Below are 70,113 nucleotides of genomic sequence, written 5' to 3'. Positions count from 1 at the left end.
AATGTACATTTAAATATTTCTAACTTTGTGAATATTTTTACAGTGTACAAATGAGAAACACACAGTAAATACGTTTTAGGCTTTTCTTATTCTTAAAATTTGTAAGGAATCAAACACATTTCAATAAACATTAAAACTTTCTCCCCCAACACTATAAAGTCAGACACGATGCACTGATGTGATATTATGCGCTGCAGTTTTACGGTGGGGCTCAAGGTAAAAAACAGTAGAAAAATATGTGGAATAATCCACAGTCTGTTGTTCACTTTCACGTTCAAATGGAAAAAGATTTATGAAGATGAAACACAGAATGTGCTGTCCTGTCTGTCCTCACAGGTGACTCAGACTCGTCCGTGGACACACCGGCCGTGTCCAAATTCGCCAAATGCACCCTTTGAAGGGACCCTTCCAAGTGCTCTTCAAAGTGCAGTTTTAAGGTTCCGGTGGAGAATCTGCCCTCCTCAGTGTAGACGCCATCTTGCTGAAATGGGACAGCCCTACACCACGGACCGCACTTCCACCGCTGTCTTTGAACGTACGTTACGTAGCTTACGTTACACCTACAAAAGGTGACAGCAGGTGATTAATCAGCTATACGCCGTTGGATGTGTGAGCATCGCTGCAAAATGGACAGAACATTAATGACGTGTTTATTTTTCATTCTTCATAATTTAATTGAAGAAGACTTAAGGCGTCGTCGTCGCAGACGTTCAGTTCTTTTTAGATTGAATGAAGTAAGTAATTCATCTATTCTGTGGAATATCAGTAGGTAAATGTAAGGTTCCACGTGATTGTTTTCCCATTTGTAGCAACTTCATAATTTTAACCAAATATACATTCTCAATACGCTATAACAGAGACAGAGGTAACCAATCTAATTTTTACATTCATAGTTTATAAACCAGAGTTTAGAAACCAACACTTATTAGTTGTACAAAGTGGGATCTTGTGTATTTTAATGGTCCAGTATTTGGGGCAGGTATGATTTATTCCATGGCTAAATCACTGTAATACCAGTAGAAGGCGCTGTTTACCTTGTATGCTGCGCCAGTTAATTTCATGTTATTATTGTAATTACTGCAATAATAACTTGTAATGATAATAATGTATTATTAGTATTCTTATTGCAGGGAATTCTTAGTATTCTTATTGCAGTGAATAACTGCACATACCTTTAGTGAATGTAACTGTTTCTTTCCCCAAACCAGCGCCGAAGAATGTACTGCAGAGTTAACCTGAGTGTGCCAGTGCTGGAAAGGTTCTTTAATCATGAAGACACGCGGCCTGACTTTTGGCTGAGCAGGGAATCCTTGGCAGTGCTAATGCGCCTTCTGGAGCTGGACCGACGGCACGGATGGGGTGCTGAGCTTGAGGTGTTGGTCTTCCTCTTCTGGCTGACAAGTGGAACATCATACCGGGTGGTCTCCCGAGTGTTTGGGATACCACGCTCCACTGTCCACTGCATCGTCCACAGGGTCACTGGGGAGGTGGTGGCCCTGCGTCACAAAGTCATCCACCTCCCTACCAATGATGACTTTGAGGCAGTGACCCTTGGGTTTGCACGGTTGGCGAGGCACAGGGCCTTTAGAAGAGCAGCTGGGGCAATAGATGGCTGCCATGTAAGAATCAGGCCACCCAGTGGCCCTGATGGTCAGTGCTACCGAAACAGGAAACTGTTTCCTAGTATCATCCTACAGGCTGTCTGTGACCATCAGGGCCACTTCATAGACACCTACGTGGGGTGGCCTGGTTCTGTCCATGATGCAAGAGTGCTTCGATACAGTCCTCTGTACCAGAGAGGACTGTATCCTCCTCCAGGATACTTCATCCTCGCAGATGGAGGGTACCCCTGTCTCCAGCGTCCACTCCCCCTCATCACTCCCTACAAGAGGCCTGTGCAAGGTGTGGGAGCCCAGCGCTTCAACTGTCATCATTCCAAAGCACGTTCAATTATTGAGCGTGCCTTTGGAATGATGAAAACAAGATTCAGGGCCATCTTTTTTCATGCTCTGGAGGTTCACCACACCTTTGCACCACATGTAAGTGAAATGTTAAATATCATGAAATATGTGATTATGAAAGACTAAATCATATTTTGTTGTTATAGGTCATCACTGCCTGTGCCGTCCTCCACAACATCTGCCTTGGGGCAGGAGACATCGTGGCCCTGGAGGACGAGCCACAGGAGAATGTAGTGGAGGACGAGGGGGACAATGAAGTGGAGGCCGTCGCTGGAGCACAGTGGACCAGCTGTCTGCTGAGGTCTCTGCCCTGGAGGAGGTTCCCATGGAGCACGATTACATCTAGGTATTTACATAATACCAAGTTATATACATTGTTATTGGAAGTGTTTCAGGGGGGATTCCCTGTAAGCACTGTAACTCTAAATAGGTGTGATGTAACATGAGAGTGCTATCAATGTTCTTTCTGATTCCTTTTAAGTGACATGCCAATCATCTATGGCCCCAGCGAGCCCTGCAAGCCCAGCCCATGAACGATGCGGTGGACAGTGGAGCAGCACCCGGTGTGACAGCCCCACATACCAGCCAGAAGATGAAGACCTCAATCTCAGCACTCTGAAGTTGGTCCAGGCAGAGAAGGTTGATTAGCACTGCCAAGGTCCCTGGAAGTGTGTGTCATGATTAAAACCTGGCACTGGCACACTCAGGTTTATTCATTTGCAGTTTACTTTAGTCTTTGAAGTTCTTATGTTAATAAATTGTAAATACTACTTTATTTTCCTTGTATGTAAGATGAATGTAAATATTTGTAAAGAAAAAATCATAAATGCTTCAAAATCAAACTTTATTGTTTATCTATTAATTTTTCTAGCAAACCAAACAACTTATCGTAACGCTCCCTCCTCTCCTCTGCATCTCTTTCATAATGCTCCCTCTGCATTTGCAAATCCTCCCTGTATAATCTAGCAAGGTCACTCTCCCGCTTTCTTTTCCTTCCTTGACCTCTTCTTTGTGGTGGCTCATCCTCCTCCTCCTGCTGCTGTTGCTGCTGCTGCTCCTGCTCCACCTCCTCGTCCTCCTCTTCCTCCTCCAGTGGTTGCGGCTGTGGCTGCGGCTGTGGCGGCCAGGCACTACTTGGCCCTGGTGTGTCCTCAGGGATAGAGGCGATGAGGACAGGGGGGTTGATGGAGGCCCTCTGCCCCAACACCTCATCCATGAGGACAAACCAGGGCCAAGTTTCCGCAGTGGCCTTCCCTGCCACACCCTCTCCACTTTTTGGATACTTGAGGTCCTTTGACAGAATAAATATTAATACAAGACATGTGAAAACAAGATTAACACAATGGTTTATAAGTACAAATGAAAACAGTACACAGTCAGATCATGTACATACTTTATATTTCTTTTGTAGGTTTTCCCACTTCTTTTTTGCCTGAAGGGGAGTGACCTTCCCCTCCAGGCCCATCTTCTGCAGTACTGTTCTGAGTGACACAGAAAAACATTCACAATTTACCCAATTATAAAACAGCAGCATATAATACATTGACAATCAGAATGTTCTACAACACTGTTACACATTTCCTACAGTTATTGGAAACATTTGTTCAGTTACTATGCAGCACATTCTATCATTCCATTTATGTAGTTCATTATGTGTTTTTTTTAAGATATTTTTGAGTCTTCTTTGGTAAAGAAGGTAGTTTTGATGATGATCAAATAAATAATTCCCACGTTTTTGTGAGCAACAACAGGTACGTTAAGTTCTCCACTCAGATAAGCATCTTCAGGGCCATCAGTGAGCCTCTTCTGTACTTCTGCTCACAGAAGTACAGGCTGTGGATAAGACGGGAATGAAATAGGGAAATCCATCTTAAGTCATTGCTATCCACGTATGTACAAATGTAAAGGTATTCATTTCGCAGTAAGGGCAACTTTAATGTATTTCTAGGGTCCTTCTTATATTATCTGGGTATACAGTGTTTTAGCCCTTACTTCCACGCCGCCTGCGCGGAGAATTTCGCCCCACTGAACAGCTGCACGTGCTCGCCCCTCAGGCGGATTAACTCGCCCGTCCGCTCCTTGCTCCCTAAAGACAAAAGAATATTCTCAAATAAGGAAGAATATTAAACATTACGATTAATACACAAATGTACAAGTGTAAGCGATAATTCACTCATTGTTACAGTTAAATAGCAATTACTGTAAACTCAATTTAACGGAACTTCACTAAGTTGAGTCACCTCATACAGATCTGAATTTAATTCTAACAGTTTCATGTCGCACTGTTGAACCAGTCCACGTGAACCAGTACTTACATTTAAACGTGTAGTCCTGTGCGCTCTCCATTTTCGTCTCCGTCTCTTTTTTGCGTAGCCGCGGTGCATGATGGGATATAGAAGTGCGTTAAGTGTGCATGGATGCACGCTTCGCTTACGTCCAATCTCCGTGGAAACGGTGGAAAGCTAAGGGCAGATTTGTGGTGCGCATTCAGAAGGGTGGGTTGAAATCGGACAGCCCTTGTCGCACCGGAAATTACGTAACTGCCCCTCGAACCGCACTTCGAATGGTGATTCTAAGGGCAGGTGGGCGAATTCGGACACGGCCACCGTCTCTGTCCAACTGACTCTGAAGTGAAGTAGCACAAATACGGCGCTAGCTTTAGCTTAGCTCTTTTTCAGCGCGGTTCTCAGAAAACTCCGTGAAAACTCACCCCAAGTCCCGTGAGTTCTCCTCGAGTCCTCAGTCCTGAGTCCTCGAGTCCTCGAGTCCTCAGTCCTCAGTCCTCAGTCCTCCAGAGCACAGGGAAAAATCTTCAGAGTAGCTGAAACGCGGCTTTCAATAATGTTTGTCTCTTCTCATACGAGCTTCTCCGTTGAGTTGTTCGCGCCATTGCAGCGCAGTCAGATTTTTTCGCGCTTCTCGAACGTTCTCTGCGTCGTGCATCACGTCATCACGTCCGCTCAAATCAAGTAACGTGTTTATTATGGGGTATTTTTAAGCTTTTGTTTATCAATCATGAATTTTTATATTTAAATGTTTTAACACTTGCAAAATGCATATTTAACTATTTTATTACAAAATGGAAATTTTACTCTATTTATAATATGAAATAAAATACATTCTCAAGATGAACAAAAACAAATAATCCTAATATAACAAATATTCAAGTTATTACACACACATGAAATGAATTAGGTTTTTGGTCAAAAACTTTAAGAGATTTTTTAAACAGTGATTCAATTATTTTCAAATTGGTAACAGACCGACTTGTGATGCAATGTTCAATCTGGGGTCAAATCAGTGAATGAAGAAAGTGTTAAAATGTGCATAGGCGCGGTGCATGATGGGATATACCAGTGTGCTCGGATACACGCTCCGGCCAATCTCCATGGAAACACATGACACATTTCCGGCCCCAGGTAAACTGAGTTTGAGGCCCCTGTAGTAAAGGCTCTGGCTGCACTCACCTGTTCACAGACAGTTGAGGGTCTGAGCGACTGTTTCTTTGTTCAGTCTGATGCCCTGCTCCTGTAACAAGGTGTGTCAGATGCCCTCCCATTCTCCTGTATCTGTGTGTCAGATGCCCTCCCATTCTCCTGTATCTGTGTGTCAGATGCCCTCCCATTCTCCTGTATCTGTGTGTCAGATGCCCTCCCATTCTCCTGTATCTGTGTGTCAGATGCCCTCCCATTCTCCTGTATCTGTGTGTCAGATGCCCTCCCAGCTCATAAACTTTGGGTTGGTGCATTTTAAGTGAACGTTCCTGCCACAGATTTGTAAAAAACTTAATTTAAATCGATGAAAATCTCCTTTTTCAAACAGGAGACACAAACTCTGTCACAGTGAAACAGTTTAAACTCTCACAACGGACAGATTAAACTGTAGTTTACTCTAGTTTACTGTAGTTTCTCATAAGTGTAAGAAAAATCATGCAGTGTTTTCATATAAAAATAAGACATTTTTGTGTCAGAATCTATCTTATTTTGGGACATTTCAAAGAGAAACATGGACAGAGGTTTAAATCTCTGCTTCATTTTGTGGACACTCAAAATATACAGAGGGATTTTTGTTCTTATTTAGTGTTTGATTAATTAAATCCCACTGATCCCCCAAATTTGGTGTAATTTAGACAGGCCTCTGCACTTAAACATAAACTTGTGGACAATTACCCGTCTGCTAAAAAGCCCAGCACCTTCCTCAAAAAAGCCCTGGTCCTCTCAGGCCCCTGTGATCATTGTGCACATCAACACATCTCTTCATTTTATGGACGCAGATGAAATAAAACTGTTTGTTGCCGTTCGTTTGCCAATCGTAGCTCTACATGTGTAATATCCAGAATAAACTGTGTCTGCAGCTGCTTCTATATCGGCCCAACCAAAAGAAAACTCAAAGAAAGATTTACTGAACACACGTACGAGCCCGAAGTCAAAACATGGACAACCCCACAGCCAAACATTTCAAAACTATGGCCCACACGAACTTAAACCACCTCAAAGTCACACAGAGGTCACTGAACGGAGCCCCAGAGGAGGTGATGGGCTCAAAAGGACACGACAAAGGACCTTCTGGATGAACTGGCACAGCATAGAAGGTAAACAGCGCCCTCTACTGGTATTAAAGAGGTTTAGACACAGATCAAATTAAACCAAACACACAATCGTTAAACTGCAATGTCCCACTTTATGTACAACTAATCAGTGTTCTCTGGTTTATAGACCATAAATGTACAAATGTTATTACGTTTTAACAAGGTTTATTTTATTTTAAGTTATGAAATAGCTACAATTGGGAAAAATCACCTCAAACCTTATTTTTTTGTCTCTTGATATTCAAAAAGAAACATGAATTCCTCACTTCATTCAATCTAAACCGAAATAAACACCTGCGACGACGTCAGGACTCTTCTTCTATTAGGTCACTCCTGTTAGCGTTAGCAACAGGTTTGATTGTCAGCGTTGCTAAGGGGCGTGGCCTTCACCAGCCTGGCTCCTGATTGGCTCTTTGGTCGCTGTGATCTGATGGTGTTTATTCTTAAATCTGTATTTACATGTGCACCACCAGTCAGACGTTTAGTTTCCTCGTCACACACAGACCTGGAGTTGTGTTTTGTTTCATTCTCACATGTTTAACACAAACCTACAGATTTAAAACTGAAAACACTCTGTTCCACCTTGTGATGTCATCGTGTGGTGATACAGGAAGTGCTCCACTGTGTTTTTAAACTCCACCTTCACTAGAATCATTTGGATCATTTCAGACCTGGATGTGTCGAACTTTGAAGTTAACAGTGATTGTTTTAACCTCATTTAAACTGTTTCACTGAAATACCTCCTCTTTAATACCCCACAGAAGTAAATACCTCCTCTTTAATACCCCACAGAAGTAAATACCTCCTCTTTATCCACTGGTCCAAAACAGTCTGGAGCCAAAGTAAAGAAGTAGAACTCTACATGTTCTTTCCTGTCGCTCATTTTCTGTATTTTGTGTCTTTATTTGATTCAAAGTCAAATTTAAACTGTTACATTAAAGCTCCATTTTGTTTTATTTCTCTTGCACATCTGTTGTTCTCATTGTCTCATCGTGGGACAAATACAGTTTCTCTTGTGTTTAGTTCATTGTCTCGTCTTTTTCACCAGAGTCACAGAGGAACCTTCTGTCCACAGAGTAAACCCAGAGAACAGAGGCTCAGAGAAGGACGAGGAGAAGGTCCAGAGGTGGAACAGTTCTCCATCAGAGGAGACGTCATAGAAGGACAGAGCTCCAGCCTCAGAGTCCAGGAACACGCCCACTCTGCCAGAGGACACGCCCACTCTGCCAGAGGACGCGCCCACTCTGCCAGAGGACATGCACACTCTGCCAGAGGACACGCCCACTCTCCTTGAGCAAAGGGGGACGTGTGTTGAGTCTCTGTTGTGACAGACACAGTACTCTCCATCAAAGATCAACAGACTCCAGGACTGATCATTCTCTCCAAACCCACTCTGCCCTCCACTCCGTCTGATTCGTCTGTAACTCACTGCTATAGAAACCCTCCCCCTCCAGTCCATCTCCCAGTAACAGCGCCCCCTCAGGCCAGTGCAGCTCAGGACCTGGGGGTAGTCTGTGAACCTGTCGTCATGATCTGGATACTCCTGCTCCTCATGATCTGGATACTCCTCCTCCTCCTTCACACGTGTCACAGTCCGATTGTCCTCAGACAGAAGGAGACGTCTGTGAGCTGTGTTTGGGTCCAGAGAGAACTCACAGGAGTCTGAAACACAAAACATTTCATCTTATTATTTTGTTGTAATTGTTTGTACGTTTTTTTTTTAAAACATGTGTTTATTAAGATTTTCCATTTTCATTTGAACAAAACAACAAAAAACAAAAACAAAACAAAAAACAAGGCACTTAGACAAAGAACATAAACAGTAATAACAAGGGTGGTATGAAACAGAAAAGGTTGTATTAGTAGTTAGAATAATGATACTAATAGTAAATTATAAATAAAAGGCAGTGTGGAAGAGAGAGGCAGATAGAAATTAAATAACAATAATAGTAATAAATATGTATACATAAAAAATATATATACATATATATATATACATATATAAACATGCATACATACACACACACCTACACTTATATACATGTACACATATCCACATACATACACATACCCACCGACTTATATAATTAAATATAATAATATTGCAAAAATAATTAAACAGTATCGTTTACCCAGCCGTCAACAGATACGTTATTATCCATCCATCCATTTTCTTCCTCTTATCCGGGGCCGGGTCGCGGGGGCAGCAGTCTAAGCAGGGACTCCCAGACTTCCCTCACCCCGGACACGTCCTCCAGCTCCTCCGGTGGGACCCCAAGGCGTTCCCAGGCCAGAGAGACATAGTCCCTCCAGTGTGTCCTGGGTCTTCCCCGGGGCCTCCTCCCGGTGGGACATGCCCAGAACACCTCCCTAGGGAGGCGTCCAGGAGGCATCCTGAGCAGATGCCCGAGCCTCAGCTGGTTCCTCTCAACGTGTAGGAGCAGCGGCTCTACTCCGAGCTCCTCCCGTGTGACCGAGCTCCTCACCCTATCCCTAAGGGTGCGCCCGGCCACTCTGCGGAGGAAACCCATTTCAGCCGCTTGTATCCGCGATCTTGTCCTTTCGGTCATTACCCAAAGCTCATGACCATAGGTGAGGGTAGGAACGTAGATTGAGGTAAATCGAGAGCTTCGCCTTCCGGCTCAGCTCCTTCTTTACCACAACGGACCGATACAGCGACCGCATCACTGCAGACGCTGCACCGATCCGCCTGTCAATCTCACGCTCCATCCTTCCCTCACTCGTGAACAAGACCCCGAGATACTTGAACTCCTCCACTTGGGGCAGAGACTCACCACCCACCCGGAGAGAGCAAACCACCTTTTTCCAGTCGAGAACCATGGCCTCGGATTTAGAGGAGCTGATTCTCATCCCAGCCGCTTCACACTCGGCTGCAAACCTCCCCAGTGCTGCAGGTCCTGGCTCAAAGAAGCATCAGGACAACATCATCTGCAAACAGCAGAGATGAAATCCTGTGGTTCCCAAACCAGGCCCCCTCCGGCCCCTGGCTGCGCCTAGAAATTCTGTCCATAAATATAATGAACAGAACCGGTGACAAAGGGCAGCCCTGGCGGAGTCCAACATGCACCGGGAACAGGTCTGACTTACTGCCGGCAATTTGAACACACCTCCTGCTCCGGTCATACAGGGACCGGACAGCCCTTAGCAAAGAGCCCCGGACCCCATACTCCCAGAGCACCCCCCAAAGGACACCACGAGGGACACGGTCGAATGCCTTCTCCAGATCCACAAAACACATGTGGACTGGTTGGGCAAACTCCCATGAGCCTCGAGGACCCGATGGAGAGTATAGAGCTGGTCCAGTGTTCCACGACCAGGACGAAAACCACACTGCTCCTCCTGAATCCGAGGTTCGACTATCGGTCGGATTCTCCTCTCCAGTCCCTGGAATAGACCTTACCGGGAAGGCTGAGGAGTGTGATTCCCCTGTAATTGGAACACACCCTCCGGTCCCCCTTCTTATACAGAGGGACCACCACCCCGGTCTGCCATTCCACAGGTACTGTCCCCGACCGCCACGCGATGTTGCAGAGACGTGTCAGCCAAGACAGTCCCACAACATCCAGAGACTTGAGGTACTCAGGACGGATCTCATCCACCCCCGGAGCCACCGAGGAGCTTGCCAACCACCTCAGTGACTTCAGCCAGGGTGATGGACGAGTCCGCCCCTGGGTCCCCAGTTTCTGCTTCCTCCTCTGAAGACGTGACAGTGGGATTGAGGAGATCCTCAAAGTATTCCTTCCACCGCCCCACAACATCCCCAGTCGAGGTCAGCAGCTCTCCACCCGCACTGTAAACAGTGTTGGTGAAGCACTGCTTTCCCCTCCTGAGGCGTCGGACGGTTTGCCAGAATCTCTTTGAGGCCGTCCGATAGTCCTCCTCCATGGCCTCCCCGAACTCCTCCCAACCCCGAGTTTTTGCCTCTGTGACTGCACTCGTACGTCTGCCTAGTGGCGCGCCATAACCGGAAGTCCCCAATTGTTTGTACATTTAGTGGGATCGTACCTGTCAAGAAAACTATTTAACTCTTTCACCAGCAGACGTTTGTGAGCAAAAGTAAAACTAGATGTATTTGAAATATAATAAACATATTTATATTGTGCAGAGTTTTAGTGTTTCCTGCCTCTATAAACTCACACACTCAATTATATGAGACACTTTGAGTTGGAAAAACCCGCTGTCTCAGAGGAAGTGATGCACGTCCTCGGTTCATTGGATGTGATTTCCCCCCACAAAGAGTCGCCAAATAACCACGTTTATCCATAAAATCCACAAGAATCTGCATATTTCCTCATGTTGAAAACAGCGAGTACTCGACCTCGTGCAGCTCTAAACCAATAAAATCCAAGGAAAGTCTTTACGGTCGCCTAGCGCCGCTTCTGATTGACCTTCAGTCAATCTATGTTTTAGCCAATCACTGTCTCTAACCCCTCGTCTCATGTTCACTTCCCAAAACAAAGGGAAAACCTCACAGCTCCTCTGAGACGAGAGAGTCTGATCTGTGACCTGCTCAGACTCACATTAAAATAACAAGCCCCGTTACACTGACAGTAACTATAACCACGTTACTGTCATGACGCCCGTTTGTTCCTGTCCTCCCGTGCTCCCTACCCCTCCCCGACCTGTCTGCCCGGAGCTGGGCGGAGTTCGAGACTTCTCCTGCACGCACCTGGAGCGCATCAGCATAATCACCGCCACCTGCTGCTGAGTACTTGAGGGCTCGGCAGACTACACTCGGCGCCAGACCGTCCGCGTGTAAACGTGAATGCTCTAGCTCAGTTTTGTATCCTGGTACCTGCTTGTATGTACTCATTTGGATTTTGTTACCCTCCAGATCCCTGTCCTCGCTCATCCCTGCTCCTGCCTCTGCGCTCCGGCGCCCGTAAAGTCACCCCTCCGTCTCGCTACCTGTCTTGCCTTGGTCTCCGGCTTGCTGCTTACCTTCGGTCTCGGACCCCGCTCTCTGGACTACGCCGGACCAGCCTGCCCCGTTCTCGTCCTGCTCTTTCCTGCACCCCGGTCCTGGTTTCCCCGTCCCCGACCTGCATTCCGCCCGCCTGGTCTGCCTCCCGCTCTGTGATTTTCCGTGTGAACTTGTATGAACTTATTGAGACTGAATTTCACTGACTTTGTAAATAAACACTGTAACCTTGCCCCGAGTCTGCACCTCTTGGTCCTTCCCGCACCCGTTAGACAGTTACAGAGGAAAGAGTCATTAGTTGGATTACTCGTTACTGGTAAAAATAACTCCGTTAAGAAGGGACCCACAGGAGGCTTTTCTTCTGAGGAGGAGGTAAGATATAGTCACGACATAAGGACTAATCTGTCTTATATTTGTCATGTTAATCCAGATGGAGCCAGTCTCTGAGTTTGTGGAGATACAGATGTTGTTTTGGTTTGGCAGATGCACATTATGCACTTAGTTTATTTGCAGTAGACAAATAGCAGCTTGTTGTGAATTGGTCAGTTCCTGTGTCTTTGCAGCGTTAGCACCAATATAGTTATGATTATGAAGTAATGTGTGACTCAAGCACGAGCTCTGACATGTTTAGGTCAAATCTGTGACAAAGCTTCAGATGTTAAGTGTCAACTCAAACTGTTCATCTTCATACAAGAATTTTCCCAACAACCTCGACTTTCCAACAGCCCCATGTAGTGACCACATCTGCACTAATGTTCCACAGTAAAGACTTTAAGTCAGTACCTGTTGGATTCAGCCTCCATAAACTCATGGCAGTCACAAAGACAGTTAAAGTCCCTAAAGTGAAGGCACATTTGAAATACAAAAGGTTTTATAAAGCATGTGCTCGTGATAATATTGTGAGAGAAGTGGTTGATTGGAATGATGTGTCTAAGAGACACAAAGTCAAGGTTTCTTTAGACACTTTTATGAGCTCACTTTTGGGCATTGTAGACAAATATGCACCAGGGAAAAAGGAAACAGAAGCAAAGTGCACTGACTTAACACTGAAGAATATGATGAAGCTAAAGAAGTGGCTGTAAAATCAGCCTTATTAGAAGACAAGTTAAACTATCACAAGAAAAGTGAAGACGATAGAGACAAAACTGACAAAACATGATGGAAAAAACATAATAAATATAATGCTATGAGCTGTTATAAGCACTTTACTGTGTGAATGAAATAAAAGACTCACACTTCATCAGACCTGGAACCATCCAGAGCTCTCCAGCAGGATCCAGCCTGAAACACACAAGTCCAGTTTAGACCAGACCAGGACCAGGACCAGAGACACCAGAGAGACCAGAGAGACCAGAGACCAGAGAGACCAGAGAGACCAGAGAGACCAGAGACCAGAGAGACAAGAGACCAGAGAGACCAGAGAGACCAGAGAGACCAGAGAGACCAGAGACCAGAGAGACCAGAGAGACCAGGGAGACCAGAGAGACCAGAGAGACAGAGAGACCAGAGAGACCAGAGAGACCAGAGAGACCAGAGAGAGACCAGAGACCAGAGAGACCGGAGAGACCAGAGAGACCAGAGAGACCAGAGAGACCAGGGAGACCAGAGAGACAGAGAGACCAGAGAGACCAGAGAGACCAGAGACCAGAGAGACCAGAGAGACCAGAGACCAGAGAGACCAGAGAGACCAGAGAGACCAGAGAGAGACCAGAGACCAGAGAGACCAGAGAGAGACCAGAGACCAGAGAGACCGGAGAGACCAGGGAGACCAGAGAGACCAGAGAGACCAGAGAGACCAGAGAGACCAGAGAGACCAGAGAGACCAGAGAGAGACCAGAGACCAGAGAGACCAGAGACCAGAGAGACCAGGACAAACACCAACAGAGCAGGGGGCGCTCTCACCTGACAGACAGCAGGGGGCGCTGGTCCTGTAGAGCGGTCAGGAGCTCGGCTGAGGGTCCTGGATGGTTGTAGCTCAGGTCTAACTGTCTCAGGTGGGAGGGGGCGGAGCTCAGAGCTGAGGCCAGAGCAGCTCCGCCCCTCTGTGAGACCAGACATCCAGACAACCTAAAGACACAGCATTACACTCATGTGGACACAAGGGGGCAGAGTGCATCATGGGAGCGTCTCACCTGAGCGTCTCCAGTCTGCAGGGGGCGCTCTTCAGTCCAGAACACAGCAGCTCCACTCCTGAGTCCTGGAGGTCATTGTGACTGAGGTCCAGGTGTGTGAGACTGGAGGAGCTGAGGACTGAGGCCAGAGGCCCACAGCTGTGAGGGGACAGTCCACAGAGGGACAGACTGTGGAGACAGAGGGACATTAGAGACTAGATTTCCTGTATTCAGGTGAGGCGATTGTCCTCAGATAAACAGCATTTTGTAGCTTGGCACAAGTAGAAAAAGACTGTAATGGTTTAACCCCAGTGGCCCTGATCTGCCCGTGCATGTGTTTATCCACGTCTGCTCCTAAACCCAGAGCCCACTGCTCGCTGTGCCCCGCGTTACAACAGCAAAAGGTGAAAACCTCAGCGCTCAGAGAAGTGACTGCAGGGAAAAGGACTGATGTAAAGTTTGTGCAGATCTCTGAACGGAGAGAAGGGACAGAATGACAGTGGGACTGATGTCTGCTGCACATCAGCTGGAGAGAAGAAACACAGAGACATGAGGTGGACACAGAATGCTGTTGGGACATGATGCCGTCCACGGGGGACAGAAATATGAGAGGGGACTGTCCCCGGACAGCTCAACATTGGACATGTCCACACCAGTCCTACGTAAAGTTCTGCCTCTGAATCGAAGGACAACGGACTTGTTTCTTAATGTCGTTTTAGATCAATATGAGGTTTAAAATGAACAAAATATAAAACAATGATCCAGGGGTTTCATAGTTTAAAACTAAAGAGGAGACAAAAGCTCAACACGTCTTTGAGCTTTGGAAATCCTCTGAACTTCATGAACTGTTAATTTGGGACTATTGACCCGTCTCACCTGAGCGTCTCCAGTCTGCAGGGGGCGCTCTTCAGTCCAGAACACAGCAGCTCCACTCCTGAGTCCTGGAGGTCATTGTGACTGAGGTCCAGGTGTGTGAGACTGGAGGAGCTGAGGACTGAGGCCAGAGGCCCACAGCTGCGAGGGGACAGTCCACAGCCACAAAGACTGAGGACAGAGAGGGACATTAGAGACTAGAACCACCACACAAGAGTTTAATAATGATGCTTTACAGACGTCTCAAAGTGCTACACTATAGTCATTCATTCACTCCACACTCGGTGGTAAACTACTATTGTAGCCACAGCTGCCCTGGGGCAGACTGACAGAAGCTGCACCGTCGGCCTCTGACCACAACAATCACTCACACACCACTTTCACACTACACAAGGTGGGTGTGGTTGTGTCTTACCTAAGGACACAACAACAGAACTTGTCCCGAGCAGGAATCGATCCTCTGACCACTGCTCTGACCACTGAGCCACTGTCCCCCCAAAATAAAGTTTAAATACAGTGTGGACTCACAGGGCTTTGGTGGAGGCTCTGACCACCGGCAGCAGACCCAGGAGACCTCTCTCTGAGGCTTGGTATTTCCTCAGGTCAAACTCCTCCAGGACTGAGTCTGAGGACAGTAAGAGGAAGGACAGAGCAGACCACTCAGCAGGAGACATGTTTTTATAAGAGAGATGTCCTCCTCTCATGTACATCTGTATCTCCTCCACCAGACTGAGGTCGTTCATCTCGTTCAGACAGTGGAGCAGGTTCAGTTTTCTCTCTGCAGACAGACCCTCATCATTCAGCTTCTGTTTGATGTACTTTACTGTCTCCTCATTGGTCTGGTCACTTCCTGTGTGAGTCAGCAGACCCTGCAGCAGCCTCTGATTGGTCGGCAGAGACAGCCCCAGGAGGAAGCGCAGGAACAGGTCCAGGTGTCCGTTTGGACTCTGTAAGGCCTGGTCCACAGCAGAGCGGTAGAAGGCCTCAGGGTCTGGACTCTCAGAGGAGTGTGGTGACTCCAGCAGGTTCTCTCCAGAGATGAAGAAGGTGTGATGGACGTGAAGAGCAGCCAGAAACTCCTGCACACTCAGATGGATGAAGCAGTAGACCTTGTCCTGGTACAGGCCTGGCTCCTCTCTAAAGACCTGTGTGAACACTCCAGAGTACACTGAGGCCGCTGCAGCGTCCAGCCCACACTCCCTCAGGTCACACTCGTAGAAGATCAGGTTTCCTTTCTGCAGCTGCTCAAAGGCCAGTTTTCCCAGAGACTCCACCATCTTCTTGGTCTCTGGAGTCCAGTGAAGGTCGTCCCCTGATCTCTGGTGATACTTGATGTTCTGGACTTTGGCCTGCACCACCAGGAAGTGGATGTACATCTGTGTGAGGGTCTGGGGCAGCTCTGGTTCCTCCGTTTGTTCCAGAAGCTTCTGTAGAACTGTGGAGAGGATCCAGCAGAAGATCGGGATGTGACTCATGATGTGGAGGCTGCGGATGCTCTTGATGTGGGAGATGACGGCTGTGGCCTGTTCTCTGAACCTCTTCATGAAGTACTGCTCCTTCTGCGGGTCGGAGAACCCTCGCACCTCTGTCACCATGGAGACGCACTCAGCAGGGATCTGATTAGCCGCGGCGGGGCGCGTGGTTATCCAGAGGCGAGCGGAGGGAAGCAGGCTCCCCCTGATGAGGTTTACCAGCAGCACGTGCACTGAGGCGGACTCTGCGGGGTCGGTCAGGACTCGGGTTCTGCTGAAGTCCAGAGGAGGTCTGCACTCGTCCAGACCGTCAAAGATGAAGAGCACCTGGAGCTGTTGGAAGCTGCACAGATCTTTGGATGGACTGAAGAAGTGGTGCAGCAGTCCCACCAGGCTGAACTGTGTGTCTCTGAGCACATTGAGCTCTCTGAAAGTGAACGGGAACAGCAGCTGGAGGTCCTGGTGGGCGTGGCCTTCAGCCCAGTCCAGACTCAACTTCTGAGTCAGCACCGTTTTCCCCACACCGGCCACGCCCTTGGTCAGCACCGCTCTGATTGGCTCTGGTGAGTGTGGGCGGGGTTTAAAGAGGTCTTCACATGTGATGGTGGTCTCTGGAGCGGCCGGTCTCCTGGACGTGGTCTCCATGTGTCTGACCTCATGTTCCTGGTTGACCTCTGAGGCTCCGCCCTCTGTGATGTAGAGCTCTGTGTAGATCTGGGTCAGGGGGGCGGAGTCTCCTGCTTTAGCCACGCCCTCAAACACACGGCTGAACCTCTGCTGTAGATCAGACTTCAGTTTGTCTCTGCAAACCCCAACGTTACTCCCTTTAAAGACAGAAGAGTTATAAAGTTAAACATGTAATAATTCATATGGGAGGGCATCTGACACACAGAGAGGGCATCTGACACACGGGGAGGGCATCTGACACACAGAGAGGGCATCTGACACAGGGAGGGCATCTGACACACAGGGAGGGCATCTGACACAGGGAGGGCATCTGACACACGGGGAGGGCATCTGACACACAGAGAGGGCATCTGACACAGGGAGGGCATCTGACACACAGGGAGGGCATCTGGCACACAGGGAGGGCATCTGACACACGGGGAGGGCATCTGACACACGGGGAGGGCATCTGACACACACAGGGAGGGCATCTGACACACAGGGAGGGCATCTGACACACGGGGAGGGCATCTGACACACAGAGAGGGCATCTGACACACACAGGGAGGGCATCTGACACACGGGGAGGGCATCTGACACACAGAGAGGGCATCTGACACAGGGAGGGCATCTGACACACAGGGAGGGCATCTGACACAGGGAGGGCATCTGACACACGGGGAGGGCATCTGACACACAGAGAGGGCATCTGACACAGGGAGGGCATCTGACACACAGGGAGGGCATCTGGCACACGGGGAGGGCATCTGACACACAGGGAGGGCATCTGACACACGGGGAGGGCATCTGACACACACAGGGAGGGCATCTGACACACAGGGAGGGCATCTGACACACGGGGAGGGCATCTGACACACGGGGAGGGCATCTGACACACACAGGGAGGGCATCTGACACACAGGGAGGGCATCTGGAGGTTCTTACTGTCGAACAGGCGCTGGGCCAGATGCTCCTGGTCCATCCTCTTCAGGAAGTCCAGGGTGATGTTCAGAACCTCTCTGCTCTCCTCCTCCTCACTCTCGGTGCATTCTGGGTAATCTGAGGCCAGGAGCCTGTGGAGCCTCTGGAGCTGCTGTTGGACAAACCTCAGGACCTGCTCCTCCAGACGCTGGAACAATAAGAGAAGAGTTTTAGTCAAAGAGAGGACCTGAGGAGCACCCCCAGAACCCCACACATGCTGCGCTCGTGGGGTACTCACCCTGAATATGGCGTCCAGCTGCTCCTTTGGGCCTGGCTCCCTGTAAAAAACAATAAATGCATCATCATGTATTTGTTCCACACTCATGGTCCATAAAAGAACAGGAGACAAGAGTCAAACTGGGTCATAAAGACAGCTCAGTGTTTCCATAAAGAGCAGTGGTTCTGCACAGCACTAAACCTGGGACCAGCATCACCACCACAGAGTTCACACGCTCAGGACACACATGTAAACATCAGGTTTGTCATGAGAGCCTGAAAAGTGTTCACCCCAGACACAACAGGAGACTGGCACTACTGGCCCTGGGCTTTTCCAGCAGCATTCTGAGGGCATCAGTAGAAGATCCTTTGAGCTTTTGCAGTGTGGCCTTCTTATATTTGCACCACAGTGGGGCTGAATACAAGGGTGTACAGGAGGTCCACACACAGAGACAGTGAACAGGAGAGTCCCTCTGAGCAGGGACCAGCTGCCTTTGGGACAATTTACATCATCAGGTCTGATGGACAAACACTTGAGCCTCAGGTCTAAAGACTATGGGTGCTGCTGGTAAAATATGTTAGAAAGGCTGATCTTTGGTTAAATGCACTTGAAAAAAGTCAAATTCATCATCTCCTGTAGGACAGTTGTTTCACTCTGATGGTGGATTCAGGGCAGGTTCAGAACAGCTGATTCTCTGAGACCTCTGTACAATCTGTAGAAGACCCTGTGATCCTGTCCCACCTGAACTCATCTGTCTCACACTGAGAGTAGCTCCATTCAAACACAGGATCACTGTTTGCACTGATGAAGGACGAGCAGCAGGTGGCGCTGTCCTGAGAACATGTCCAGAGCTCTGGATTAAGCAGGTCTTACCTCTGGTCTTCAGGAGGATCCTCTCTAAATAAAGGAGGAAGGAATTTGGAGCGGTCACTTTTCAGAGACACAGAGCTGGGAGCAGGTCTGGGTTTAGACCCGGGGCCAGGTCCAGGTGGGTCCATGTTGTAGGAGCTGGAACCAGAAGAGTCCATTTGAACAGAACATACAGAGATGTCTCCTGTTTAGAAGATCTTATTTATTTCTTGTTAAAAAGCAAAAACAGAACATGGCTTCAAGAGTAATTTCATGAACAAAAACAACAAAAACATTTGATCTTTTGGTTTTATATTTTGTACAGATAAAAAGTGAAGAGTCGTTGCCTGATTTCAAATGTTTTTCCAAACTGCTGTCATGATCCATGTTATTCCTGCTCCCTGTTTTACCTCCTGTCTTGATCCTTCCCTCCCTCACCTGCCTGAGCCGGAGCTGGGCTGAGCTCCTGGCTCCTCTTGCGCGCACCTGGAACTCATCAGCGCAATCAACGCCACCTGCCACAGGATAAGAGCAGCCAGGACCAGACACTCGGTGCCAGATCGTCCACGTGTCAACATGATTATCTTTCTTGTCCTAGCCCTTTTGCTCGCTGTTACCTCGCTAATTGGATTCCATGCTACCCTCCAAATCTTGCTCCCTGGACCGTCCCAGCTCCCTCGCTCCAGGCTCTGCTCCGACTCTGCCACCCAGCCCTGGTACAGTCTGTCTTGCCTTGCGTCTGCACTCCACGTCTCTGGACCCTTGCTCGCACTCTGCTCCCTGCCCCGGTGCTGCCCACACCATCGTCTCCTTCCCACTCCACGTTCCGCCCCGGAACCCTGGCCTGCACCTCGCCCATTGCTCATCGCCAGATCTACCTTCATTATTGTTCACTTTATCACTTATTGTAAATAAACACTGTAAACCTTTCCCCGAGTCCTGCATCTCTTGGTCCAAATCTGCCTGCGTTACAACAACTGCACCAGATACTTTAGTCAAAACGTTTTGGACAAACTTCATTTTTGAGATTGGTTCCATCAAATGTCCTCGTGGAATATAAACTGTGTAAGTGATAAATGGGTGGATGACGTTGATCTGAAGGCGCCGGGTTAGATCAGTGTCTGACTTGCTGTGATGTCACGACTGCGTGGGGAACGTGTTCTGTCATGAAGTTCCCACAGCCAAAACTTCAAAACTCTCCACACTGAAAGTTGTGTTTTTAGAAATGTTAAGTGTCATATGTACCACAGGACTGGATGAAAAAGGATAAATGCCTGTTTGGCTCCTTGATGGTTGCAAGTAAGAAATCTATAACAAAGAAATGGTTGGCACGGGAAGGACCTAATTTGACAATGTGATGGGAAATTGTATTGGACATTTATCGAATGGAGGAGATGACGGCGTTGGTGAATGACAGGCAAGATTGGTTTGTGTCCTGTTGGGAGAAGTGGGTGGAATATGTAAATCTAGAAATGCCCAATTTTTATTTAAGAATATGACAAAATGGAAGATTGTTGTTTATTTTAGGTTTACTTTGGGTGGTCACTCCCTTTTGTTCCTTTTGTGTTATGTGTTCTGTGTTATGGTGGAAATTATCATTATCATATCATTGTTAAACACTAAAATTCATAAATAAAGAATAAAAAAAAAAAAAGAAATGTTAAGTGTCAATACTGAGCTGCAGGGGATATTTGAATGAAACAGCAGAGTCGTCAACTGTTTCATAAAAGTATTACATCATGACCTTTAACCTTCAGGACTCTTGAGAAGCCATTTACGTTCTCACCGATCTGGCCCCTCTCGAGCTCATTCTGAGCTCAGAGAGAGTGTCCTGTCAGTGCTAGTCCTCAGGGCCAGTGTAGAGAGGTGGAGCCCATGTGTTCTGCTGGAGTTTAAACTTCTGTCTGTGTAAGTCTGACCCTCTGGAGCACAGGACAAAGAAGATCTGACTGAGGAGGCCTACAGTAACAGCCCTACTCACTTTGGTCTCTGTGTGAAAAGACCTGTTAAAATGACCGTCTTACCTCTGGTCTTCAGGAGGAGCCTCTCTAAAGTTAAGAGGAGGACTTTTGGAGTGGTCTCTGGGAGCAGGTCTGGGTTTAGACCCGGGGCCAGGTCCAGGTGGGTCCATGTTGTAGGTTCTGGAATCAGAAGAGTCCATTTGAACACAATGTTTTCATGTATTTTTATTATGTATTTATTTATTTCTCATTTATATTTCATATGTAATATTTACTTTGCCTGTTCTGACTTTTACTTGTGGAACCTTCACCACTTTTGTGAAATAAAACTAAAAATGTAAAGACAGAGCTGTGTCTGTGCAGTTTTATAAATGGCACTGTGCTCACGGCTGATTGGTCCATGTTGGTTTTTCTAACTCTAAACCAGATCTTACCCTGGTCCAGAGCAGGTCGCCGTGTGGAGTCTGTTACCATGGTGATTCACACTGAACTAAACCAAACCTCTTTTCAGAGGCACAAAACTGAGTTTCCTCAAACTAAACCTGAACTTAGCCCAAACTTAAACTAAACCTATGGCGTCATTTGACTATCTTTAAGTTGGAGCGCGTATACAGAAATCGTAGCGCGCAGTATCTAAAAGTGAGCGGTGAAAATGTGAAAGCAAAGCGCGCATGAGTCTGACCATGCGCTGTTTACCCTCCAGCGCCCGCTCCCTTTCTACCTGTGCGCGCTACGGTTTTTATTTTCTTCAGCGAACGCTGCTTTGTTTTTTTTTTTCTTCAACAGAAATACGTCATCAGAACAAGACTTGAACAGACAATCACACATTTATCGTCAGCGTCAGACTCAGAAGTGAGACGTTGAATTGACTTCGAGAAGTCATGGACAACCCAAACGTAAGTTTATTCTTTATCGCAGAATTTGTAATTTTACAGTCTGTACAATTTAATATCAGCATATAACTGCCAAATCTGAACTTTAAAAAAAAAAAACATCTGCAGTACTTTAGACATAATACTATCTCAAAATCACATCATGGTTTCACGAAATACGTGATAGTTTGAAGATACAAAATGATCATGATATCATGTGATATTTAAAACGAGGATCTAAAGTGAAAGGATTATTGCAACAAAGATGTAGACCTATGTGTGTTGTAAAGCATGAACTTTGTATTTTGTAGGAAATACTTAATGGAATACTGGAGCGGCTAAAGATCAGACTTCAGTGGGCCCTGCATCAGCCCACTGTGGATCTGGATTATCTGGAGTATGCGTGCAATCAAGAATGCATCCTGATTGATGCAGCTTCCCGTATATTCCACATTCCTAAAGCCATTATTGAGGGTCTGGAGCATTTAGGTCGACTTGTTCAGTCTGCCATTGAAGATGAGCAACATCCCACTTACTTTAGTTTGGAGCAAGGGGAAAGAGGAAGACCTAAATTTGTGTTTGTATCTGACATCCTTCAAAATCTCCTTGAAATGTCTTTGCCTGTAAAGTGTGTGGCCAGTCTTTTAGGTGTTAGTGAGATTACCATTTTCAGAAGGATGAAAGAAGAGGGCATTTCAACCAAAACAGCGTACTCATCAATGTCTGATGAAGAACTGGACAGCAAAGTTGCTGCTGTTGCTGCTGTTGTTGCTGTTGTCCGGGGGCCTTTGTCACTGGTGCACATTGATACAAATCACAAACTAATAAGGTTTGCAAAATACTTTACCTAGAGAAAACTGTGGACATTATACACTACTCAGTACAAACAGCATAACATATGTGCACCACTTCTACAGCAATGATGAGTACACTGAATACTAATATACTAATCTACTGATTTTATCAATCTAATAATCAAACTTTATTTATAAAGCACCCACCCCCCTACACACAAGCACCTACACACACGCACCTACACACACACCCCTACACACACACGCACCTACACACACAAGCATCTACACACAAGCACCTACACACACACCCCTACACACACACGCACCTACACACACACGCACCTACACACACAAGCACCTACACACACAAGCATCTACACACAAGCACCTACACACACACCCCTACACACACACGCACCTACACACACACGCACCTACACACACAAGCATCTACACACAAGCACCTACACACACACCCCTACACACACACGCACCTACACACACACGCACCTACACACACAAGCATCTACACACACGCACCTACACACACACGCACCTACACACAAGCACCTACACACACACGCACCTACACACAAGCACCTACACACACACCCCTACACACATGCACCTACACACACACACCTACACACACACACGCACCTACACACACGCACCTACACACACGCACCTACACACCCCCACCTACACAAACACACCTACACACACACCCCTACACACACGCACCTACACACACAAGCACCTACACACACAAGCACCTACACACACGCACCTACACAAGCACCTACACACAAGCACCTACACACACGCACCTACACACAAGCACCTACACACATGCACCTACACACACGCACCTACACACCCCCACCTACACACACGCACCTACACACACGCACCTACACACACGCACCTACACACACACACACCTACACACAAGCACCTACACACACCCACCTACACACAAGCACCTACACACACAAGCACCTACACACACAAGCACCTACACACACGCACCTACACACACGCACCTATACACACCCACCTACACACACAAGCACCTACACACACCCACCTACACACACGCACCTACACACACGCACCTATACACACCCACCTACACACACAAGCACCTACACACAAGCACCTACACACAAGCACCTACACACAAGCACCTACACACACGCACCTACACACACCCACCTACACACAAGCACCTACACAAACACACCTACACACACCCACCTACACAAACCCATCTACACACAAGCACCTACACACACCTACCTACACCCACCCACCTACACCCAAGCACCTACACCCACCTACACACGAGCACCTACACACACGCACCTACACACAAGCACCTACACACACGCACCTACACACCCCCACCTACACACACACCTACACACACGCACCTACACACACACACCTACACACAAGCACCTACACACACACACCTACACACACCCACCTACACACAAGCACCTACACACAAGCACCTACACACACGCACCTACACACAAGCACCTACACACACGCACCTACACACACAAGCACCTACACACAACCACCTACACACAAGCACCTACACACAAGCACCTACACACACGCACTTACACACACGCACCTACACACACCCACCTACACACAAGCACCTACACAAACACACCTACACACACCCACCTACACAAACCCATCTACACACAAGCACCTACACCCACCTACACACACGCACCTACACACACGCACCTACACACACGCACATACACACACGCACCTACATACACCCACCTACACACAAGCACCTACACACAAGCACCTACACACACGCACCTACACACAGACACCTACACACAAGCACATACACACACCCACCTACACACAAGCACCTACACACACGCACCTACACACACGCACATACACACACGCACCTACACACACGCACCTACACACACGCACCTACACACACGCACATACACACACGCACCTACACACAAGCACCTACACACAAGCACCTACACACACGCACCTACACACAAGCACCTACACACACGCACCTACACACAAGCACCTACACACCCCCACCTACACACACGCACCTACACACACGCACCTACACACACGCACCTACACACACGCACCTACACACAAGCACCTACACACACGCACCTACACACAAGCACCTACACACCCCCACCTACACACACGCACCTACACACACGCACCTACACACACGCACCTACACACAGACACCTACACACAAGCACCTACACACAAGCACCTACACACCCCCACCTACACACACGCACCTACACACAGACACCTACACACAAGCACCTACGCACACGCATCTACACACAAGCACCTAACTTCACTTTATTTAGTGACATAAATACTGTAAACTGCAGTTACTACTTTTTTTTTTATCATGTATTTTTATATCTGCCTCAGAGCAGCTGTGATACATAAGTGTGATTTTTAAACCAAAGTCGTGTGTTTTTTAATCTGACATTCTCTACATTTATACAATTTTTTACTTTATGTATAGTAAGATTTATTATGTACTTTTTAGATACAATATTGTGATATTTGTAAATGTGGATGGCTACTCCAGAAAGGTGAATTTGTTGATGAAATCAAACAATTGTGTTTTTTAATGTGTGTAGCTGCATGCAGCAGGAACAATGTACAAAAGCAATAGGCCGAGACAGTACAATCTGACCTGTGTATAAATCAATATAATTACACTAATGTAATTTAGAAAATAATCATTTAATGGTGTAGTGCACAAATATATACTTTATAATACAAATTCATAGTGTAGAACTTTTAAAAAAACAAAAAACAAAAAAACAAAAACAAAGCAGCGTTCGCTGAAGAAAATAAAAACCGTAGCGCGCACAGGTAGAAAGGGAGCGGGCGCTGGAGGGTAAACAGCGCATGGTCAGACTCATGCGCGCTTTGCTTTCACATTTTCACCGCTCACTTTTAGATACTGCGCGCTACGATTTCTGTATACGCGCTCCAACTTAAAGATAGTCAAATGACGCCATATAAACCTGCTTCTACCAACAGGCCTCAGATGTGGAGTTACTGTGAAATGTGTCTACGCCCAGAGGTCTGATCTGTGTCTCCCTCTGCTGGTCACATAACGACATTACACTGAGACTTTTATCACAAATATTCAAACCAGGACTAAACCAGGACTAAACCAGGACTGAACCAGGACTGAACCAGGACTAAACCAGGACTGAACCAAGACTAGACCAGGACTAAACCAGGACTAGACCAGGGCTAGGCCAGGACTAAACCAGGACTGAACCAGGACTAAATCAGGACTAAACCAGGACTAAACCAGGAACTAAACCAGGACTAGCCAAGATGAACAGTCATCCCAACTCGGGCCTGTCCCAGTTTGGCACTTTGAAAATCTGGTCGCCCTAGAGTATGTGGACTAGAACACATTTGTCAAACTCAAGGCCCGGAGGCCAAATGTGGCCCTCCACATGATTTTATGTGGCCCTCGACAGGGTAAATTAAAAGGTATGATGGTCTTAAAATGTGATTTTATCAGGAGATACGCAGTTAAACAGACATATTTTTACATCTGTGCAAATGAATATGCAACATTTGAAACTTGAATAAATAATAAATACAGAAACAGTTAATTAACAAGTTAAAGTAGTACATCTGTCCCTTTGAGGGCAGCCATTTTGCTAATGTGGCCCTCGGTGAAAATGTGTTTGACACCTCTGGCCTAGAAGTTTGACTCGGTCTAAGTCCAAACTAAACCAATCTACACAGAGCTGGACCAGGGAAGAGCTGCGCCTTTGTTTAATACTTTTAAATGTTACATAAGAAAAACTCACCACGCCCTCTCCGCACAGGACTCAAAAACACGGCTCTTTCGTTCACACTTTCACTTTCGGTCATGTGACGTCAGTGGCCCCTCCCTCTGTGGTGACACTGAGCTCCAGCAGAGGGCGCCACTCTCCAGGTCTCTGGGTAAAAGCAGAAAGAGACAAGTTTGAATAAACTAAACCAGGACTAAACCAGGACTAGACCAGGACTAAACCAGGACTAAACCAGGACTAAACCAGGACTAGACCAGGACTGAAACAGGACTAAACCAGGACTACACCAGGACTACATCAGGACTGAAACAGGACTAGACCAGGACTAAACCAGGACTGAAACAGGACTAGACCAGGACTAAACCAGGACTAAACCAGGACTGAAACAGGACTAAACCAGGTCTAGACCAGGACTAAACCAGGACTACACCAGGACTGAAACAGGACTAAACCAGGACTAAACCCGGACTAAACCAAGACTAAACCAGGATTACACCAGGACTGAACCAGGACTAAACCAGGACTGAATAAGGACTAAACCAGGACTACACCAGGACTAAACCAGGACTAGACCAGGACTAAACCAGGACTACACCTGAGCCGTCTGGGTCTCTAAATAAATGAGCCCATTCCACAGTGATCCGTGTGGGGCAGGACGTGTCTCTGGTGTAAATAAACTTTACTGTCGTGGTCGGGTCATAACTCGGCTCCAAGTCGTGACAGAAAATACACAAAACCACATATTCAATTAAATAAAGTGTTTATTTATCAAATTAATTTACTCAAAGCAAGTTTTAATGAGGTGTGAATGTAAATGTCCAGGGTGTAAGTGTGAGTGTGTGACCTGGAAGGTGTGTGTCTGTCTGTGTGTGTAAGTGTGTGTGTGGGGGTGTGTGTGTGTGTGTGTGTGTGTGTCTGTGTAAGTGTGTGTGTGTGGGGGGGGGTGTTTGTGTGCAGGTGACTGGCTGGGAGCCGGATGAGCCGCACGAGCTTCTGGTGTGCAGGAGCTTTTAAAGGTGCAGTGCGTCCGGCCCTTGATGCACCAGGACTGCACCAACCAACTCAGGCCTCAAAATGACTCTTACAGTTCCAGTTCTAAGCGCTGGTTTGTTTTGGCGACGGCGTGTGGTTGTTTTGTGTGACTCTGCATCACGGCTCTGTTTTATTACATTTAATATAAAAACACAATTTGTCTTGTGTTCAGTTCAGAGCACGGAGCAGTTACACTTCTTCACTGAGTGGGACTCAGTTTGAAATGAACTGTGTGTATCCTGCCTCCTACAGTTTTAAAAAGGTACTACAATCCCATCTGAGCCTGTGTCCAGAGCCTTGTCCTGCAGATAGAGACACATACAAGTGTGTCTCACTCTCAGTTTATGGACAGGCCTCATGTGAAAGAACCTCCAGAATTCACTCCCTGAGCTGCAGAGGCTGCACTAGCACTGAGTCCTGATTGGCTGCAGGTGCTGGGGTTTAGGCAGTGACCAATCAGATCAGAGAGAGGCATTTTAGGTTTAAAACAACAGGAATTTAGGATTAAACCTGGAAACCCAAATGAGAGAGTCATGTGTAACGGCTGTGAACCTTTCGTCAGGTCGTCTACGAACGACAGGACACAGGGTGGACTCAGCTTTACTCCTGTGACAAACATAAATACTCTATTAATATGTCTTCACACATGAGGCTCAGTGATATGAAGGTACAATTATTCCAAGAAGTTTTAACATGAAAACGTTGATTTGTACACTGGCAGATATATATATATATATATATATATATATATATATATATATATATATATATATATATATATATATGTGTGTGTGTGTGTATGTATTTTTTTCTTTACACTGAGAAATTTCGCTTTATGCTTACAAATGTGTAATTTTAGATGTACAAATCTGAAAATTAGTGTAAAAACAGTTTTTTACTAGTGTACAAATCAACATTTACACGTTAAACTTCTTGGATCAAATGTCCCTTCACACTCTGGCTCCTGTTACCATGACAACAGCACGTAACATGGCGGCTCATTTTCGCGCCATTCAGCTCCATGTAACAATATGAAGATAACTGAAACAGTTTAGTCCAAATTAAATGTACAAAACTTACAATTATCGCTCCAAAACACATTCATTACACGTGAAAACATTGTCTTATCAACATGTGTTCTTGTATTTATGCTCACAGTAAATCATTTTTATAAAATACATTATTTTCAACCCAAACAGAACTTACTACGTCACTTCCTACGTGAGAGCGGAAGTGACGCTACCAAAATAAAACACACGGGAGTAATGCGCACTTCCGAGTTTTCAAAATAAAATGTCAAAAGGATCAAATTCACATAAATTCAAACTAAACATAAAACACAAACAGGAAATAGTAATAAGTGCATTTTTAACTCTGTTACATGAGGCTCATTCTGCTTTCTGATTGGATAATCCTCTTGAACCAACACTTTTTTTTATTTTTTTATTATTAAGTTATTCAGTAAATATACAAAGTGAAATAAACTGTATACAAACCTATAACGCCCAGGGCTCTGACACATTCAAATATTTTGTCATTTCTTACAGTAACTGTTTCTTTTTGTCGGTGGAGACAGAGTTTTATATAAGAGAGTCGTCGTAGAAATGTGAAAAGTTTGGTTTTAGATTGTTATATTTACATTTGTGCAGGTAGAATTTATAAAATAATGAAAAGATTTATTATTAGTTCGACAGAGACAGTTGAGGCATTTAAAGCTGAACTTGTCATCATGAATGGAATGAGGTCAATGTACAAATCACTCCCATAATGCATTTTTGACACATTTATGTCATTGTGTTTTGTCCAGTGAGGAGAGTCAAAGTTAAACATAAAAGTACATAATCTATGGATTACGACGGAGTACAAGGGTCACTTAAAAAAAAAAAAAAAAAAAAAATATATATATATATATATATATATATATATATATATATATGCGGCGCTATAAGAAAAAGGTCGTCATATTTTGACTTTTCTCGTAATATAAAGAATAAAGCAGTATTTTTATGAGAGTATAGTCTGCTGTGCGTGAATGAGTGACCAGTGCGTTATGAAGAATTTGTAGTATTTTGTTCAGATAAACTTTCAGCTGGGGTTTACACACGACGAAATACTGTGTCTTTTAGCGCACCATCACCACAGTATCTTCAGTATAAATACTCTGAAGTACTTTGAAGGGACACTGCATGTATTTATAAGAAATTGCTGAACAAAATGCTCCAAATTCTTCATAACGCACTGGTCACTCATTATTTAAGTGACCCTTATACTCTGTCGTAATGGATGACAAGAGGTCTGGAAAAATCATGTAGAAAGAAAAATCTGTTATTGTATTTTCTGGCGTATAAGTCGCACCAGGGAAAAAATGTATAATAATGAAGAAAAAACATTTACAAGTCGCACTGGACTATAAGTCACAAAATCCGAGACCAAGAACAGACATTTTACCTTTAAAGTCAAGTTCTAATAATAATAATAAAATGTGGACCAACAGGCTGAATATCAGTACATCACGCTAACGACAATGCTAACGCTAACGTAACACATTTATATTTATTCAGCTCCATGAAGCACAGACAGAACTGAACACGTGTCTGGTTTGTTAACGTTAGCTCCTCGACGGCCCGCTGCTCCCCTGATAAAAGAAACATCAGAACTTGAAATAAAAGTTACCAGTAATATGTCAGGAGGTAATGAAAGAAAGACGAGAGAAAAGACATCACAAACGAAGAAGAAGACTCTTTACCCGCGAAGGCTGACACAGCTAACAAGCTAACAAGCTAACAGAAAGCATGACCATGGATGCTATTCAAGCTAACAGAATAGCAGAGCTGAGAAAGGTCCAAAATGACATTAAGAAGGAATTTAATGACAGGACTGACGCTCTAAAGACTGAAGTGAGTGGCTTTAGAGAAGAAATGTGAAAGAGTCTGGATGGTTTCACTCCGGACTTGAAACATGTTACACAGAGAGTCGAGGAAGACGAACAGAGAGTAGCCGACATGGAGGAGAGTTTCATGTGTATATTTCGACCAAAACTACCCCAGTGATCTGCTTTTTAAACGTAAAGCCCACAACCCTGTGAAGAAGATGCTCAAACTCGAACTTCTGCGTGGGAAAAAAGTGTCATTAATATTACATCACTACATCTGATTGGCTGTCGGGGAAATTGCTTCCCTCTCTGTGCGTCACCACGATGGACAGAGGATGGAGGGTGGCAGCAGGTGTTCTCTGGACCTTCAGGGATTCCCCTCCCAGCTCTGAAGGTGGACTTCTGCTTCACTTTTGGAGGTCACGTATGTTCCATGTTCTGGTATGTTCTTGTTCCAGCAGTTGCCGTTTGCAGATGTTGAAACACTGAGCTATTAGTTGCTTCGCCGTAAGCTTGGACTGTGGGGTTTGGAGTCATCATTTTTCCCACATCCAGTTCACGTGACCCCTCTGACTCAGGTCGCTGGTGCATTCCAACAGAGCCTTGTTCTCGCTTCTCGCCCATTTCCATCTTGTTCCAGTGGCCCGTTTCTCGTCAAGGTGCTCCACCTGACGCGTCGTCTGAGCTGCATCTCATAAGTTTGATTGACACATCATTGTATGAGGCAGTTGCATGAAGGGCCCAAAGACCCACGCCGGCTGTTGGTTATTGCTCATTACACTCTGAGGGGAATCGAACCCAACCAAAGACTTAAAGTCAAATCTGTCACTGGACAAAATGTTGTAGGAGTGAAGACGTTTGTCTGCTCGTCCGAGACACTTCTTCAGTTCTGGTCAGATTCCTGCTGGACACTGCCTTATATCTGTCTGAAGGGGGCGCTAGACACAGTAGAGGAGCAGACACATTACTGTGTTTGTGTCTCGGGGTTTTGTCCTTTGGGTCAGTGTCACCCAAGGACAAAACATCAAACACACTCACACAAAACTGAACACACAAAGACATTCCTTAAACAACCGCGACCGTGAAACACCATGTGAACTTTCTTTTACATTACTTATTTTTTACTACTAAGGTCGATAAAATACACACAGGCAGACCTACTCTCACCTACCTACAGGAGCCTGAGAAACACAAACTAATTTCTCTGAATCTGAACAGAAATGTCAGCAAACATATTTCAGTTTTTATTTGTGTTATAATGTTACACGTTTGCATTTATTTCTCAGACATAAGAATATCAAATGTTTAAATACAAACCAGACGACACCTGTTCAGTTTAATTTGGTTAAATCCAAACCACAAAACAAAGACGTCTCAAAATGACAAATTCTGGAGCCATTTTGGTTTAAAAATAGTTGCAGTTTCTGATAAACCTCAATTTTCCATCTCAAAAAAGGCACAACGGGTCAAATGCTCCAGCGAAAGACGTCGTGACCAAGATCTGAAGATGAGTCCACTGCTCCTGACAGTTCACCCAGAGACACTGAAGGACGGGTCAAATGCAGAGGACATGTCCCGGGTCACTGTGGGTCAAATGCAGAGGACATGTCCCGGGTCACTGTGGGTCAAATGCAGAGGACATGTCCCGGGTCAGATGGGTCAAATGCAGAGGTCCCGGGTCAGATGGGTCAAATGCAGAGGTCCCGGGTCACTGTGGTCGATTCTTCCGGGCCTGATGCTGTTGGGTCTTCGCTTTGACAGACTTGACGAGATGCGACAGTCCCGGGTCCAGGCTGCTCTTTGTGGAGGCGGTCGCTGCGGTTGCCGTGGTGACAGAGGATGCGGTCGCCGTGGTGCCGGGTGACGCCGTTGCCGTGGAGACCGTCGCAGGTGAGGTCTTACTGGAGCCCAGAGTCTGTGCTCCTGTGGGAAGGAGGTTTTTACTCGTTTTTACTGATCTTTCGTTCACCAGATGAAAGATGGAACATGATATTTTGGGGTTCAGTTTTTATTTGCCAAAATGGAGAGATTTTTGTGATTTTTGTTGTAATATGAGAAGATTCGAGCTGTAGAGATGGATAAATATTCTATGGCTATTTATTTGTTCACATTGGTAATGACACTGTCTATTTATTAATGTTTTACTGGATAATCCTGTTTTTGCGTGTTTACCTGTAGTGTGTTTACCTGTAGCGTGTTGCCTGTGTGTTTACCTGTAGCGTGTTCCCTGTGTGTTTACCTGTAGCGTGTTCCCTGTGTGTTTACCTGTAGCGTGTTCCCTGTGTGTTTACCTGTAGCATGTTTACCTGTAGCGTGTTGCCTGCGCGTTTAATCTGTAGCGTGTTCCCTGTGTGTTTACCTGTAGCGTGTTCCCTGCGTGTTTACCTGTAGCGTGTTCCCTGTGTGTTTATCTGTAGCGTGTTCCCTGTGTGTTTACCTGTAGCGTGTTTATCTGCGTGTTTACCTGTAGCGTGTTTACCTGTAGCGTGTTGCCTGCGCGTTTATCTGTAGCGTGTTCCCTGTGTGTTTACCTGTAGCGTGTTCCCTGTGTGTTTATCTGTAGCGTGTTCCCTGTGTGTTTACCTGTAGCGTGTTCCCTGTGTGTTTACCTGTAGCGTGTTCCCTGTGTGTTTACCTGTAGCGTGTTCCCTGTGTGTTTATCTGTAGCGTGTTCCCTGTGTGTTTACCTGTAGCGTGTTCCCTGTGTGTTTACCTGTAGCGTGTTCCCTGTGTGTTTACCTGTAGCGTGTTCCCTGTGTGTTTATCTGTAGCGTGTTCCCTGTGTGTTTACCTGTAGCGTGTTCCCTGTGTGTTTATCTGTAGCGTGTTTATCTGCGTGTTTACCTGTAGCGTGTTCCCTGTGTGTTTACCTGTAGCGTGTTCCCTGTGTGTTTACCTGTAGCGTGTTCCCTGTGTGTTTACCTGTAGCGTGTTCCCTGTGTGTTTACCTGTAGCGTGTTCCCTGTGTGTTTACCTGTAGCATGTTTACCTGTAGCGTGTTGCCTGCGCGTTTAATCTGTAGCGTGTTCCCTGTGTGTTTACCTGTAGCGTGTTCCCTGCGTGTTTACCTGTAGCGTGTTCCCTGTGTGTTTATCTGTAGCGTGTTCCCTGTGTGTTTACCTGTAGCGTGTTTATCTGCGTGTTTACCTGTAGCGTGTTTACCTGTAGCGTGTTGCCTGCGCGTTTATCTGTAGCGTGTTCCCTGTGTGTTTACCTGTAGCGTGTTCCCTGTGTGTTTATCTGTAGCGTGTTCCCTGTGTGTTTACCTGTAGCGTGTTCCCTGTGTGTTTACCTGTAGCGTGTTCCCTGTGTGTTTACCTGTAGCGTGTTCCCTGTGTGTTTATCTGTAGCGTGTTCCCTGTGTGTTTACCTGTAGCGTGTTCCCTGTGTGTTTACCTGTAGCGTGTTCCCTGTGTGTTTACCTGTAGCGTGTTCCCTGTGTGTTTATCTGTAGCGTGTTCCCTGTGTGTTTACCTGTAGCGTGTTCCCTGTGTGTTTATCTGTAGCGTGTTTATCTGCGTGTTTACCTGTAGCGTGTTCCCTGTGTGTTTACCTGTAGCGTGTTCCCTGTGTGTTTACCTGTAGCGTGTTCCCTGTGTGTTTACCTGTAGCGTGTTCCCTGTGTGTTTACCTGTAGCGTGTTCCCTGTGTCGTGTTTCCTGATCGTAATCTTCCTGATCTTTTTCATATTTAATACATTTCTGACCCGACTGAGATTAGAGCTAATCTTTTATTATTTTTTTTTTTTCTGACGCTCTGAGTCTCTCCTCTCTCTTTGCTCTCTGTGCTAAGCCCCTCCCCCTTCAGAGCACTATCTCAACACAATCAGCTGCATCGCACTAATGAAACTACTGCACATCACACCAGGTTTGTTATGTCGTAGTCTACAGTTTTGCATCATGTTTTTGTATATTTATGGAGGATTGTCATGTGGAGCACGGGTGATGTAGACTTGTGGGCGGAGCCTCGTACAGGAGGGTTTAAATACGGCCCAGGAGAGGTCCCTAGATTACTCAAACATGCCTGGACGACATCTAGAAACTCTTCAGACGTGTTTGATGAGGCACAATGTTATAACACGGTAGAAAGATTCAAAAATAAACCTCTTTCCTCACTAATCCTACCCTTTCTGCCTCTCCTCCTCCCTCCCTCTCTCTCTCCGCCTTCTCTCCTTTCCTCTATCGTCTCTCACCCCCTCTCTTCCTCCTCCTCTTGCCATCCCTCCATAACTCTGCTCCTTCTTTCACCTCTCTCTCTCATCTCCTCTTTCCTCTCCCTCTCATCTCCTCTTTCCTCCCCTCTTCCTCCTCTCTCCCTCTCATCTCCTCTTTCCTCCTCTCTCCCTCTCATCTCCTCTTTCCTCTCCTCTTCCTCCTCTCCTCTTTCCTCTCCCTCTCATCTCCTCTTTCCTCTCCCTCTCATCTCCCTCTCATCTCCTCTTTCCTCTCCTCTTTCCTCTCCCTCTCCTCTCCTCTTTCCTCTCCTCTTCCTCCTCTCTTTCCTCTCCTCTCCTCTTTCCTCTCATCTCCTCTTTCCTCTCCTCTTCCTCCTCTCTCTTTCCTCTCCTCTTCCTCCTCTCTCTTTCCTCTCCTCTTTCCTCTCCTCTTTCCTCTCCTCTCCCTCTCATCTCCTCTTTCCTCTCCTCTCCCTCTCATCTCCTCTTTCCTCTCCTCTTCCTCCTCCTCTCCTCTCCCTCTCATCTCCTCTTTCTTCTCCTCTTCCTCCTCTCTCCCTCTCCTCTCCCTCTCATCTCCTCTTTCCTCCCCTCTTTCCTCTCCCTCTCATCTCCTCTTTCCTCCCCTCTTCCTCCTCTCTCCCTCTCATCTCCTCTTTCCTCTCCTCTTCCTCCTCTCTCACTCTCATCTCCTCTTTCCTCTCCTCTTCCTCCTCTCCTCTCCCTCTCATCTCCTCTTTCTTCTCCTCTTCCTCCTCTCTCCCTCTCCTCTCCCTCTCATCTCCTCTTTCCTCTCCTCTCCCTCTCATCTCCTCTTTCCTCCTCTCTCCCTCTCATCTCCTCTTTCCTCTCCTCTTCCTCCTCTCTCTGTTTTATCGTCGTAGTATCAGTATCGTATCGAGTATTGAATCAGAGTTAAAGTGTTAGACTGTGGTGAGGTGCATTACCCTGTGTGTCCTCGCGGCGGCGCTGTTTCTCCTGCAGGAGGCGCTGGGTTCCTTCGGTTTGTCTGAAGTTCGGATTCGACGGATCCAAGTGAAACAGCGGCGACGTGAAGACGGCCTGAAACCTGGGATCTGACAGGTCCACCTGCGGAAAGACCGGGTCAGGACCAGGACTGGACCGGGACTAAACCAGGGACTAGACCAGGGACTAAACCAGGTCTGAACCAGGACCAGACTCACCTGGAAGCCGTCGTCCTCGGGCTCCAGTCCTTGCTTCTTGAGTCTTTTTCTTTGGCTCTTGCTCAGGTTTTGTTGTTCTACGATTCGGTCGAAGTTGAAGTGTTTGTGTTTCTCCTCGTCAGGCTCCTCCCCCATCAGCAGCTCCATCTGAGCCTAGACCAGGACCAGACCAGGACCAGGGTTAGACCAGACCAGGACCAGACCAGGACCAGACCAGGACCAGGGTTAGACCAGGACCAGACCAGGACCAGGACCAGACCAGGACCAGACCAGGACCAGGACCAGTAACGTAATGAAAAAAGTAAATCAGGTGCAGGTCATGTCCAAATCCTCCTACACTTGAACTTAATATAAAAATAACCCCCCTCTCTCCTCCCTCTTTCCTCTGTGCTCTTTGTGTTCTTACTCTTTGTCTCCTCTCCTCCTCTGTGTCCTTCTCTTCTTCATCACTTGCTCTCCTCCTCTTCTCCTTTTTTTTCTTCTGGCTCTTCTTCACATCTGAGAAACAGAGAATCTTTCATTAATGAGCACTAGACCTGATCAGACCCGGATCAGACCCGGATCAGACCCGGATCAGACCCGGATCAGACCCGGATCAGACCCGGATCAGACCCGGATCAGACCCGGATCAGACCCGGTCCACACAGACCTGCTGCAGAGAGCTCCTCTTTGAAGAACGGGTCGTTCAGATCCACATCTGAGGGAAGTTCATCATCACTGAGTCCAGCCTCTGAGTCCTGAAACACAAGAACCCGGTTTAGACCTGGTCCAGTCCTGGTCCAGTCCTGATCCAGTCGCGGTCCAGACCTGGTTCTTTCTCCCTCTCTTCTTCTCCTTCTTCTTCTCTTTCTTCTTCTGTAGATACTGCTCCCATGGTCCGACTGTGTCTGACGCCTCCAGACGCTTCTGCAGCCTCTGCTCCGCGCTCTGCTTCAGACCTGTGCACGGGAGGGCATCTGGGGTAAAAGGACATGTGGGGAGGGCACCTGACACAACCTGACACAGGGGGAGGTCATGTGACTCAGGCAGAGGTCATGTGACACAGGGCGGGAGGTCATGTGACACACGGGAGGTCACGTGACACACGGGGAGGTCACGTGACACAGGGGGAGGTCATGTGACACAGGGTGGGAGGTCACGTGACACACGGGAGGTCACGTGACACACGGGGAGGTCACGTGACACAGGGGGAGGTCATGTGACACAGGGTGGGAGGTCACGTGACACACGGGAGGTCACGTGGCACAGGGGGAGGTCACGTGACACACGGGGAGGTCACGTGACACACGGGGAGGTCACGTGACACAGGGGGAGGTCACGTGACACAGGGGAGGTCACGTGACACACGGGGAGGTCATGTGACAGTACCTGGGACCCATGTGACCTCCATGCCGCCCTCCCTGTCTCGGTCCTTCTCCTCTTTAGCTCGGATGCCCTGCAGGAGCTGTCTGTACTTGTGGATCTGCTCCTCGCTGCGTTTCTTTGGCCTTTTCTCTGAGGGACAAAAACAAAAGTGAAAGATTCAAACTGTATTTGTCTGGTTCAGGGCCCGGTCTCTGAGGCCCGGTCTCTGAGGCCCGGTCTCTGAGGCCCGGTCTCTGTCTGAGACCCGGTCTCTGTCTGAGGCCCGGTCTCTGTCTGAGGCCCGGTCTCTGTCTGAGGCCCGGTCTCTGTCTGAGGCCCGGTCTCTGTCTGAGGCCCGGTCTCTGTCTGAGGCCCGGTTTCTGAGTGACTTAATCTCAGTTCTTGTATCGACAGAGACACATCCATACTCTAGCTAGTTAGCCCGTTAGCCACCGCGGCCCAAACAGGAAGTGACCTCGTCATTCTGGTCTTAAATGTTCGTATTAACCCTCTACATGATCCTGGGGTTTTTATTTCACTATTGTGTCTGTAAATCAAGATATGAACATTAATAACAGACAGACGTCGTCTTTCCCCGACGTCGCTCCTGCTAACGTTAGCCACAGGTTTGATTGACAGCGGCTCTTTAAAAACAGTCTGTGGTTTGAACTTTGTGCCAGTTTTTGTTCCATGTGAAATGTTTTCCAGTGGTTCTGACCTGGAGCAGAGCGTTCACTCTGGTCACCGCCCTCGTCTCTCTTCTCCTCTTCCTGTTGTGGCTCCTCCTCTTCCTCCCCTGGTCCCTCCTCTTCCTGCCCCTCCTCTTCTTCGCTGGAGGAGGCCAAATAAGCCTTAAAGTCCAGACTGAGGAGCTCGTCTTTGTTGAACTTCCTGTTTAGAGTCGTGACGCGCTCGTGATCCGTCTCGTCCCACGTCAGCTGCACCTGAGACACAGAGGGACACACGAGCAGGACGATTTAAACCAGAATATTCATCTAAAAAGACTTAAAGACACGTCCACTGTCCACTGAGGGACAAAGAGGAAACAACTACAGCACGACTAGAGCTCTGCACATTATGTCTCTTAACAAGTACGACATGGGCTGAAAACTGCATCGCCCCCTTGTGGCGGGACAGATATAGAGCGGGTAAATGAGCGAGGAAAACAACGGGACTAGACCGGGACTAGACCGGGACTAAACCGGGACTAAACAGGGACTAAACAGGGACTAAACAGGGACTAAACAGGGACTAAACAGGGACTAAACAGGGACTGGACCGGGACTAGACCGGGACTAGACCGGGACTAGACCGGGACTAGACAGGGACTAAACAGGGACTAAACAGGGACTAAACAGGGACTAGACCGGGACTAGACCGGGACTAGACCGGGACTAGACCGGGACTGGACCAGGTCTGGACCAGGTCTGGACCAGGTCTGGACCAGGTCTGGACCAGGTCTGGACCAGGTCTGGACCAGGTCTGGACCAGGTCTGGACCAGGTCTGGAGCAGCTGTACTTTGGAGGAGGAGGCGGCGCTGGAGCTGAAGAGTTTGGGGCTGTAGGACGACAGATTCACGTCAGTGGAAACGTCTTTAGGCTCCTCCTCAAACGACACGTCATCAGGAACAAACCTGAAGGAGAGAAAGAGGGAGAGAGAGAGAGAGGGAGGAGAGAAGAGAGAGAGAGACGTGTGAGGACAGAGATGTCACATTTCACATTTTTATCCAGAGCTTTTCCACCTTCAAAGTGATTTACCTCATGAACCACACACACCCCCTCACAGACACACACACACACACACCCCCCCCGACACACACTCACAGACACACACACACATATACTCACACTCACACTGTTGTCGTGCTCTCGGGCCTCACACTCACACTGTTGTCGTGCTCTCGGGCCTCACACTCACACTGTTGTCGTGCTCTCGGGCCTCACACTGTTGTCGTGCTCTCGGGCCTCACACTCACCTGAGGTCCAGCACAGACCCGCTGCTCTCGTACTCAAACCCGTCGCACTCGTTGTAGATGTGGGCGGCCACGTCCGGGCGGTCGCACTCCACCACGGCGTAGTGATACTTCAGACGACGGAACTGGTACTGACGCATGCGCTCACGGTACTGCCTGGAACCAGAGACCAGAACACCGGGTTTAGACCAGGGACCGGGTTTAGACCAGGGACCGAGTTTGGACCAGGGACCGGGTTTGGACCAGGGACCAGGGACCGGGTTTAGACCAGGGACCAGAGACCGGGTTTAGACCAGGGACCGGGTTTAGACCAGGGACCAGGGACCGGGTTTAGACCAGGGACCGGGTTTAGACCAGGGACCGGGTTTGGACCAGGGACCAGGGACCGGGTTTAGACCAGGGACCAGAGACCGGGTCTAGACCAGGGACCGGGTTTAGACCAGGGACCAGGGACCGGGTTTAGACCAGGGACCGGGTTTAGACCAGGGACCAGGGACCGGGTTTAGACCAGGGACCGGGTTTAGACCAGGGACCAGGGACCGGGTTTAGACCAGGGACCGGGTTTAGACCAGGGACCGGGTTTAGACCAGGGACCAGAGACCGGGTTTAGACCAGGGACCAGGGACCGGGTTTAGACCAGGGACCAGAGACCGGGTTTAGACCAGGGACCGGGTTTAGACCAGGGACCGGGTTTAGACCAGGGACCGGGTTTAGACCAGGGACCAGGGACCGGGTTTAGACCAGAGATCAGAGAGCTCTCTGTCTCTGATCTCACAAAATATATATTTGTGTATATTTTGTGTATATTTGTGTATATCTGTGTATATTTGTACTTTTCCTCCTCCGTGTCGTCCTCGTGTGTACACTGTATTATATTTTGTGTGTATTTGTGTATATTTGTGTATATTTGTGTATATTTGTGTGTATTTGTACTTTTCCTCCTCCGTGTCGTCCTCGTGTGTACACTGTATTATATTTTGTGTGTATTTGTGTATATTTTGTGTATATCTGTGTATATTTGTGTGTATTTGTACTTTTCCTCCTCCGTGTCGTCCTCGTGTGTACACTGTATTATATTTTGTGTGTATTTGTGTATATTTGTGTATATTTGTGTATATTTGTGTGTATTTGTACTTTTCCTCCTCCGTGTCGTCCTCGTGTGTACACTGTATTATATTTTGTGTGTATTTGTGTATATTTGTGTGTATTTGTACTTTTCCTCCTCCGTGTCGTCCTCGTGTGTACACTGTATTATATTTTGTGTGTATTTGTGTATATTTGTGTATATTTGTGTATATTTGTGTGTATTTGTACTTTTCCTCCTCCGTGTCGTCCTCGTGTGTACACTGTATTATATTTTGTGTGTATTTGTGTATATTTGTGTGTATTTGTACTTTTCCTCCTCCGTGTCGTCCTCGTGTGTACACTGTATTATATTTTGTGTGTATTTGTGTATATTTTGTGTATATTTGTGTGTATTTGTACTTTTCCTCCTCCGTGTCGTCCTCGTGTGTACACTGTATTATATTTTGTGTGTATTTGTGTATATTTTGTGTATATCTGTGTATATTTGTGTGTATTTGTACTTTTCCTCCTCCGTGTCGTCCTCGTGTGTACACTGTATTATATTTTGTGTATATTTTGTGTATATCTGTGTATATTTGTGTGTATTTGTACTTTTCCTCCTCCGTGTCGTCCTCTGAATCCTCCGGCAGAGCCCTGAGCTCCCGCGGGGCTTCGCTCTGCTCCTGCTGCAGACGCTGTTTCCCAAACTCAGACAGGAAAATCTGAAAACACAAAACACAAGTCACAAACAGGACGAGGAAGAGAATAACGACACTGGGGGGGTTCTGCATGTATGTCTGTGGAGGAATGTTCAGCAGTTACCATGGAGACAGAGCGCACACATTAGCAAACGTCGCCTGATGAGTTTTAAATCAGACGTACTGAGCTTGTGTCTCTGGAGTTTTAATCTGACACATGTGGATCATTACCTTATTTTTTGGACATTTAAAAAAATTAAGAAAATAAAATAAGAAAATAAAACTGGAGAATGAAGTCACTTTGGGTTGTATTTGTGTAACATACTTAAAAACTCTGAATCTCTGATAATCTACTTTTCTCTCACGCTTTGACCCCTGCGGCCTGCGGATCATTTATAGAGTTTAACTGGCCACCGGGGGGCGCTCTCCAGCAGAAAACACAAAAGTGAGACAGACGTGGGGAAAGATGATGCCTGAAGAAAACACGAGTTTAGATTTTGAACTGTCATTTTGTGCATCATTCAGAAAAAAAAACAAAAGACGACAAAAGATTTCAGAGGAAATAAAAGCAGAAGAACCGTGTTGGTGCTTTATAAACATGCAGGTGTCTTCATCCTGTGTGGACGGAGCGTGGAGGGGCGTGTGGGCGGGGGCGGCGTGTGGGCGGGGCGGGGGCGCCGTGTGGGCGGGGCGGGGGCACCGTGTGGGCGGGGCGGGGGCGCCGTGTGGGCGGAGTGTTGATGCTGATTTTCAGGCAGTTTGAAAAAAGCGTGTCTTAAATTAAAACAAAACAAAAAAACCCTCCGTGTTCCATCTTTCTGTGTAAATATCTCATGTTAAAACATAAAAACCTGCAGCTGATATTCAAGTGTTCCATTTATTTTCTCTTAAAATTGTAGTTTCACTTTAACGCAAGAACAAATCCCAAATGTATTTAAAGAGCTCATGTTCAGAGCCTGTGGTCATGGTCCTGTTGTCTGATTTTACACAAAAAGGTGAGAGACTCACTGAAAAACTGTTGGCTAATGCTAACGCTAATGCTAATGCTAGCTATCGTGTGGCTGTGATATTATTTGAGGGACTTATTTAAAAGCACAAATCAACCATCTGCTGTACTTAACTCAGTTCTTCATGATCAACTTGTGTTAAAACAAAAGCTCAAATTAAAGTCTAATTTAAGAAACAGAGCGTCAGATAAAGCAGTGCCTCCAGATAGCATCACATCCCAGTATCAATATCCACATTCACCTTGACCGAGAGCACGGCGCCCCCTTTAGGGCAGAAGGACTGGAGCAGGGCCAGCAGGTCTTTGGCTTTGATCCGGTCCCAGTCCATGTTACACACGGCCAAACGACGAGAAACCTGCAAACAAACCAAGAAAAAAAGAAAATTAATAAATAATAAATAATAAATACGACAAAAACGAACCGGGACTGAACCGGGACTGAACCAGAACTAAACCGGGACTGAACCAAGACTAAACCGGGACTGAACCGGGACTGAACCGGGACTGAACCGGGACTGAACCGGGACTGAACCAGGACTGAACCGGGACTAAACCAGGACTGAACCGGGACTAAAGTGTAACTAAACTGGAACCTGGAGCTGTGTTTTGTTTCACACATGTTTGATTCACACTTTATTATTCGTCTGTCACATCTCCACAGCTCAAAATGATTCTAGTGAAGGTGGAGTTTGAAAACACAATGGAGCACTTCCTGTATGACCACATGATGACATCACAAGGTGGGACAGAGTGTTTTCTGTGTGAAGAACTCTAAACATCGTCTAAACGTGTGTGAATGAACCAAACACAGCTCCAGGTCCGTCTGATGAGGAAATAGAGTAAAATGTGTCCTTTAAACTTTAGCTCCTCCCACAGTCTCAAAATGGCCGATTCGACGTCTCCGCGGCTCGTCTAGCGTCCCTGATACCGCAGAGGTGGTACCTGCTCGGTGCGCGGCGCGTCTTTGCACAGGTTGCCCCAGTCGTGCTCGATCTCCTCTTCCTCTCGTCTCAAAATGGCGTCCACCTCATCCTCGGAGTCTTCCTCAGAGCTCGTCTCCACGTTCCCTTTGCCACGAGCCAAGTCCGGACCCGAGTCCTCAGAATCCGACCCTGACCCCGGATCTGACCCCTCAGAGTCCGAGTCCTGTCCCGAGTCGTCTTCATCGTCCTCAGACACGCCCTCGTCTTCACCGTCTTCATCTGTAAAAAGAACAGCAGCATTTAGTCCAACACAAAATAAGAGTCGATAAGGATTTTTGATACAATATGTGATGTTTGTTCTGCTGCTGATGTTTTACTCAGAAAAGAACGAGAACTTTTCATTTTTGTGAAAAATAATCAAATGTATTAAAATGTCACACACAGACGTAGAAGACGCTTCTATTTCCATTTGGTAAAAAGGGTAAAAGGGCGCTCAGGGCAAAAGGGCGCTCAGGCTCAGGGCAAAAGGGCACTCAGGCTCAGGGCAAAAGGGCGCTCAGGCTCAGGGCAAAAGGGCACTCAGGCGCAGGGTAAAAGGGCACTCAGGCGCAGGGTAAAAGGGCACTCAGGCGCAGGGTAAAAAGGCGCGCAGGGTAAAAAGGTGCGCAGGGTAAAAAGGGCGCTCAGGGTAAAAGGGCGCGCAGGGTAAAAGGGCGCTCAGGGTAAAAGGGCGCTCAGGGTAAAAGGGCGCGCAGGGTAAAAGAGCGCTCAGGGTAAAAGGGCGCGCAGGGTAAAAGAGCGCTCAGGGTAAAAGGGCACGCAGGGTAAAAGGGCGCGCAGGGTAAAAGGGCGCTCAGGGTAAAAGGGCGCTCAGGGTAAAAGGGCACGCAGGGTAAAAGGGCGCGCAGGGTAAAAGGGTGCGGAGGGTAAAAGGGCGCTCAGGCTCAGAGTAAAAGGGCGCTCAGGCTCAATCGATCTGCAGAACACGTCTTTAGTCGACAGCAGCCCGAGTGGGATTTTGTCTCATCCCTACGACGTATTTTTAGTTTGATAAAAAAAAAACAGCTGCAAAAGTCATGTTTGTGTCTGACCTCCTCACGCCGGCGACAGATGGAACAATCATTTTTCTGTTTCATGATGAGATCTGAGCTGCAGAAGGTTGAATTATGAACTTTTATGAGTCATGATAGATACAAAATAACTACTTAGGTGTAGCAGTCTGTTCTTTCTGTTATTGCAGCTCATGTTTTTGTATTGTAGAATATGTGTTTCAGATTCAGGGTTTGGTTTTAATATTATCGTTTAACTTCTATTTTTACTTCAGCAGTTTATCACACTTCTAAATTTGTTATTGTGACAGTCCTTCCCTCACCTTCTGCAGAACGTCCAGGTTTAGTCTTCTTTTTGTGTTTGTCGTCGTCCTCCTCCTCCTTGTCCTCCTCCTCCTTGTCCTCGTCCTCCTTGTCCTCGTCCTCCTCAGACTCTGAAAGCTGGTAGAACTTCCTCAGGTCCTCCTTGGTGCTGTGTTGAACCGGGCGTCCACGTTTGTCGACCGTCTGCTTCACTCTGAACCTCTCGTCGTGGAACATGGACCTAAAGCGTTTGTCGATCTTCACTTTGTTTTGTTTTTCGGGCATTTCCCAGAAGCGCGGGTCTCTCTGGACGCGCGAGAACCGCTCGTCATCATCCTGCTTCTTCTGAGACGGCATCCTGGAATCTCCTGGAAACTGTATGTGAGATTTGATTTTAAGTCCCATAAATATGACCCATGTGTCTCCAAATATGAGACATCTGTGTGAACCCTCAGTCCAGGTCTGATCCAGAGCAAAAGACCAAGTTAAAATCTGTCAACTGGACAAATCGATTTGTCGACAGATTTTAACTTCGTCCTCCAAATGAGATAAACCGTTCCTGATAACGGTTTATCTACTGATAACCCTAATGCTGATTTATTCTTACTTACAAAATGTCATGTTATAATTTGGTGTTTTGGTCCAAGACGATTATCCAATCAGAAAACAGAATGAGCAACACATGACTCTCATGTGAGTTGCCAGGTTGTGCTGAAATTCAGTTGGTTTAAACTTAGAGAACTCTCTCTGATCTTAAACCCCAGCACCTGCAGCCTCATGACTCAGTGCTAGTGCAGCCTCTACAGCTCCGTTTAGTCCTGGTTTAGACCTGGGTTAGTCCACGTTTGGTCCAGGTTTAGTTCATGTTTAGTCCAAGTCTCTTCTTCAGTTCTGGTCAGGCTTGGCTTGGATGAGCAGCAAAACATCTTCACTTTTAAAAGATTTGTCCAGTTGACAGATTTAACTTCTTTGTTTGCTTTGGATCAGACCTGGACGACTGAGGGTCTACACAGACATAGTTCATGTTTAGTTTATATTTATTCCTGATTTAGTCCTGGTTTAGGTTTAGACCTGGTTTAGTTCATGTTTAGTCCTGGTTTAGTTCATGTTTAATCCTGGTTTAGGTTTAGACCTGGTTTAGTTCATGTTTAGTCCTGGTTTAGGTTTAGACCTGGTTTAGTTCATGTTTAGTCCTGGTTTAGTTCATGTTTAGTCCTGGTTTAGGTTTAGTCCTGGTTTAGTTCATGTTTAGTCCTGGTTTAGACCTGGATTAGTCCTGTTTTCGTCCATGCTTAGTCCATGTTTACTCCAGGTTTACTCCGTACCTTTTCACGCTGTTAACAGAAGAAACCAGCTCGTTTTTCAAAGTTTCTGATTCGCATTGACCTCGTTCAGATCTGTCCACGTGTCAATAAAACTTTGACCTCATAATCTTCAACAAAAGAGCTTAAAATCCACAAAAACCCCAGATATTTACACTGAGCCGCTGTTCGCTGTGACCCACGTGTTTACGCTCACTTCCGGGGTACGGAGCGCGCGCAGGGACAAACCAAAACGCGAAGGGACAAAATGGCGGCGGGCATCAGGACGAGCAGGCGCTGAAACGAGCCAAACTGAGCCAAAGTGAGCCAAACCGAGCCGGGAATGAGCTGCAGACCGGCCCACGGGCTCCTGAGGGCCCCACTGCGACTGTGGAGCTCACCCCGGAGACACAACGGGACAGAGCAGAGACACAACGAGAGGACAGGTGACTCTGAGCGGAGAGAGAACACAGAGACAGACCGTGGGAGAAGACAGGGGACAGAGACAGACCGGAAGAGAGGACAAGGGACAGAGACAGACCGGGGGAGAAGACAGGGGACAGAGACAGACCGGGGGAGAGGACAGGGGACAGAGACAGACCGGGGGAGAGGACAGGGGACAGAGACAGACCGGGGGAGAGGACAGGGGACAGAGACAGACCGGGGGAGAGGACAAGGGACAGAGACAGACCGGGGGAGAAGACAAGGGACAGAGACAGACCGGGGGAGAGGACAAGGGACAGAGACAGACCGGGGGAGAGGACAGAAGGGACAGACTGGAGGAGTGGACACAGGGACAGACTGAGGGAGAAAATTACATGAGCCAGAACTGTAGTAGTAGTAGTAGTAGTAGTAGTAGCAGACCCAAAGGAAACACAGGAAACAAAGAGAACAATGAACCAAAAACTGAAACAAAGTGAAACGTCTTCTCTGTCAGTAAAAGTGATATGACACGTTTGATGTCTCCTGTTTTTGTCCCGCAGGCTCCACCCCCACGAGAGCGTCCTCCGTTTGGTCCCAGTCCGGGTCTAGGTCCAGGACTTGGCTCAGACCTTGGACCTGCCTCAGTCTCGGGTCTCCGGTCAGTCCCGGGCCCCTGGTCAGAGCTCTGTCCTCTCAGTCCGGGGGTCCTGGTCTGAACGTGTTTGACCGCCAGATGAAGCGTCGACAGAGGGAGTGGGCGGCGGCTCAGAGCGACGCCGCGCAGTTTGAATACATCCGAGAAGAGGTCAGAAAATACCACATTCTGTACACCAACTGATACTTACTCACCTGTCGATACTCACCTGGAGTCCAGCTCAGTCAGCTCTTTATGATCAGATTGTGTTAAAACAAAGCCTCAGACAGAGCAGTGCCTACAGTTAGCATCACACCCTCAGAATGTTGTTGACATCAGCTGCAAAGTATCAGTCGGCTAATATTATTTAATACATCATACTCCAGAGTAAAGAGTACTGTTACTCCAGAGTAAAGAGTACTGTTACTCCAGAGTAAAGAGTACTGTTACTCCAGAGTAAAGAGTACTGTTACTCGAGTAAAAGGGCCTCTCTGTGTTCTACAGGTGGGCAATCGTGTGGCAGACCGGGTCTACGACGTGGCGAGGTCAGTGAGGCTTAAGTCCTGGTCTAGTCCTGGTTCAGTCCTGGTTCAGTCCTGGTTCAGTCCCGGTTCAGTCCCGGTCTAGTCCCGGTCTAGTCCCGGTCCAGTCCCGGTTTAGTCCCGGTTCAGTCCCGGTTTAGTCCCGGTTCAGTCCCGGTTTAGTCCCGGTTTAGTCCCGGTTTAGTCCCGGTTTAGTCCCGGTTTAGTCCCGGTCTAGTCCCGGTCTAGTCCCGGTTTAATCCCGGTCTAGTCCCGGTCTAGTCCCGGTCTAGTCCCGGTTTAGTCCCGGTTTAGTCCCGGTTTAGTCCCGGTTTAGTCCCGGTTTAGTCCCGGTTTAGTCCCGGTTTAGTCCTGGTTTAGTCCTGGTTTACAGAGTCTTATCTCGTCTCTAACGTCTGAAAATTGTTGAAAAAATATGAGAAACTCATTTTTGTCGTTATTGTCTGACCCTAAAATCCATTTTATTTTCCAATGTGCAAAATAAATATAAAGAATATTACAAAAAAAATAAAACTGATAAATGCTCAGTTTAGTGTCACTGGTTCAAATCAGAAAATATTAAGATAAAATGAGTAAAAGTGAAATAAAAGCACAGAGGGTCAGACTTTATATTTCAGGTTAAAATGACTTTTCCAGAGTGACATTAAACGTGGCGTCTCCCTCAGGACCTTCCCTCTGGCTCTGGACCTGGGCTGTGGGCGGAGCTTCATCGCAGAACACCTGACCACAGTGAGTCCAGACTGATTTATGTTTTAATAATCACATTCTGTTTACAGTTCACATTTTAAACACGTCCAAAAGAAATAAAAAGACTCAGATGTGACTAATAAAAGTCACGAGCGTAGAGTGTTTCCCCGTCAAACTTCAGAAAGCCTCTGTCGTTGAATTTGTGCTTTTACCGTAAATTTTGGTCTAATAAGTCGCTACTTTTTTCTCACGCTGTGACCCCTGCGGCCTGTACGACGGTGCGGCTAATTTATAAATTTTGAAGCAACCACCAGGGGGCGCTCTCCAGCAGTAAACGCACAGATGACAGACTGGGGAAAGATTATGAAGAGATTTAAGATTTTGAACTGTCACTTTGCTCATCGTGGAAAACACACAAAGAAATTAATGAAAGAAGGAAATAGAGCCACTGCACGGAAGTTTGACCAAAGAAGGAAATAGAGCCACTGCACGGAAGTTTGACCAACAAAGAAGGAAATAGAGCCACTGCACAGAAGTTTGACCAAAGAAGGAAATAGAGCCACTGCATGGAAGTTTGACCAAAGAAGGAAATAGACCCACTGCACAGAAGTTTGACCAAAGAAGGAAATAGAGCCACTGCACGGAAGTTTGACCAAAGAAGGAAATAGACCCACTGCACAGAAGTTTGACCAAAGAAGGAAATAGAGCCACTGCACGGAAGTTTGACCAAAGAAGGAAATGGAGCCACTGCACGGAAGTTTGACCAAAGAAGGAAATAGAGCCACTGCGCGGAATTTTGACCAAAGAAGGAAATAGAGCCACTGCACGGAAGTTTGACCAAAGAAGGAAATAGACCCACTGCACAGAAGTTTGACCAAAGAAGGAAATAGAGCCACTGCACGGAAGTTTGACCAAAGAAGGAAATGGAGCCACTGCACGGAAGTTTGACCAAAGAAGGAAATAGAGCCACTGCGCGGAATTTTGACCAAAGAAGGAAATAGAGCCACTGCACGGAAGTTTGTCAATGGAGCGACACTGGAGGCGGCAGCGGGAAGAATTCGGTCAACGTAAAATGACGACAAAATAAAGCGGATTGCTTGTGTTGGTGCTGTTTTATTTTCTAACCTTCAGGTGTGTATTTTCTTTTATCCAGTATCAATAGTCCTAAATTTATGGAACTGTCAGGTTATGTAACGTCTGAAGGAGCTCAGGTCCAGACTGTTTGTGAAATGGACTTTTGAAATGGTCGTAAATCCACTTGTTTTGGCTGTAGACGTCACTAAAGGCTGTACGTGCTCAGTCGGGTCAGTCTGGTCGGTCGGGTCAGTCGGGTCAGTCTGGTTGGTCTGGTCAGTCTGGTTAGTCTGGTCAGTCGGGTCAGTCTGGTCAGCTGCTCAGCTGCTCAGCTGCTGCCGCGGCCGTCGTCACGGTGACACGTGGCTGTAGTTTTCCCAAACGTACCCACGTAAACGCTGTGGTGAGCAGAGTCTTCAAGGCCTAAACATGAAAGTATTTATGGTACTTCAAATACTGCAGTTTTTGTGATTTATTTGTTTTGTTTGTCCATTTAGATGAAATAATGATTTGATTGAGATGAACACGGGTCTGATCTGGTCTAAACGTAAAGTCGACTTTAACTGAACCAGGTTTGTTTTCCAGGACGTGGTGCAGCAGATTTATCTGACAGACATCGCCCCAACATGTGTGGTGAGAACAGAGACTAGACCAGGACTAGACCAGGACTAGACCAGGACTAGACCAGGATTAGACCAGGACTAGACCAGGACTAGACCAGGATTAGACCAGGACTAGACCAGGACTGAACCAGGACTAGACCAGGACTAGACCAGGACTGGACCAGGACTGAACCAGGACTGAACCAGGACTGAACCAGGACTAGACCAGGACTAGACCAGGACTAGACCAGGACTAGACCAGGACTAGACCAGGACTGAACCAGGACTGAACCAGGACTGAACCAGGACTAGACCAGGATTAGACCAGGACTAGACCAGGACTAGACCAGGATTAGACCAGGACTAGACCAGGACTAGACCAGGACTAGACCAGGACTGAACCAGGACTGAACCAGGACTAGACCAGGACTGAACCAGGACTAGACCAGGACTAGACCAGGACTAGACCAGGACTAGACCAGGACTGAACCAGGACTGAACCAGGACTGACCCAGTCTCTTCCTTGTTTTTCAGAAGCGTCTCAGACACAGTGAAATCTCGTCTCGTTGCATTTTGGCTGATGAAGAGTTTCTGCCGTTTAAAGACGACACTTTCGACCTGGTCCTGAGCAGCATGAGGTGAACGCCCCACACTAGTCCAGGGTTTAGTCCTGGTTTTTAGCCCTGGTTCAGTCCTGGTTTAGTCCTGGTTCAGTCCCGGTTTAGTCCTGGTTCAGTCCCGGTTCAGTCCCGGTTCAGTCCTGGTTTAGTCCTGGTTTAGTCCTGGTTCAGTCCTGGTTCAGTCCTGGTTTAGTCCTGGTTCAGTCCCGGTTCAGTCCTGGTTTAGTCCTGGTATAGACCGGGTTGAAGATCCTTCTCATTTTCTTTCTTTCCCTTTTTTCACCAATTCCTTTACTTTTTTAAAACATATATTTTCTTTTTTCCGCTCCACACGATAATTCTCCATAAACACAAAATCCTGGTCCAGACTGGGCACTGTGTCTCATTAGTGATGACAGGGCTCTGAAGGGGGAGGGACTTAGCACAGAGAGCAAACACGTTGTTTTGGGTGGATATAACATTTTCAAAATGATAAAAGTAAACGTGGTGACACAGGATAATCCGACTGTTCCTCTGTTTCAGTCTGCACTGGGTCAACGACCTGCCCGGAGCCCTCAGACAGGTGAGCCAATCAGAGACCAGGAACGACACTAAGCCCCGCCCCCTTTAAAGACCCGTCACTCAAACGTAGTGTCGCCGTGACGATAACATTTCAAACTCGATTTACTGATGAAAAGATGAGAGAGAGAGAGGGAGGAGAGGCAGAAAGAGGAGGATCAGTGGGAGAGGAAGGAGATAAAAGAATGGAGAGAAAGAGAGAGGAAGAGGAGAAAGAAGATGAGGATTACAGGGAAAAAAGAAAAGGGTAAAAGAATGTAGGGAGAAAAAAGAGAGAGACAGAGGAGAGCAGGGGGCAAAGAAGAGAGAGACAGAGAGGAGGGAGAGAAGATAAAAGTAGAGGAAAGAAAGAAGAGGGAGAGAAGTTATGGAGAGATGGAAAGAGAGGGAGAGAGAGAAGGAGAGGAGCGAGAGAGGGGGAGGGAGGAAGAGAGGCAGAAAGAGAGGGACCAGCGGGAGAGGAAGGAGGCAAAAGAATGGGGAGGAAGAGGAGAGAAAAGGCGAGGAATAGAGGGAAGATGAGGAGAGGGAGAGGAAAGAAAGAGGACAAAGGAATGCAGGTCGAGAAAAGAGAGAGGAGAGGAAGAAAGGAAAGAGAAAGGACAGGAGGATGGGAGGGCATCTGACTCTGCCGCTCTGCACAGGTGTGGCGCGTGCTGAAGCCGGACGGGGCCTTCATCGCGGCGCTCCCTGGTGGCGACTCCCTGTACGAGCTGCGCTGTTCGCTGCAGTTGGCTCAGACGGAGCGAGAGGGGGGCTTCTCTCCTCACGTCTCCCCCCTCACCGCCGTCACCGACCTGGGCAACCTGCTGGGACGGGCCGGCTTCACCCTGCTCACCGTGGTACAGGACCAGACCAGGACCAGACCAGGACCAGACCAGGACCAGCTCAGGACCAGCTCAGACTCCAGTGTGTACAGAAAGTATTCAGACGCAGCCGTTTTGTTAAAATCATTGAAGTTGATTTTTTCCTCATGAATGTGCACACAGCGCCTCATATTTACAGAGAAATGTGAAATTGTTATTTGTGCAGATTTATTAAAAACTAAAAACTGAAATATCGCAGGGCCATACATTTTCAGACCCTTTGCTCAGTATTTAGTAGAAGCCCCTTTTGAGCTCATACAGCCATGAGCCTTTTTGCGAATGACACACCTGGATTTGTGGATCATTCCTCTTTGTAGATCCTCTTCAGTCCTGGAGCCGCTCCTTTGTTATTTTAGCTGGTGCTTTGGGTCATTGTCTTGTTGGAAGGTGAACCTTCGGCTCAGTCTGAGGTCCTGAGGACTCTGGAGAAGGTTTTGATCCAGAATATCCCTGTACTTGGCCACATTCATCTTTCCTTCGATTGCATCCAGTCGTCCTGTCCCTGCAGATGAAAAACACCCCCACAGCTGAAAAACACCTCCACAGCCTGATGTTGCCACCACCTGCTCCACTGTGGGACTGTCCTGGACCGATGAGGAGCAGTGCAGTACCGCTTAGAATTAAGGCCAAAAAGTTCTATCTTGGTCTCATCAGACTAGAGAATCTTATTGCCCACCATCTTGGAGTCGTTCAGGTGTTTTTACCAAACTCCATGAGGACTTTCATGTGTCTGAGGAGCTTCTGTCGGGCCAATAAAGCCCAGACTGGTGGAGGCTGCAGTGATGGTTGACTTTCTAGAACTTTCTCCGATTGCATCTCTGGAGCTCAGCCACAGTGATCTCTGGGTTCTTCGTTATCTCTCTCACCAAGGCTCTTCTCCCCCGATGGCTCAGTTTGGCCAGACTTCCAGCTCTAGGACGGGTTCTGGTCGTCCCAAACGTCTTCATTTAAGGATTATGGAGGCCTCTGTGCTCTCAGGAACCTTAAGTGCAGCAGAAATGTTTGTGTAACCTTGGGCAGATCTGTGTCTCAGTTCTGTCTGTGAGCTCTTCAGGCTGATCCTTTGACCTCATGATTCTCATTCGCTCTGACGCTGTGAGCTGTGAGGTCTGATATCGACAGAGGTGTGGCCTTCAGAATCAAGTCCAGTCAGTTTAATCAAACACAGCTGGACTCCAATGAAGGAGAAGAACCATCCCAAGGACAATCAGAAGAAATGGACAGAGTTAAATACATGAGGGTCACAGCAAAGGGTCTGAATATTTACGGCCCTGTGATATTTCAGTGTTTATTTTTTAATAAATCTGCACAAATTTCTACAATTTCACATTTCTCTGTCAGTACTGGGCGCTCTGTGCACATTAATGAGGAAAAAATTAACTTAAATGATTTTAACGGCTGCAATAAACGAAGAGTGAAAAATGTAAGAGTCTGAAGACTTTTGTACTCACTGCATGTCAGACAGAGAGAGAGGGATTCTCTCCTCTCATGTCCCCTCTAAACCAGGACTGGACCGGGACTGGACCGGGACTAAACTAGAACCTCAGACTTTCATGTTTTGTTTTGTTTTTCAGGACACAGATGAGCTGCAGGTGCATTACCCTGGATTCATGGAGCTTTTGACCGACTTAAAAGGTACACCTCCCCTAGTCCTGGTTTAGTCCTGGTTTAGTCCTGGTTCAGTCCTGATTCACTTCTGTTTTAGTATTGGCTTAGTCCTGGTTTAGTCCTGGACTTGGACTCAGTCTAGACTTGGTTTTGTTTCAGGGATGGGGGAGAGTAACTGCGCCTGGAACAGACGATTACTGCTGCATCGAGACACCATCCTTGCAACCGCCGCCGTTTACAAAGGTTTGAGACCTGGTTTAGTCCTGGTTTAGTCCTGGTTTAGTCCTGGTTTAGACCTGGTTTAGACCTGGTTTAGACCTGGTTTAGTCTTGGTTTAGACCTGGTTTAGTCCTGGTTTAGACCTGGTCCTGGTTTAGTCCTGGTTTAGTCCTGGTTTAGACCTGGTTTAGACCTGGTTTAGTCCTGGTTTAGACCTGGTCCTGGTTTAGTCCTGGTTTAGACCTGGTTCTGGTTTAGTTCTAGTTTAGTCCTGGTCCTGGGTTAGACCTGGTTCAGTCCTGGTCCTGGTTTAGACCTTCTTTTCTTCTGTTTCAGAGATGTATGGAAACCCGGATGGATCTATTCCTGCAACCTTTGACCTCCTGTTCATGATCGGCTGGAAACCCCACGACTCCCAGGTCCAAACACTCCAAATTTAGAATTTACTACAGAACCAGGTTTAGACCCGGTTTAGACCTGGTTTTGACCCGGTTTAGACCTGGTTTTGACCTGGTTTAGACCCGGTTTTGACCTGGTTTAATCTAAACTCTGTCCTCAGGCTAAACCTGCCAAACGTGGATCTGCCACAGTGTCTTTCGGAGACTTGTCCAAGATCTCGCCCCCTAAGACCAGCTAAAACCAGGACTGGATTGAGATTGGGACTAAACCAGGACCGGACCTAGATCTGGATTAAACTTGGACTAACTCGTAAAGAAGGTTATTTTTTGTAAATCCAGTCTGTGTCTGTATAAAATGTGTCTTATTTAATTTGTAATTACATTTTTTGATGAATTAAATGAAGTAAAAACAGAAGTGTTCTTGGAGCTTATCCTCGTGTTTTATCAGACACAGTTTAAATGTGCAGAAATAATAGAATGTACATCCAGTCTCCCCCTCGGCTCCAGTCGGACACGTCACATCAACCACCAACAGAGAGATCCCAGGAAGTGTGTCCTCTGCATCTGACCCGTCCTTCAGTGTCTGTGAAACCTTCATCTGACCCGTCCTTCAGTGCCATCTTTCCTTCCTCTTCTTCTTATCTGGGGTCGGGTCGCGGGGGCAGCAGTCTAAACTTCCCTCACCCCAGACACTTCGTCCAGCTCCTCTGGGGGACGTCAAGGTGTCCCCGGAGACATAGTCCCTCCAGCGTGTCCTGGGTCTTCCCCTGGGCCTCCTCCCGGTGGGACATGCCCGGAACACCTCCCCACCTCAGCAGCTCCTCGTTGTGGAGACCTGTGGTCTGGTCACTGTCCTGGTGTTTTTGACGCTCCACTGCGGCGCCTGATCAGACTTTAAACACGACGTTTAACCAGAAAGTTGTTTATACTTATGTATAAAGTTCACAGGACATTCTCCTGTGTCACTGTGCATCTGTCACAGAATGTTTGAAATACTACAAACGTGATACTTCATGTGTAAAGTACAAACGTGATACTTCATGTGTAAAGTACAAACGTGATACTTCATGTCTAAAGTACAAACGTGATACTTCATGTGTAAAGTACAAACGTGATACTTCACGTGTAAAGTACAAACGTGATACTTCATGTGTAAAGTACAAACGTGATACTTCATGTGTAAAGTACAAACGTGATACTTCATGTGTAAAGTACAAACGTGATACTTCATGTGTAGTCCTATGGTACTTCGTGAGTCCAAACACGCTTGTCCTGTTCATGCTTTTATTTTGAAGTGTAACCGGATGAGCTGCTGTGATGCTGAGGAGAGAGCATCCCTCCCTCCCTCAGTCAGTGCCCAGGATCCTGTCTCCATCCCGGGCCTCCCCGCAGTCACCGTCCCCCCGGCCGCTCCAGGCTCCAGTCCCGGGCTCCAGGCTCCAGTCCCGGGGCTCTGAGGCTCTGATGTCCGCCAGGCCGAGCCCTGTCCCCGGGCACTAGTCTCTGCTCTCCCTCGGTTCAGGAGGCGGAGGGAGGATGGTGGATCTGACCGAACACTGCTCCGTCCCGGGGCCACAGGAGCAGGGCTTGAATCACGGGAACCAAATCACGACCAAGTCCAAACGGAGGAAACGAAAACGCGGCGGCAGAAAGAGAAACAAACACAAGAGCCGCGCGCCGCCGTTTCTCCCGCCGGAGGTAAACATGCTAACGGCTAACGCTAACGGAGTCTGGGTTAGCACCGCGGGCTAGCGAGAAACACGGCTCATTTTACATATATATTCCGTTTTAAAGATACAGTTAATACATATATCTCACAAAAGGGCTTCAATAACATGTTATTTATAAAAGAAAAGCCACATTTTTCAGCTGTAAGTGTTTAAACGACAACATTTCTTCCCGAAAGTACAACGTCACTCGAACCTCAGTCAGGTTTTATCCTTTTTAATGTTTACTCGAAAAGTGTTAAAAGGGTTTTACAGTTACAGATATTTTTAAGGTTATTCTTATTTGAGGAATAAACTAGCAATAATTCGGCACAGGTTATATTTTACTACATATCAGAATTATGCAGCTAGATGAACATTTATAATTATTGATCCTTATGACGGACGCATTATGCTGTTTATCCTCAGGTCAAACCCAAGCACAAAAACCATCAGGCTCTGGGTTTAAACTTCTATTTGAAATGTATTTACAATATTTAAAAAAAACCACATATTTATTTGATTTGGACTGTGTAGGTTAATGAACAGACATGATTGAACCTGATGTAAACTCTCCAGATTAAAACCAAAGAATCATTTCCATCTGTTCCAAAGGGCTGGGGTCACGAAAGGTCAACAGAAAAATTGCACATTCAACTCATTGCACATTTATTGCACATTCTTTGCACAGTCCATTTTTTCAGTCAGTTTGGCCCATTCAAGACACTTAAATTTAACCTCCCGCCTTCATATTTGCCCAAAACATGCAAATATGTCTCTATAGAAAAGTTCACACAAAAAAGTGTTTTGTATTTGTCCTGGTGTAGTTTTATGGTTTATTATTGGGCTTTATATTATTACAAACCACACACGTACCGGCACTGATAATGTCTTTTTTTAAGTTGAACAATACTTTTTTCTGTATTATTTCTGTATTAAAGGTCTTATATTTTGCAAAATTGACTCTTGTGAGTTTTAATCCATGTTCTAACACTGTTTCCTGCTCAAAAACAGACCTGGAGTTGTGTTTTGTTTCATTCACACATGTTTGAGTCACACTTTATTATTAGACTGTAACATCCGCAAAGCTCAAAATGCGACGTTCCACCTTGTGATGTCATCAAGTGGTAGTTTTCAAAAATAACAGCTCCTGGGCTGAAATGATCCAACTGATTCTACAGCTCCAGGAGTGTTTGTAATGAGGAAACAACGTTAGGACATAGATCAGAAAATGTCAGAATAAGAGCCATTTAAAGTATAAAATAACATCACAGCACTATTGACTTTGGGCTGTAGTAGAACGGAACTACTGCAAATACTCACGTTACTGTAGTTTTTTGGGGTGAGTTTTAATCTCTGTATAATTGAGTTTAGACTGAGCCACATGATTGGAATTAGTTTTATTGTAAATCGTGGAAGTTGCTGAGTTCTGCAGGTTCCATTTGTCCCGATCCACAGCCTTTATAAAACACAAAACACATGACAGCATCGCCTGCTCTGATTGGACAGAGCTCAGAGAATATGAACATTGTGTTTTAAAACATCTACATGTGATCAAGTTTTGTGCAAAGTATGATCTAAATTGCTTCTAAAATGGTGTTAAAATGTAATATTAGTAAACAGAGTGGTATTTTCTTGTACTTTTTACTTAAACCGAAAATATTACGTAGTTTTCTGATTTCTGTTATGTTTCCTCATCAAAAACAGACCTGTTGTGTTTTGTTTCATTCACACATGTTTAACGAACAAACTCTGCAGATTTCGTCTGTTCTCTCAAATGGAAAACACTCTGTTCCACCTTGTGATGTCATCATGTGGTGATACAGGAAGTGCTCCGTTGTGTTTTTAAACTCCACACACCTTCATTTCTAGAATCATCTGGATCATTTCAGTCCTGGAGTTGTCTCTTATCTCGACTGAACTAAAGGTAAAAAAAAAAGTAGATGTTATCTTGAAAACTACCACTTGATGACATCACAAGGTGGAACAGAGCATTTTGAGCTTTGGAGATGAAACAAAACACAACTCCAGGTCTGTTTTTGAGGCGTAACAGCATCATAACACAGCTTAAAGCTCACAAGAGTAAATATTGTGTAATGCAGGACCTTTTTTTGGCAGCAGCACTTGTGTTTTTAAGATTCTTCTAAAACAGAAAGAGTCAAACTACTGACAAAAATGGCCTCAGCTTTGGCCGTGTTTCTAGTGTAAAACTGAGATCTTTACGACTTTTATTTGGATTAAACTCAAATGTGCTTTCTGTTTCAGGCTGAAGAGGGAAACATTGAATACAAGGTAAAGATAAACTGTGAAAATATGCAAATGTGGAAGGACCAGGTCAATGGACATTAAAGACATTCTGTAAAATGGACGTCTGGAACTTTCTGCTGTTCCCTCGTCTAAACCGGGACTAAACTGGGACTAAACCAGGACTTAAGCAGGGCTAAAATGAGACTAAAACAGGGCTAAACCTGGACTAAACCTGGACTAAACCTGGGCTAAACCTGGACTAAACCTGGACTAAACCTGGACTAAACCTGGGCTAAACCTGGGCTAAACCCGGACTAAACCTGGGCTAAACCTGGACTAAACCTGGACTAAACCTGGACTAAACCCGGGCTAAACCCGGACTAAACCTGGACTAAACCTGGACTAAACCTGGGCTAAACCCGGACTAAACCTGGGCTAAACCTGGACTAAACCTGGACTAAACCCGGGCTAAACCCGGACTAAACCCGGACTAAACCCGGGCTAAACCTGGACTAAACCTGGACTAAACCTGGACTAAACCTGGGCTAAACCTGGGCTAAACCCGGACTAAACCTGGGCTAAACCTGGACTAAACCTGGACTAAACCCGGGCTAAACCCGGACTAAACCCGGACTAAACCCGGGCTAAACCTGGACTAAACCTGGACTAAACCTGGACTAAACCTGGGCTAAACCTGGGCTAAACCTGGACTAAACCTGGACTAAACCTGGACTAAACCTGGGCTAAACCTGGGCTAAACCTGGACTAAACCTGGACTAAACCTGGACTAAACCTGGGCTAAACCTGGGCTAAACCTGGACTAAACCTGGACTAAACCTGGGCTAAACCTGGGCTAAACCTGAACTAAACCTGGGCTAAACCTGGGCTAAACCTGGACTAAACCTGGACTAAACCTGGACTAAACCTGGACTGGTTTGTGACAGTAGTTTCTGTGTTTCTAGCTGAAGCTGGTGAATCCGTCGCCGTACCGCTTCGAGCACTTGGCGACGCAGCTCAAATGGCGTCTGCAGGAGGGACGTGGAGAGGCCGTGTACCAGATCGGAGTGGAGGACAACGGGCTTCTCGTCGGACTGTCCCCCGGAGACATGAACGCATCACTGCAAACACTCAGCCGCATGGCACACAAGTACGTCCACTCGAGAGGGACTGAACCAGGGACTGAACCAGGGACTGAACCGGGACTGAACCGGGACTGAACCGGGACTGAACTGGGACTTAATTGGGCCAGAGATTTGAGGCCGATTGGCAAAAAGTAATAAAGTGCAAATATCGGCCTGATACATTGTCGATATATCGGCTCACTACATTTATTCAAGTGAATCCATGAGTGTGAACAAGTACAAGTATGTTTATTCACGTCTCCTCCTCCTCTGTCTCCTCCTCTGTCTCCCCCTCCTCTCTCTCTGTCTCCTCCTCTTTCTCCTCCTCTCTCTCTCTCCTCCATCTCCTCCCTCCCTCTCTCTCCTCCTCTCTCCTCCGTCTCCTCCCTCCTCCTCCTCTCTCTCTCTCCTCTGTCTCCTCCTCCCTCCCTCCCTCCCTCCCTCCCTCTCTCTCTCTCCTCCTCTTCTTCTCCTCCTCCTCCCTCCTCCTCCTCTCTCTCTCTCCTCTGTCTCCTCCTCCCTCCCTCCCTCTCTCTCTCCTCCTCTTCTCCTCCTCCTCCCTCCTCCTCCTCTCTCTCTCTCCTCCGTCTCCTCCCTCTCTCTCTCCTCCCTCCCTCCCTCTCTCTCTCTCCTCCTCTCCTCCTCCTCCCTCCTCCTCCTCTCTCTCTCCTCTGTCTCCTCCTCCCTCCCTCCCTCCCTCTCTCTCTCCTCCTCTCCTCCTCCTCCTCCTCTCCTCGTCCTCCTCTCTCTCTCTCTCCTCCATCTCCTCCCTCTCTCTCTCTCCTCTCTCTCTCTCCTCCCTCCCTCCCTCTCTCTCTCCTCCCTCCCTCCCTCTCTCTCTCTCCTCCTCTCCTCCTCCTCCTCCTCCCTCCTCCTCCTCTCTCCTCAGGGTGGGTGCAGACATCGCTCTGCTCAGAGAGAGGGAGGTGGATTTTGACTCTGACCAAAACGTATCTCGTAAAATCGCTGAAGTTTTGGTTCGTAAAGTTCCAGATGATCAGCAGGTGAGACCCTCGTCATGTGCCCGGGGGCGGCGAGGCTTCAGGGGGCGGCGAGGCTTCAGGGGGCGGCGGCGAGGCTTCAGGGGGCGGCGAGGCTTCAGGGGGCGGCGAGGCTTCAGGGGGCGGCGAGGCTTCAGGGGGCGGCGAGGCTTCAGGGGGCGGCGAGGCTTCAGGGGGCGTTTGTGTAGTGATGTGTAGATGTCTCCTCGAGGTGTGTGTGTGTGTGTGTGTGTGTGTTGAGCAGATCTGCAGTGAGCTCCTCTTGAACTGAGCAAAACATTCTAAAAGTAAAACATCACAATTTTTTGTAAAGATAGAAACACTACAGTGCAATTATCACAACAGCGTTAATAAACCGTATAAACCCCTGAGCAGAGACGTTAGATGAACTCCATGGACGTGTAAAGGTTCTGCGTCTCTGTCCCTGATGGACTTGTGTGTGGACAGAGTTTTTTAGACGTGAGAGCAGATGGAGCAGATGGAGCAGATGGAGCAGATGCGGCGCTGACTCTCGATGTTCTGTGTGTGTGAAGTACAGACCCTTTAAACTGTGACTGTAGAACGTTCTGGCTCCAGTGAACATGTTCAGTCTGGATTCTCTCTGCTCTGGGCCTCAGTTCCTGGACCTGCGCGTGGCCGTGTTGGGGAACGTGGACTCGGGGAAGTCCACTCTCCTGGGCGTCCTGACTCAGGGGGAACTGGACAACGGACGTGGCCGAGCTCGACTCAACCTGTTCAGGCACCTGCACGAGATCCAGAGCGGGAGAACCTCCTCCATCAGCTTTGAGATCCTGGGCTTCAACAGCAAAGGCCAAGTGAGTGCGGCAGGTTTATTTAACCAGGAGATGGTCACAACGGACTTTAGAGCCGTGTGAGAACATTCCCCCGACAACAACAGGTCATGTTTGAGTAATCTAGTGATCTCTTTGAACCATCCTAAACCAGGACTAAACCGGGACTAAACCGGGACTAAACCGGGACTAAACCGGGACTAAACCGGGACTAAACCGGGACTGAACTAGAACTAAAGCAAGGATTAAACAAGTAATAACCTGGGACTAAACCAGGTCTAAACCAGGTTTAAACGTGGACTAAACCAGGACTGGACAAGGACTGAACCAGGTCTGAACCAGGACCAAACCAGGACTAAACCAAGTCTAACCCAGGTCTAAACCAGATCTAACCTCTGTCTAACCCAGGTCTAAACCCAGCCTAAGACAAGTCTAAACCAGGTCTAACCCTGGTCTAACCTGGTCTAACCTGGTCTAACCTGGTCTAACCTGGTCTAACCTGGTCTAACCTGGTCTAACCTGGTCTAACCTGGTCTGGGTCTGGTCCAGGTGGTGAACTACAGTGAGTCCAGGACAGCGGAGGAGATTTGTGAGAGCTCTTCAAAGATGATCACGTTCATGGACCTGGCCGGGCACCACAAGTACCTCAAGACCACCATCTTTGGACTCACCTCCTACTGCCCAGACTTCGCCCTGCTCGTGGTGAGCGCCAGCACCGGTATCGGTAAGACCAGGACCGGGACTGAGACTGGGACTGAGACCGAGATTGAGACCGAGACTGAGACCGAGACTGAGACTGGGGAAGAGACCTGGACCGAGACCGGGACTGAGACCGGGACCGAGACTGAGACCGAGACTGAGACCGGGACAGAGACCGAGACCGGGACTGAGACCAAGACTGAGACCGGGACAGAGACCGGGACCGGGACTGAGACCAAGACTGAGACCGGGACCGAGACCGGGACCGAGACCGGGACCGAGACCGGGACTGAGACCGGGACTGAGACCGGGGCAGAGACAGCTCTAATGTCTTAAACGTCCCAGGTGTCACTGTGGCGTTGGCCTTTGACTCGTGGCTTTGTTTGTATAAAATGAGTTTTTCACCAGAGTCTGACACAGGAACAAAATCTATGAAATGATACGATTCAAAGTCGACTTGTGAGTTTTATGCCTGTTATGAAGATGTTACCTGAAAAAACAGACCTGGAGTTGTTTTGTTTCAATAATCACTTTATCATCACTGTGCTGCTTTTTGATAACGATTGAACGCTTCTTTATTCAGTGCCTGTATTTTTTGAGAGTTAATGGCGTTGATTTATGTTATAACCGTGACGTTTCATGTTTTAAAACAGTACGTCCCGTTAAAACTCAAACTCCAAGTCCACACGTATGAACTGGAGCCACAGCCGAGTGTAAATGTCACTTTTCACTTCTTCATAAACGCCACTTGAGATCATGCTCTTTTTGTTTTTACTGCACGTCTGAGCTCGGACACACGTTTGTGCAGACACTGGACATTTACTTTTGCACACGATTGAAGCAGAGGGCGTTATAAAAGTTTGTGAGGAGAGAAGATTCTCAGGAGTTTAAAAACACCACATGATGACATCACAAGGTGGAGCAGAGCGTTTTCAGTTTGAGAGAAGGATTCAGCCTAAATCTGCAGGTTTGTGTGTGAATGAAACAAAAAAAATACAACTCCAGGTTTGTTTGTGACGAGGAAACATAACATAGATGAGAAAAATAGAGCGATTTGGGCCTTTTAAAGAGGAAATATTGTGTTTGTGTCACTCTAAAGTTATGATCTATGACACTCGTGGATCATTGTGTTATAATTTACACATTTTAAATCGCAATATTGATCTAAAATGACTTAATTAAAGAAACAAGAAGCGTGCAAAAGAAGGAAATGTCTATCATCAATTACGAAAATAAAATTGGAGAACAAAATAAGTGGACAGCAGTGGGCGTGCGCCAGTGAATAAAGATTCCTCAAACATGAATCTCTCTAAATAGAACTTTAAGAGGGTAAATGTTGAAGAGAAACGACTTTAACATGGTTAAATATCTGAAAAGTGGATTCTGATCACTGCTCCTCCCCCAGCGGGCACCACCAGGGAGCACCTGGGCCTGTCCATGGCTCTGAAGGTGCCCGTCTTCATCGCGGTCAGTAAAGTGGACCTGGTGAGTCGAGGGGCCGTGGACAGGACGGTCCGGCAGCTCCAGAGGCTCCTCAAACAGCCCGGCTGCAACAAGGTCCCACTGGTCATCAGCAACCGGGACGACGCCGTCATGGGAGCGCAGCAGTTCAGCCATGGGACCAGGTCTGGACCGGGACTGGAGCGGGACTGGACCGGGACTGGAGCAGGACTGGACCGGGACTGGAGTGGGACTTGACCGGGACTGGACCGGGACTGGACCGGGACTGGAGTGGGACTGGAGTGGGACTGGACCGGGACTGGACCGGGACTGGACCGGGACTGGACCGGGACTGGACCGGGACTGGAGCGGGACTCGACCAGGGACTAAACCAGGACTAGACCAGGACTGGAGCAGGACTGGGCCAGGACTAAACCAGGACTGGGCCAGGACTAAACCAGGTCTGGACCGGGACTGGGCCAGGACTAAACCAGGACTGGGCCAGGACTAAACCAGGACTGGGCCAGGACTATACCAGGACTGATCCAGGTCTAAACCACATCTAAACATCTGTACCAAAACTAAACCAGGACTCTCTGTTTCTGACCTCTGACCTTGTGTTAATGTCTCTCTGCAGCGTGACCCCGATCTTCACCATCTCCTCGGTCTCTGGGCAGAGTCTGGACCTTCTCAAAGTCTTCCTGAACGTTCTTCCTCCTCTGAGCAACAGCAAAGAGCAGGAGGAGCTGATGCAGCAGCTCACGGAGTTTCAGGTACCTCCAGACGCTCTCCCACAGTCTGTGTGAACAGGACTGAGCGAGTGTGAACAGGACGACTGAGCGAGTGTGAACAGGCCTGAGCGAGTGTGAACAGGCCTGAGCGAGTGTGAACAGGCCTGAGCGAGTGTGAACAGGCCTGAGCGAGTGTGAACAGGACTGAGCGAGTGTGAACAGGACTGAGCGAGTGTGAACAGGACGGAGCGAGTGTGAACAGGACTGAGCGAGTGTGAGCAGGACTGAGCGAGTGTGAGCAGGACTGAGCGAGTGTGAACAGGACGACTGAGCGAGTGTGAGCAGGACGACTGAGCGAGTGTGAACAGGACTGAGCGAGTGTGAACAGGACGGAGCGAGTGTGAACAGGACTGAGCGAGTGTGAGCAGGACTGAGCGAGTGTGAACAGGACTGAGCGAGTGTGAACAGGACTGAGCGAGTGTGAACAGGACGGAGCGAGTGTGAACAGGACTGAGCGAGTGTGAGCAGGACTGAGCGAGTGTGAACAGGACTGAGCGAGTGTGAGCAGGACTGAGCGAGTGTGAACAGGACGACTGAGCGAGTGTGAGCAGGACGACTGAGCGAGTGTGAACAGGACTGAGCGAGTGTGAACAGGACTGAGCGAGTGTGAACAGGACGGAGCGAGTGTGAACAGGACTGAGCGAGTGTGAACAGGACGACTGAGCGAGTGTGAGCAGGACAGAGCGAGTGTGAACAGGACGACTGAGCGAGTGTGAACAGGACTGAGCGAGTGTGAACAGGACGACTGAGTGAGTGTGAACAGGACGGAGCAAGTGTGAACAGGACTGAGTGAGTGTGAACAGGACTGAGCGAGTGTGAACAGGACGACTGAGCGAGTGTGAACAGGACGGAGCAAGTGTGAACAGGACGGAGCGAGTGTGAACAGGACGGAGCGAGTGTGAACAGGACGACTGAGCGAGTGTGAACAGGACTGAGCGAGTGTGAACAGGACGGAGCGAGTGTGAACAGGACGGAGCGAGTGTGAACAGGACGACTGAGCGAGTGTGAACAGGACGGAGCAAGTGTGAACAGGACGGAGCGAGTGTGAACAGGACGGAGCGAGTGTGAACAGGACGACTGAGCGAGTGTGAACAGGACTGAGCGAGTGTGAACAGGACGGAGCGAGTGTGAACAGGACGGAGCGAGTGTGAACAGGACGACTGAGCGAGTGTGAACAGGGTCACAATTATCTGAGAATCTGACTCTGTAAAGTTAAACTGTGTCAAAACTAAATGTCCTTCTTTTCTCCCCTCTCATCTTACTGTGCGGTGTGACCTTTGACCTCATACTCTCTGTCTCAGGTGGATGAAATCTACTCAGTCCCTGACGTGGGCACCGTGGTGGGGGGCACCCTCTACAGGTGAGACAGGGCACTGCACCCAGAGCATCTGAAATATCCGACGGGTGTAAGAGGGGACGGTTCAAAAATCAATCAAACAATAATTTGAACGTGTCCTGTGGAGGCTCCAACGTGGTCGAAGATTTAAAGTTTGTGTTATTTTCAGTTTTTGTGCAGCATCAGTTTAAAGTCAGTTCTCTTATAATGAGGTTCCAAGTCCCCAGGTATGTTTTGTTTTTGTTTTGTTTTATTTAGTCTTTAGTATAGTTTATTTATTTATTTATTTTATTATATATTTAATTCATTACTTTTTTTTTTCTTTATAAGTGGCTGTCTTTTTCCCTTTAGAAGATATGAGCTGTTATGTAAAACTTGCGTCGTTGCCGATGACAACGGCCCATTTAATTCGACGTAACTTTGAGATCTTATGTCTGTAGCTGTGGAGGGTTTTTTCAGTAAAGAAAACAGCACGTGTTTATCTGAGGTTAAAGTGCACAACATGTTTGTGTCTCATGTGACGGGTTCAACTCCACAGGCCCTTTACAACCAGAGAAAAATATCAAAACATCTAAACCACTTTGGTCATTAACTGTAAACGTGATACATTTGACTTGTTTACTTGAAAAAGAAACATAAATAGAAATGTGTTTTTTCATAGTTGTTATGAAAAGATAAGATGAATAAAGATCATTTTCAAAGAGCCTTATTATAAAACTGACCTTAAAAAAACGCCACAAAAACTAAAACATCCTGATGATGTTTTTGATTAGAGCAGGAATCAAAAATATCAAACTTATAAAAACATGGACCTATGATGATTTTACGGCTGTTAATAAATCACTGCATTTCTACAGTGACTTTCCAGACGCACAAAGAGCAGTACAACATCTAGGCCTGTCACAAAAACACACTTTATATCATACACACACACACACACACAGATATGAGGATAAACGCATTTTTACATGTTTGTAGAGAGGTGTGTGCGGTTAAATGAGCGTGTTTTTTGCGTGTTTGCAGTGGCGTGTGCAGAGAGGGGGAGCGTCTCCTCGTCGGCCCCACGGAGCAGGGCCAGTTCCTGAGACTTCGTGTGGGGAGTATCCAGAGGAACAGATCCGCCTGTCGGGTGCTCCGCGCCGGGCAGGCCGCCACACTCGCCCTGGGCAACTTTGACCGCTCCCTGCTACGAAAGGTCTGCCCGAACACCGACAAATAGAGCCAGATGCCCTTCCTCACACACTACAACAACAGGACTGAACCAAGACAGAACCAGGGCTGAACCAAGACAGAACTAGAGCTAAACCAGGACTGAACCAGGGCTAAACCAGGGCTAAACCAGGGCTAAACCTGGACTAAACCAGGACTAAACCAGGACTGAACCAGGACTGAACCAGGACTAAACCAGGACTAAAACAGGACTAAACTAGGGCTAAACCAGGACTAAACCAGGACTAAACCAGGACTAAACCAGGACTAAACCAGGACTAAACCAGGACTGAACCAGGACTAAAACCAGGATTAAACCAGGACTAAAACAGGATTGAACCAGGACTAAAACAGGACTAAACCAGGACTAAAACCAGGACTGAACCAGGACTAAACCAGGACTAAAACAGGACTAAACCAGGACTAAAACCAGGACTGAACCAGGACTAAACCTAGACTAAAACAGGACTAAACTAGGACTAAACTAGGACTAAACTAGGACTAAACCAGGGCTAAACCAGGACTAAACCAGGGCTAAACCAGGACTGAACAGGACTGAACCAGGACTGAACCAGGACTAAACCAGGACTAAAACAGGACTAAACTAGGGCTAAACCAGGACTAAACCAGGACTAAACCAGGGCTAAACCAGGACAAAAACAGGACTAAAACCAGGACTAAAACCAGGACTAAACCAGGACTAAACCAGGACTGAACCAGGACTGAACCAGGACTAAAACCAGGATTAAACCAGGACTAAAACAGGATTGAACCAGGGCTAAACCAGGACTAAAACAGGACTAAACCAGGACTAAAACCAGGACTGAACCAGGACTAAACCAGGACTAAAACAGGACTAAACCAGGACTAAAACCAGGACTGAACCAGGACTAAACCTAGACTAAAACAGGACTAAACTAGGACTAAACTAGGACTAAACTAGGACTAAACCAGGGCTAAACCAGGACTAAACCAGGGCTAAACCAGGACTGAACAGGACTGAACCAGGACTAAACCAGGACTAAACCAGGACTAAAACCAGGACTAAACCAGGACTAAACCAGGACTAAACCAGGACTAAAACCAGGACTAAACCAGGAGTAAACCTGGACTAAATCAGGACTGAACCAGGATTAATAATCGTTTTGGTGACTTGTCCTCTTCTGAATTAGCCGTTCGCTGCAGTCCTGTTTGAGGCTGCATTGCCTGACCTGTTTTGTGTTGTGCTTTTGAGCAGGGCATGGTGATGGTGAGTCCTAAGATGAACCCCACCATCTGCTGCGAGTTCGAAGCCGCCATTGTTCTTTTGTTCCACGCAAAGACGTTCCGCCGAGGTTTCCAAGTCACTGTGCACGTGGGAAATGTGAGACAGACGGCAACGGTGGAGTGTCTGCAGGGCAAGGTACGGCATCGAACCCACAACCTCCACAGCAACACACTCAGAGAGATCAGGAGTCAAACCCACAACCTCCACAGCAACACACTCAGAGAGATCAGAGTCGAACCACAGTGTTAGGATATAGGAGCATGGGAGGGCATCTGACACACGGGGAGGGCATCTGACACAGGGAGGGCATCTTGACGTTTGTGGTGTTCTTCCAGGAGGAGCTGAGGACCGGGGAACGTGCCGTGGTCCGATTCCGGTTCCTCAAACATTCTGAGTATCTGCGCGTGGGAGCCAAGCTTCTGTTCAGAGAGGGAGTCACCAAAGGCATCGGCCACGTCACCAGACTGCTGCCCCGACCAGACCAGAACCTGGACCAGAACCTGGACCAGGACCAGAGACAGAACCAGGGTCAGAACCGGAACAAAGGCCAGGACCAAGACCAGGGCCAGAAACAGGGCCAAGACCAGAACAAGGACCAGGATCAGGGCCAGGTTCTGAGCAAGGACCGAAAGCTGAGTCTACACCAGGATCGGAGCAAAGGCCAAAACCAGATCCACAAAGTCAAATCGGGCCAGAACCAGAACCAGGACCAGAACAGGCATCAGGTTTAGTAGGACGTGCTTAAATGCTCTAATTCTCTCTGCTTCTGTCGTCTGTCCCCATAGTTTTATTTTTTTATTTCATCGTCTGGTCTCAGTTCAAACGGCTGCATGTTCCAAAAGTGAAAACATGTTCTGTGCAATTTTTTACTTCAAGAGTCGTCCTGAGAGGGAAGTTTAACCCAGGACTAAACCGGGACTAAACCGGGACTAAACCGGGACTAAACCAGGACTAAACCGGGACTAAACCGGGACTAAACCGGGACTAAACCGGGACTAAACCGGGACTAAACCGGGTCTAAACCGGGTCTAAACCGGGTCTAAACCGGGTCTAAACCAGGACTAAACCAGGCCTGAACCAGGACTAAACCAAAACTAAACCAGGACTAAACCAGGACTAAACCAGGACTGTGGGTTTGTGGCCAACAGCTTCATTTTCACTGATAATATTTTGAGAAAAAACATTTGAACATTTGAAAACAATATGAAGAATGTTACACAAGTTTTACAAAGGTCAAAGGTCAGTATTTGAGGAGGGCAGTGTTTTTTTTCCTTTCAGGACGACTCGGTTTGAATCTGCTGTTTCCTGAATCTGCACTTTATCTAAATATGAAACAAATAAAATAAAAGTAAAGAAACAGACAGAAAAAATGACTCGGAAATGAGAAACTTAAGGTTTATTCTTCCACAAAAACAGGTGCTTTTCATTACAAAACTGTCACTAAATAATACAAAACTTATTTAAAGGACAGACGGCAAACATGAGATAGAAAAAAACACAAAACAAACAGTTACTTAAAGAGGGGTATTAAGCTAAATTTACTTTATTTTCGTTCTCTCTCATGTTAAAACGCTGTTCCCTCGTCAAAAACACACCTGCAGAGCTTTTAGACGTCATCCATGCACGTTTGAGTAGTTTAGCAACCTCTCCCAGGCCATATTGGGCAGCAGTACAAGTCTGTACGAGGCTCCGCCCACAAGCCTACATCACCCACGCTCCACACGACAATCCTCCATAAATAAACAAAAACATGATACAAACTGTGCACTATGACGTGACAAACCTGGTGTGATGTGCAGGAGTTTCATTAGTGGGATGCAGCTGATTGTGATAGTGCTCTGAAGGGGGAGGGGCTTAGCACAGAGAGCAAAGAGAGAAGAGACTGTTTTCAGTGAATTTATCATTTTCAAAACAATAAAAAGTAGCACAGTGCTAGCAGATTAAAGTACGTACGAGTAAAATATCCCCTCTTTAAAGCTGCACTACGAAACCTTTCTTTTGCGTGAAATGTTCCACAGTAGAGCATTAACATTCACTCTCTCCATTGCAACAAGCTGCTGATCCCTCTAGACCACGTTACAGGTCGGCTCTGCAGAGAGGCGAGCCCGTTTACAGTAAGAATGCACGTTTCAGACAGTATTTTTGTGCAATAGTCGATTATATGGAAGGTAGATGAGATTAAAGCCTTACTGCGGAACATTTTAGGCAGAGCAATAACACCTCCATGGACACAGGCAGGTGACAGATCATCCACTGGAAAAGTTACACAATACAGCTTTAATAAACCACGTCTCACTACACACGTCACCGCTGATTAAGGTCGGCCATGTTTGTTTTGACACAAATGGAACGCGGCTCTGATTGGTTCATCCACCTGTCAATCACTCCCTCTGGATCCACTGCTGTGTGAAGTTTGGTCAGAGGCTGCTGTCCTACCTGGACAGGTAAGTGAAGACCTGTTGATAAGGAATATTGAAGTGATTGATGCTTTGCCGCTGATGTCATTCTCTGGGGGGGTGACGCTAACTAGAGGCACTGCTCTGTTTGAAGCTCTGTTAGACTTTAATCTGAGCTTTTAAAACAATCCGACTAAGCTGGAGCTACACCAGATGAGCTGATGTCTGCTGTTAAACAAGTCCGGCTCAAAGAACATTACAGTCTCAAGCTAGCATTAGCATTAGCATTAGCATTAGCATTAGCCAACAGTTTTTCAGTTAGTCACTTGTCGTTTAAATCCATTTTGCGTTTATCAGGCCATGTTTGCTGATGTGTGATTTGTGTCTCCGTGGTAACCGCTGAACATTTCGCCAAAGAGCTTCATGCAGGACAACCCCAGAGTGATCGCTGCAAAGTATCGATATATGTTTTTCATGTAAAAATAAAAAAAACGTTTATTTATGTTCTTTTCCGTTGTGATTGAACAACACCTCGTATCACCATCATGTCCACACTCACACGTACACGGGAGGTGTCTTGCCCAATGGCACCACAACAGTGCCTGTAATGCTCTGTAGGGGGCGCTGTAAAGCAGAGTCCTGACCTGGTTCCAGATCAAGTCTGGATCGTTTACGCCAGACTTCTCTGCCGCGGTTTGATCCTCGGGTAGATCTAAAAGGTCAAACAGTCATATGGTTAAAACTGACACACGTGGAGCTGTTTCTCACGTTTTTTGGAGGGTGGTACGA

The 70,113-nt window shown here is 47.2% G+C and overlaps 5 protein-coding genes across 5 annotated transcripts in view; 2 read left to right on the top strand and 3 right to left on the bottom strand.

The window, feature by feature from the left end:
• Nucleotides 1–6,699: 6,699 nt before the first annotated feature.
• LOC117372995 (NLR family CARD domain-containing protein 3-like) lies at nt 6,700–26,239 on the bottom strand. Its single transcript, XM_055222329.1, has 11 exons — nt 26,181–26,239; nt 20,685–20,801; nt 18,685–18,819; nt 17,833–17,872; nt 17,559–17,742; nt 15,004–16,771; nt 14,479–14,646; nt 13,624–13,791; nt 13,394–13,558; nt 12,726–12,772; nt 6,700–8,211 (listed from the first exon to the last, which is right to left on the bottom strand). Exons 2-11 carry the CDS (start codon nt 20,789–20,791, stop codon nt 7,574–7,576), a joined length of 3,420 nt encoding a protein of 1,139 aa, XP_055078304.1. The 5' UTR covers nt 20,792–20,801; nt 26,181–26,239; the 3' UTR covers nt 6,700–7,573.
• A 5,520-nt stretch (nt 26,240–31,759) lies between these two features.
• On the bottom strand, nt 31,760–45,347 carry esf1 (ESF1, nucleolar pre-rRNA processing protein, homolog (S. cerevisiae)). The gene is made up of 15 exons (XM_033974730.2): nt 45,114–45,347; nt 43,809–44,163; nt 42,456–42,715; nt 41,756–41,869; nt 40,422–40,531; nt 38,748–38,900; nt 38,291–38,405; nt 37,490–37,715; nt 36,796–36,921; nt 36,235–36,365; nt 36,077–36,164; nt 35,834–35,925; nt 35,428–35,580; nt 35,191–35,332; nt 31,760–31,992 (listed from the first exon to the last, which is right to left on the bottom strand). Exons 2-15 carry the CDS (start codon nt 44,143–44,145, stop codon nt 31,778–31,780), a joined length of 2,262 nt encoding a protein of 753 aa, XP_033830621.1. The 5' UTR covers nt 44,146–44,163; nt 45,114–45,347; the 3' UTR covers nt 31,760–31,777.
• On the top strand, nt 45,306–53,725 carry ndufaf5 (NADH:ubiquinone oxidoreductase complex assembly factor 5). Its single transcript, XM_033981119.2, has 12 exons — nt 45,306–45,535; nt 46,073–46,317; nt 46,651–46,691; nt 47,354–47,417; nt 49,035–49,082; nt 49,586–49,689; nt 50,194–50,233; nt 50,874–51,071; nt 52,670–52,730; nt 52,863–52,946; nt 53,259–53,341; nt 53,482–53,725. The coding sequence occupies exons 1-12, from the start codon at nt 45,433–45,435 to the stop codon at nt 53,557–53,559; spliced, it is 1,149 nt and encodes a 382-aa protein (XP_033837010.1). The 5' UTR covers nt 45,306–45,432; the 3' UTR covers nt 53,560–53,725.
• Nucleotides 53,726–54,634: 909 nt separating this feature from the next.
• LOC117378732 (GTP-binding protein 2-like) lies at nt 54,635–68,395 on the top strand. The gene is made up of 12 exons (XM_033975396.2): nt 54,635–55,018; nt 57,292–57,318; nt 58,236–58,420; nt 59,284–59,398; nt 60,013–60,210; nt 60,736–60,910; nt 62,291–62,510; nt 62,963–63,098; nt 64,418–64,476; nt 65,476–65,647; nt 66,899–67,063; nt 67,264–68,395. Exons 1-12 carry the CDS (start codon nt 54,857–54,859, stop codon nt 67,657–67,659), a joined length of 2,010 nt encoding a protein of 669 aa, XP_033831287.1. The 5' UTR covers nt 54,635–54,856; the 3' UTR covers nt 67,660–68,395.
• Nucleotides 68,396–69,994: 1,599 nt separating this feature from the next.
• Nucleotides 69,995–70,113, bottom strand: part of LOC117378721 (apoptosis-stimulating of p53 protein 2-like) — a 7,289-nt gene continuing 7,170 nt past the window's right edge. Inside the window, exon 15 of the mRNA XM_033975386.1 lies at nt 69,995–70,036. Coding sequence (XP_033831277.1) covers nt 69,995–70,036 — 42 coding nt within the window. The remainder of the gene's footprint in view (nt 70,037–70,113) is intronic.

Source organism: Periophthalmus magnuspinnatus, chromosome 1 (genome assembly GCF_009829125.3).
Source record: "Periophthalmus magnuspinnatus isolate fPerMag1 chromosome 1, fPerMag1.2.pri, whole genome shotgun sequence".
NCBI lineage: Eukaryota > Metazoa > Chordata > Actinopteri > Gobiiformes > Gobiidae > Periophthalmus > Periophthalmus magnuspinnatus.
Note: the sequence above shows the minus strand (reverse complement) of the source record. Positions and strands in the feature narration are given on the sequence as shown.

What these genes read in the sequence shown, in the direction of transcription:
- ndufaf5 (XM_033981119.2), top strand. Translation starts at nt 45,433, where the DNA reads ATGAGCTGCAGACCGGCCCACGGGCTCCTGAGGGCCCCACTGCGACTG. An exon ending in TCGCAGAACACCTGACCACA is followed by an intron (nt 47,418 to 49,034) that starts GTGAGTCCAGAC and finishes TTTGTTTTCCAG; the next exon opens with GACGTGGTGCAGCAGATTTA. An exon ending in TGCCCGGAGCCCTCAGACAG is followed by an intron (nt 50,234 to 50,873) that starts GTGAGCCAATCA and finishes CGCTCTGCACAG; the next exon opens with GTGTGGCGCGTGCTGAAGCC.
- esf1 (XM_033974730.2), bottom strand. Translation starts at nt 44,145, where the DNA reads ATGCCGTCTCAGAAGAAGCAGGATGATGACGAGCGGTTCTCGCGCGTC. An exon ending in ACCTGGACGTTCTGCAGAAG is followed by an intron (nt 42,716 to 43,808) that starts GTGAGGGAAGGA and finishes TTCTTTTTACAG; the next exon opens with ATGAAGACGGTGAAGACGAG. An exon ending in ACGCGCCGCGCACCGAGCAG is followed by an intron (nt 41,870 to 42,455) that starts GTACCACCTCTG and finishes GTTTGTTTGCAG; the next exon opens with GTTTCTCGTCGTTTGGCCGT.
- LOC117372995 (XM_055222329.1), bottom strand. Translation starts at nt 20,791, where the DNA reads ATGGACCCACCTGGACCTGGCCCCGGGTCTAAACCCAGACCTGCTCCC. An exon ending in GCTCCTCCTGAAGACCAGAG is followed by an intron (nt 18,820 to 20,684) that starts GTAAGACGGTCA and finishes TTCTGGTTCCAG; the next exon opens with CTCCTACAACATGGACCCAC. An exon ending in CGCCCCCTGCTGTCTGTCAG is followed by an intron (nt 12,773 to 13,393) that starts GTGAGAGCGCCC and finishes TGTGTGTTTCAG; the next exon opens with GCTGGATCCTGCTGGAGAGC.
- LOC117378732 (XM_033975396.2), top strand. Translation starts at nt 54,857, where the DNA reads ATGGTGGATCTGACCGAACACTGCTCCGTCCCGGGGCCACAGGAGCAG. An exon ending in CTCAGCCGCATGGCACACAA is followed by an intron (nt 58,421 to 59,283) that starts GTACGTCCACTC and finishes CTCTCTCCTCAG; the next exon opens with GGTGGGTGCAGACATCGCTC. An exon ending in CAGTTCAGCCATGGGACCAG is followed by an intron (nt 62,511 to 62,962) that starts GTCTGGACCGGG and finishes GTCTCTCTGCAG; the next exon opens with CGTGACCCCGATCTTCACCA.